This window comes from Panicum virgatum, chromosome 3K (genome assembly GCF_016808335.1).
Source record: "Panicum virgatum strain AP13 chromosome 3K, P.virgatum_v5, whole genome shotgun sequence".
NCBI lineage: Eukaryota > Viridiplantae > Streptophyta > Magnoliopsida > Poales > Poaceae > Panicum > Panicum virgatum.
The window spans coordinates 58,198,712-58,270,800 of NC_053138.1; the positions used below are offsets into that span (position 1 = coordinate 58,198,712).

Here is a 72,089-nt window from a genome sequence, read left to right on the forward strand (position 1 = left end):
GGAACCTCGATTTGGTTGTGAGGGGTCATTGTGCTCACCTCGTTGGAGCGGTGAAGAACAACTCTAGTGAAATCGAGGTTTGGAGAGGTTCATTGGTTCAAGCCGGCTCAAGATCAAGAAGTGTTATTGATAGAGGAGCGGTTGAAACTTTGAATCCACCTCAACGTGGATTAGGGGTGACCGGCAAGTCATCGACACCATGGGAAAAATTTTTGTCTCTTGTCTGGTGATCTCTTTGCTCTCTTACTTGTTGCAATTTACTTTGAGCAATTTACTTTACTAGAGCTTGAATTCTTACTTGTCATCCTAGGTTGCAAACCCTCACTAGACATAGTTTTGGTAGAAGTAGAAATCTTCTTGTGGTTCTAATTAAATTTGTCTAGTGTTTGTGATTGAAGTAAAAACTGCCTATTCACCCCCCTCTAGTCGGTATCCTAGATCCTACAATATGGAATTCAAACATTCAAAACGTAACACTAACTAAATAAATGGTGATACAATTGTCGTGCCAACTGGATTCCAAAGAATTCTATCGGCGAGAACACGTATCATTCCATGATGCTTGAATGCTGCTTCCCACGAATTGAGGATCCAATGGTAGTTGAAACCTTGGTACCGCCCTGCTCCGATGATAACTACAGCATGAGTCGCCTGGCACTTTCCAGGTTCACTCAAGCGGTGCAGCGGTGGTGGGTTGTAGAAATCCATTCCTAAAATGTTGCAGAACAGCTTGCCCGGTATCATAGAGGTCACCAATGGATATCCTGAAGCCAGAAGCCTCTAATGTATGTGTAATTAGCCTTGTCCGCCTCCCAAAAGTCATCAATTTTGAAAACCTAATAGCAAAGTAAGAGAGTGACTACTGTGAGGCTAACCACACCTTGTGAATTCGATTGGAAGTTTTGCACAAATGGAAGTAAAACCATGTGATATGTTACATCAAATCTATTCGAACGTCTGACATATTGTATCAGATTGTTTGTTGATCAAGATGAAAATAAACCAAATAAAAAAAAGATCCTCTTACCCGATGGTCTGGATTGACTACAGACTCAAAAATAGACTTTGGCTGGTAAGAGACCCCATTGGTCTTGAGAATAGAGTGTAGATGATATACTCTAGTCTTATCATGGAAGTCTTTATAAAGACTCCTACACTTTTTATATAGCTACCCTACCATGACACTACTACACTCTATGGCAACATTGTTATCTCCTATTTGAGACCTCTTATGCCATGGTATGAAAACAGAGGAGAGGAGCACCTCAATTTATAGGACTCTATGGCTCTTAAAGTTTTGTCATATGTCTATCTTCTACACACTTTTTTACAAAATATCTAACTTTAATATTGCTCATGCTTATCTAACTATATAAATATCTAATTTCTAGAGTATTCTATATTTCACAATGAAGCATGGTAATCATGGTTCATGCATACTTTATCTTCTAGAAGCTTCTCACAATTATTCATTTCTACTTCAACATCATATATAAATCTATGAGAAATTTTGCATACACACATGAAATCTAGAAAATTTCATGTACCGAAGTGCATCTTGGGCTTCATTGCCTCGTTATATCATTGACTAAATACTAACACTATTAAAAAAAACTTAACTGGGCATTTTTCATTTTTCAAGGCGGGCAAAGACAACCTCCTCCAAGTCAAGGTCACGGTTAATCAGTGAATAACGGAGGCGGTTGGATTGTCGGCCTCAATTAATCCATAAAAAAATAAAAAAATCTGAACCCACCGGCGATGCAGATCCGCCGCCCGTCGGCCTCCTTACCAGAACCACCGCCGCCGCCTCGCCAGATCCGCCTCCATAGCGGCCTCCTCGCCAGATCCGCCGCTGCTGCCGGCCTCTGCCGCGCCCGTCGCCTCGCCTACATCCGGGCCGCCGCCGCCAGCCTCCTTGCCAGATCCACCTCCACGCCAGCCTCCTAGCCAGACTGCCTTCATGCTAACCTTCTTGCTAGATCCGTCGCCGTCGCCGGGCCTCGGGTGTTGGTGTTTAACCGCCAAGCTCTCCGAGAAGATTGATTGTAGGCAGGGACTTGCTGAGACAGGGGTTCAAACCTGACTCAATTTGAACCATCCTAATTTTCCTCAAAAATAGGGAAAACTCGGGGTTTGAACCTGAATCAGTTTGAACCATCAGATTATCATGCTAATAATATGGGAGTCGGGGTTTGAATCTGATTTCGTTTGAACTATCCTAATTTTCCTCAAAAATAGAGAAAAATCGGGGTTTGAACCTGAATCGGTTTGAACCATCCGACTAATTTCTAGAGACTGTAGAATAGTGTTTACCACTGAAAAAAGTACTCGATCGAACTTAGGAAAAAGGTCCTTTATGCGATATGTAGTGACGCTTGACTCAATAAAGGTGTTTCATAACCCAACCAAATATTATGGGGGTAGCGAAAAACGGCCCTTGTAAACGGTACAAGATATTGAGTAATGTTGAACTACTAATGGTCAAAAAACTTATGGTAACTTTTAGTAGGATTTCCATCTTCATTGTGCGCTTGCGCCCTCGTCGACGGGAAGAAGAGGAGCTCCCAGGGCTTTGCGAAGAGTGATGCACTGGAAGGTCGAGTGATTTGACTTGGGGTGTAAAAGACACTGGACGTGTAACTTGCCGTAAAGGCGGTCTTGAGCTGACGGAGCATTACTCTTTGGTTGCTTTGACGGAGGTGGAGGCGTAGGACTGATGTGGCGACGCTTGCGCAAGTTCCACTCGCAGTCGTCGAGTAATCGATAGTTAGAGGTTGGGCTGTATGTTTCTGCTTCTTCATGTTCTTTCCTTTTGTTGATAATCATTGTGCAGGCATCACGCCCAATGTTGATGACGTTAAGGAGATCACTGTTGGAGTAGTCGAAGGAGTCACCAACTTGTTGGCGGCGTTTTGATGCGAGGCGGCGCCTCATGTTTCTTTTCTGATTGCGAATTTTCTTCATTTCACTCTGACCATCATCTAGATGCACGGTGACGGTGACGCTTGGAGGAGAAGGAGGTATTTTGTAGCTGACTTCTTCTGAATGATCTGCTTCTACGTCGGAGAGTAATTCATCGTAGTCGCTGGAATTGTAGTCGACGAGATCGACTCATCCCATGAGATCGTCGTCGTGTTCATCAATCTCTGAGATTATCGCCATGAAAATCTCATGATTGGTGCTGCAGATCTTCTGTTTATCTTCTTCTTGTAGTGGAACGCCTTCCTGAAAGGTGAGCCCAGCATCTTCCGGTTGCCGAAGGTTTCGTCGCTTGTTTTCTGTCTTGAATCTACCATGAGGTCCTTTATCTAAAGGACCATGGGTGATGGAGTCCAGATCGTACTTTGGTTTCTTCTCCTAGCCGGATGCTGCCTCCTCAGAGATTCGAACCCTTTTAAGAGCTCTTTCCCTCAAGGTTTGAACCGCCTGATTCCTTTCCGAATCGGTGTTTGAACCTTTAGGGTAGGGAGCCACATAGGGGGATAGTCCGAGGGTGTGGCGTAAAAGGTCTTCATCATACGGGAGAGTGTCTGGAGGGAGTCATCCTCCTTCCACTCGGATGGAAAAATCATTCATGAAGTTCTTGTATTTTTGTAGATTCTCGAATTCTTCTGCTGAGTGGCGGGAGTTGTAGCGCGACGGTGCCACAATGTCTTCTGATGCAGGGGTGGGCGAATGTGGAGGCTGAGTGTCAGAATAAGGTTGGTGAACGGCGTTGCACCACTGGCCCAGGTAATCCTCGATTGGGACAAATCACTTGATTGATGCGTGCTTGCAAGGCACCTGTCCAGTTGGCTAGGCATCCTCGATTGGGATTCGTCCCATAACTTTTTAGCTTTTGACTGCTCCCATAATTCTTCGAGTTTGTCGGGGTTGGATAATCCTTCCAGAAAGAGGTCGATGTCATCTGACCACTCGACTAGTTCATCATCGGGAATTGGTCTGTCGATCTCATTCAGGTACTCGATGAATGCTTGGTCACGATCGATTTCTGAGAATTCTTGGAAGATGTCTTCATGGGAGAGCTCTAATAAGTAGTCCGTATGGGGCCCAAGGGAAGTATGACCCGTACGATCAAATCGTCGGTTGTACTCCTTGTTTGCCTAGGGATTCTCGAATCCGAGTTCTTCCTGTCCAGTAGATCCTCCCAAATTGAGTCTATCCTTCGCTTGCTTGATCCAATAAGCAATTTTATCATCGATGCGATCAAGGCCTGAGAAGATGTCATCCTGAGGTTCTGATCGGGGACTGGTTTTCTCTGGTTTGGCGCATGATATTTTTCTTGCGGAGAGATAATTCTGCGAGATTGATGCAATCTGCGATGTTGAATGAGACATGGTCAATGCCTTCGAGTAGTTCAGAATTGTCTACCCGTGGGCGTGGGTTCGCCATCAGATCTTTTAAGTACTTTTTTATTGTGATGGGTGAGATCTCGTTGCCTGCTGGCACCGTGTTGTCTTGAAACGAGTCCTGATGGAATTCAGAAGTGGAAACTTCTCGGTCAACGATGGCTTCTTGTTTGGTGGTTTCCAAAAGGTTATCTCGGTCCTCTTCCAATTCGGAAAGAGATTTAGTTGTTGTTACATCGAAATCGGGTTGATCTCGGATTTCCTTGACGTGGACCGGGAGAGGGATCTTATTGAGTTGGTCGACGATCTCGTCGACCTCACGACGTTGCGCAACATCTGATGTTTTCGGTGCACTGGGGCTGATCAGGTGGTTGTGGAAACCACCTGAGCCATCAGCGACAAATACCCAGGAGCCGACGTAGAAAGTGGTGCCCTTGACAGGCATGGTGTTGTCGTTGAAAGATGCCATCGAGTTCTTTCGATGATCGTTGGTGAAGACCCCTACCTGGCGCGCCAGCTGTCGGTGTTTAACCTTCAAGCTCTCCAAGATATACCCCGAGGAGATTCATTGTAGGCAGGGACTCGCCGAGATCAGAACGCAATGGTGCAAGGAACACAAAGATTTGGATAGGTTTGGGCTGCCGGAGTGTAATACCCAACGTCCTAGGTGGTGGGTTTGTATTGCCTTAGCTGTCGGGATGTCTTTTGGAGTGGTCCCTGCCCGCTCTTATATAGTCTCGGGGGGCCAGGGTTACATGGAAAGTCTTAGCAGAGTACTACTAGAGTCATACTCCAACAAAGTCGGGTAGTTTCCCTTTACATCAACAAGTCCTACTGTTGTACGAGTAGTTACAATAGAGGTAAGATACATCCATGCGCTATCCCTTACTCTAGAATGTTCCATGCCTATAAGCAGTCCTGCTGCCCCGGGTCTGACACCGAGATCCAGGCCCCACAGTCCGCCGGGCCTCACCGTACCGGAGTTCTGTGCGTCGCCCCACCATGGCTGTCCGTCAGCCCTGGAGTTGCAGAAGGAGGTGGCCCGCGCTGCTACCCATCTAGCTCCTCGCGCTCGAGCCCGGTGGTGACGCGGAGGGGGGATCGAGCACCGGGACGGAGGAGGCGTCGGGCACCGGGACGGAGAGGGCCGTGCTGCCACCGCTGCTGCATGGATCTAGGCTCCCCACCACCGGATCCCGGCTCCCAACAGAATGGAGGGGAGGGAGGAGCCGTGCCGACGGGTGACCAAGCATGGTGATGAAGTTTAATTCGATCTTAACCAAAAATATGTCCATCTACCCATAATCTTTTTTTTAACATTGTGACCAAGCATGGTGATGAAGTTTAACTCGATTGCATCATCTTGCTGGTGCACTAAAATAATAAAAAAAGAAAGCACGTGGAGTACAAGCATCCACTGCATGGATCGAAGTTGCAAGGTGAAAGAAGAGTCAGACAAGAGAAAAAGCAGATGCATTTGATTGAATAAACAAACCGCGTCAAATAATTAAACTTAGATTTTTGCACAAAGAACCAAACATCTGAATTAAATTGCGACCGCAATGGCTCGGCCTCGAGCAATAGGTTACTACACTACAACCCCAAATTTGTACATTTTCACTAAGAGTCAGTAATTCGGCAAACCTGAATTACAACTGATTTGATGATTCGATGTTAATTTACTTGTGGTGCAGAGAGTGCTCCATGTTCGATTAGGCATAGTAGTAGCATGGTACTGGAAAGCAAATGCAGGATGTGAGTATCAATACTAACGTGCAGAACTGCCCTTGACCAGGGCCAACTAGCCGAGGGAAAAACAGACTCTTGCGCTGACGGATTGGATCGATAGCATGTCTCTGAGAGAAAATCATACTATTCTAGCAATTTTTGCTAGCCAACATGGATCACTAGCAGCGCTTATGGAAGGTAACACATGTTGTACTTACCGATGCACAACTTACAAAGTAGCTAATTATATGGATAGCTTGAGTGCAGATCACCATGATGCAATGATGGTTCACATGCTCGGATCGTGATCTTAACTGATGCTTATAGCACATATGCTTCCTATGACAAGGAAGACTTAATTACAGGTTTCATTATCCTAGAGGCACACCTCAAGGGCAGACGATTTCTTGAATTGGAGCTTAAACATGGCGAAAATTGTTGATTACCATAGCTTCGAATTAAAAAACTTTTAAATTTCTTTTTAACACTAGAGTCTATGTAGGTCGTCTGCCCCTTAATTATGGATGTGCAATGGAGGAAACATTTGCCAAATTGGACACTATATATTGTGAAATAATATTTTGGAGGCATGACTACATTAGTACAATGGTCATAGAGAAAAGCACAACTTAATAGCAGCAGCGTATTTGGAACTATGATAAAAAGAAAATGGTGAAAAAGATAGCATGAGTCAGATCCCAAGATGGCTGGGTAATGACTACCATGGAGAAAAGCAGTGTTTTGTGAGCCATAAAAAATGTGTAGCCGAATAGCAGCATATTATATAGAGGAGAATCGCATTGCTAAGAAGCGATTTCAATCTAGAAATCAATAAACTAATGAGAGTCTCTAGACTTTAAACTGCAGCAGTAACAAGGGTATGAAAATTAGGGACTTGTCAATGATAGCACAATGATGCAGCCATGTCATAGCCACGATATGATCTCAACCCATTCACATGGTTGAGTATTACCCTAGGCGGACTACATTGTTGCTATTGCAAAAGCATGATGATCACCACTAGCGACAATAGGAAGCATTGTGATTAGTTGTGATGGCTGAGAGCTGAAAAAATTAGGAGCAAAAGAAAGGTGATACAATCACGTACGCTAGAGTATTTATGAGATCTAAAACAAAACATCTAGAGAAATTGATGTTTGATATGTATGCAATCTGTAACAAGCCACAGGTAGTGCTCAACTAAAGGATACATGCACCGTCTAAGGTCCATCTTCGATGACCGTGGTATAGCTATACCTAAGATAATAGGGAACATATCAGGTGCAAACCAATCATTCGTGCAAACGGTGGCCACCGGATCAATATCCAAGGAGCATAGGGGGGATTGGGTAACTGTACACTTAACCTCTTGCCCTAATCACACTTTTACCAATCCCCCCACTCCCCCTGTGCACCCCCTTGGATGTGGATCCGATGGCCCAGATTGAAGTTTGCACGATTTGCACGAAGGGATTAGTTTGCATATGATATGTTCCCAAAATAATATGGGAGCATGCATATATGGGGTTATATCAATGAGTGATTAGAGGACAAGAAAATAAAGTATATTATTGTTACTTCTAGCAGTATGTATTGAATAACACACCTAATTTTTTTAAAAAATCTAGAAATAATTTATCATGCACCGTAACTAAAACACTCAAGAAAAAATCATATATCACCAGTAACAAATTAAAAAATAAATATTCATATCATAAATAAATATTTAAATATTTAGTGACACTCAGTAAATACTCAAAAGATATGTTTCTATATAAGATACTCATTTCTCTCCTAAGTCATGTTAAAAAATACACCATAAATATGGCAATGAAAAGAAATATAGATGTCACCCGTGGTTGTACTTTTAGGACAAAACAATTATAATATGTTTCTTTATAAGGTACTCATTCTCTCCTAAGTCGTCTTAAAAAATACACCATAAATATGACAATGAAAAGAAATATAGATGTCAGTATGTCACCGGTAGTTGTACTTTTAGGACAAAACAATTATAATAACATGTCTAAACAAAATTATTTGCATCTTCTAATTTGAAGTAAAAATTCTAATATTCGAAAAAGAACTAGGTACACGCGCTATTTGTGCAGGCCATCTTGCTAGTTAGTTTATTACTTGACTGATACAAACTCAAGAATTTGCATTGTGTAGGTTGTGCAGAATGTCATTTGGATAATCCATCTATATGGATCAGGAAAGCGTTTTTGGGACGCAAATGGCTGCTCTGACTAGGTTGTGATCTGCAGTGCAGATTAACCTGAAGTTCCTACTTCGATGGCAAAACTTTTCAACTGTAACTAACATGCTGCACTACTCGTGGCTCACTAGTTTCTGTTAAAGGCATGATGGATGCTGCAGACTAATTCAGATCTGCTGGGAAGGACATCAAATTCTTTTTTTGCCAAAAGTATTGGGTGAATACCTTTTGAATTCAAGTGAGCTCACCCCTGCAAATAAGATGAAGTTTGATGATTATCTTCCTGACACTCTAAAGCTATCTGTTATATTTCGGCTTCCTGCTGAATTGGGGAAGGGCCAAGCAGCAGCACTGCAATCACGCAAGAGCAAGAGCACCTCATCGGTCGTGCGCCGCAGCTGAACAAGCCAGGATGCCGAGGCCGGCCGGCGACGGGGAGGAAAGAGCCCGATCGAGCTGTCCGCCGGAGTTTCTCAAATCAGAGAGGAGAGGGGGAGCAACGCCGTCGAAGCAATCTCCGGTTGTTTCACTCGCCACGGGATCCGCGCCTGGCCCCGGTTGCGCCGCCGTGGCCGTCTTTGTCGCCGCCGACGACAGTGAGGGCCCGGGCGCCGGCGAGGCTACCACGCGGCCCTTCTCCTCCCTCCAGCAGTGACGCGTAGTCTCGATCTGGGCTGCTTAATGGGCCTTGAAGCCCATACGACGCGGCAGCTCGCCTTCCTCGGGTCCGATCGTGCCGTTCGTTTCCAATCCAATAGCTGGAACAACCCCAAGGGGCGGACGGTAAATGAAATACCGTCCACCCCTGGTCGAGGGACGAGCCACCGTCCACCCCCCGCGCCGCGGTCATCGCCGCTCCCGCCACCATTCGCCGCCGGTCGGAGCGCGGCGCGGGTCAGAGGACGCGGTTCCTCCGCCGCGCGGCCGGTTCCTGGGGGAGATGCGAGTGGAGCGGCTGCCTGCCGGGCGCCTGGGCGCTGCCCCGCGCGTCGGCTCTCGGCCCTCGCCACGGCGGCGACGCGCGACGGCCGCGCGCTCCGTGGACCCCGAAGCGGAAGCATCTGTTTCCTCCGGCGCAGGCGTCGTCTCCTTCTCTGGCGGCTCGAGGCAGGGCGAGTGGAGGACGTGCCAGTAGCGCGTTTGGGTGGGTGAGGCCGTTGTCCGGCGCCGCCGCGCCGCTCCAGCCGTCCTCCAGCCAAGCAGGCACATCGTCGGATTACAAGCGCGGTCGAGCATCGCATTCCTTCGGCCGTGCGGCTGCTAGCTGACCAGTATGTCAAGGGCTCGGGGCCAGCGGCCGGCGACGGGGAAGAAGAGTCCGGGCGAGCTGTTCGCCTCGGGATTTCACTTCCAGGAGGAGGGAGGCAAACAACCGGGCCCGTCGTCGACTCGTCGTCGTGTCTGGCACGCGGCGAGCGGCACGTGAGGTGGCGCCAGCCAGCAGTCGTCGTCGCGCCCCGCTTCAGCTCGGGAGCACATCACGAGCCACGGGCCCACGGTGATCGTGCTTCCGCTCGCCTTCGTCCGCTCAAATCCCGCCGCTCATGACCCATCCGACGGCTCCCGTAACCCCGGGTGGACGGTAAATGAAATACCGTCCACCCCTGTGGACGCCACGGCTCCCTCGCCACGGTCACCGCCGCTGGCCGATCCCGCCGCCAATCGCCGGCCACTGGATCACGCCGCGCCGCGGGTCAGAGGACGCGCGCGGGCGGTTCGTGCGGTCGGCTGTAACTCCATTCCTCGCCGCCCTCGCACACGGACGGTGGCCCGCAGAAATGCCCCCGGCCGGTATTGTCTGGGCTCCTCACGCTGTCGCCGTCCGCCGCCGCCGCTACCGTCGCCGAGGAGCCACTCCGAAACAGCGGCGGGAGAAGCAGGAAAGGAGCAGCCGCGACTCACTGCATCCGCCGCTTGTGGTGCTCACGAAAGCCGAGTCGCTTTCGCTTGATTCCACAGCGCCGCGCCGCCGGCGGCGACACTGCTCAGTCCTCTCTTCCACGGCTGCTCAGTCCGATGTCAGTTTCACGTAGTCCCTTGTTATCTTCTTCAGTGTCACGACAACGCCTCTCATTGGCATCCTCTTGTCAGCTGAAATGAATCACTTGAGCAGACCAAAGAGATCAACAGGGCCAAGCAGCACTGCTGTTACGTAAGAGCAAGCGCACCAGTACCTCATTGGTCGTGCGCCGCCCAGCTGAACAAACAAGGATAAGTTTCTAAATGCAGAGAGCAGAGGGAGGGGAACCCCGTTGAAGCAATCTCGGATTGTTTTGCTCGCTACGGGCTCCGACAGCGCCGCGCCTGGAACAGCGGATCGTGGACAGCGCGTGAGGATCCGGTTGCGCCAACAGTATGATCTCAGCAAATTCCCTCAGTGCCATATAGGCTGTATTTAGATCCGTAACGGTGGTAAAGAGAGTCACATCGGACACTGTAGCACACTGTATCACTTTTCGTTTGTTTGTTGTAATTATTATCCTACCATGACCTAACTAGGCTCAAAACATTCGTCTCGTTGTGTACATCAAAACTATACAAATATTTTTTTATTTACCTACATTTAATGCTCCATACATGAGGCAAAAAATTTAATGTGATAGGTGAATAGTGAAATTTGGAGAGAGAAATTTTAGAACTAATCACAGCAATAAATTTATTGCCGCCGCACCAGTCATGTGTTTAGCTTTGTAGGTCATCGTGCAGCCAGCCTCATCATCATGATAAGTTCACTGTTCACGTCCTTATTCTTTGAACAAAACGTCTGAACTAGCATACCGTATGAGATCCTGCGCTGTTCTGTTGTGCCGGTTGCCTTGCCGGCTGTGTAGTATTGCTCCAGCACACAGCAGAGAGCAGACTCAAGCTGTGTAGTACTGCTGGTTGGTTGGTGGCAGGTGCTGATTTAGTGTAAGAGAAAAATACTATTAGTTGGTTAGAGAAGCAGCTGGTAGAACAGAGTCAGCACAAAGCAGAGAGCAGACTCTGGGTGTTGTAGCTCGCTGCACAGCGAGCACAACCAGACACATCTAAGATCCTGTTTGGTTCCAAATAAGTCACCTACTTATAAGTTAAAAAATGAAAAAGTGACTTAATTTGCCAAACAATCCTAACTTATAAGTCACCTCAACTTATAAATTTTAAATAGCTGCACCCCAACTTAAAACTTATAAGTCCTTCTTTTTTGCGTGGAGTCCATATCTTTTAAGTCACTTAACAACCAAACACCCCTGACTTATAAGTCACTGGTTAAGTTATATGACTTATAAATAGGTGACTTACTTGTTTAGAACCGCGAGCTAAAAAATCGTGTGGCGTTTCTGCGTTTTTCCAGCGCCTAGTTCATTTTCGGCGTTTCGCTGCTGCGGCCGGCCGGCCGATGCGCGTCCAACGCGATTAGTTTGGCGGGATTAATTTGCTTTTTCTGCTTATAAGCTAAGCGTACTCGATTCTAAACAGGGCCTTATTTGGAAGGACCTAAGCTACTACGCATCAGCAGCACTCGAGAGCAGTGACTAGTACGTTGGACAGCAAGGGTATGGGCCGTATGGCGGCAACCCGGCCGTCTGAGGTACCACGCCACCACACCATTCTCAATCAAGTAGCTCAAGTTTCACGGCGCTCCTCTCGACAGCAACATCGAGCGAAATTAGGCACCACTTAATGTGGCCGAAGAAGAATGAGGCAGCCTTTTCCCTTTCACCACTTGAATGAATGGCCGGGGGGGCCCGAGACGACGACCCACCCGCAGCGCGTTGGAAATTTCCCCCAACCTGGCCTGGCCGGCACGGCAGGTTCAATCCGGCTGTTTCCTAGGCGGCGCCGGTCCGATGAGAAATACCAATGCGCCGATCGAATGGAGGCGCCGGCCTGGGCGACGATGCCCCGTGTTGATCGGGATCAGGAAGACGCGCGCGTGAAACAACGAATGGATCGAAATGATTGGGCACCGAGACGTGGAGGTTCCGGCTGGGAGTAGTAGTAGTTGGACGTCCAGCCAATCTTAATGGAGATAACAGTGTAATGAAACTGTGCACTCTGTGGCGTGGAACATGCTCGTGGACAAGTACGCCAAGTGCAACGACGTGGCGATGGCGGAGGGCCGCAAAATTGACCCAAGTTAATTCATATAAGTGCCTTTCCCATCAAGAAAACTAAGCGTATAGTCCGCGCATTTACACTGCTAGTATTGAAAATTCAAAAATTTGCATGTCGTTGTATCTTTACTTAAAGATTATACTACTTTTTTACCATACATCATCATGTTCATTATTATAAATTATATTTTATTATTGATTAAAACAATTCAACTATGATCTACCTATAATAACAATTTGATTTGTTGAGCATTAATAATATTATGCAGATAATTATTTTTATTTTCATTTCATTTTGATTGATTGTTGTTAGCTTTAGTTTTTATTAATAGTATATATTTGTAAATGATACATAGCTAAATGGTATTTTATATTTAATTTTTCATAATGGCATTGGTGGGTGATTTTTAATTAGGCATTAGGGTATTTTAGGTTATTTTTTTATCGTAATGGCAGTGGTAGGTAATTTTTATTTTTCTATTTTTCTCCGATTAATGTGGGAATTTTTAGGCCTTGAGAGCGAACGTGAAAGCTCCGTTTGTTGGTCAAATAATAAGATAATAGATGTAAAAAAATATAGAAGATGCTCTATCTAGAAAGAAAATTAAAGGAAGAAAGATCAGTAACGTGCATTGAATGCCAATAGTAGTCCTCCGTTTCTTGGACTCTTGACTTGAGCAAGTCGTCGAAAATAGCGACAGCACTAAGATTGGTCACTACCCCTATTTAGCCCCCACCACCGGGCACCGGACAGAGCACTGCCAAGCTAGCTAGCAGCTTCAATTCCTTCTCTCCCTTTTCCTCAAACAAAACTTGGTTATCTCCCGTTGGTCCATCCCCCCCAGCAGCTCGCCATTTATCTCTGTCATGCATCTTCTCCGTCCTTTTGTTCTCTCCGTGCTCCTTTTCGTCATCATCCTGCACGCACCCTCGCCCTCCGCCGCCGCAGACACGCTCCGACGCGGCCATGCACTTGCCGGCCACGACAAGCTTGTCTCGGGCAATGGCAAGTTCGCGCTCAGCTTCTTCCAACTCCAAACAGGGGCCTCCTATTACCTCGGCATATGTTTTGATAAAGTCCCCGTGCTGACCCCCGTGTGGACAGCCAACAGGGACAATCCCATCTCCAATTCCACTTCGCCGGAGCTCATCATTTCCGGCGACGGCAACATGGTTGTCTTAGCTCAGGGCACCACCATCTGGTCTACCCGGGCAAACACAACAACCAATGACACCGTCGCTGTGCTCTTGGGCAATGGCAACCTAGTTCTACGGAGCTCCTCCAACCCTTCACTCACATTCTGGGAAAGCTTCGACTACCCAACAGACACCATGCTACCTGGTGTAAAGATTGGATGGAACAAGGTCACCGGCTTGAACCGCCGACTTGTTTCGAGGAAGAATTCCATCGATCTGTCCTCAGGTCTATACTCCTCGAGGATGGACCACGATGGGGTTGGCAGGATGATGTGGAACTCATCTTCTATGTATTGGTCCAGCACTTGGAATGGTAGATTCTTCAGCGCCATACCGGAGATGTCTGCAGGTTCCTCTATAGCCAATCAAACGTTCGTCGACAACGACCAAGAGCTTTACTACACCTACAACATCTTTGATGAGCGCATAATCATAGCCTGTGTGCTGGATGTCTCTGGTCGAAACCAAGTGCGCGTTTGGACTGGGCAAGATTGGATGACAGTGAACAATCAACCAGCACAACAGTGTGATGTGTATGCTGTCTGTGGGCCTTTCACCATCTGCTCAGAAAGCACTTCTGATGCAGATCCTTTCTGTAACTGCATGAGGGGGTTCTCTTTGAAATCACCTGCGGATTGGGAGATTGAGGACAGAACAGGAGGGTGCATCAGAAACACTCCATTGAACTGCGGCGTAGACCATGGAAATGAAACCGTTGTGGCAGACAAATTCTACCCTATGCCAGGCATTAGGTTGCCCCAGGATGGCCGCCAAACCATGCCAAATGTGTCTAGCGCGAATGAGTGCGCACAAGTTTGTTTGAGTAATTGCTCTTGCACTGCATATTCTTACGGCAAAGATGGTTGCTCTATCTGGCATGGCGACTTACTTAATGTAGCTACTGACGGTAATCAAGAAATGATTTACCTTCGCCTTGCTGCAAAAGAGTTAGAGACTGGGAAAGGCAATAGGACTGCCATGATCATTGGTGTTGCCATTGGCACGAGCATTGTCGCTTTGGTTTTTATTCTCCTCATAGTGATTTGGAGGAGAAATGGGAAGTGGTCTAGACCCACAGTAGGCAATGATCAAGGTAGCGTTGGCATAATTGCGTTCAAAAATGCTGATTTGCAAGATGCAACCAAAAAGTTCTCGGAGAAGCTAGGCGCGGGTGGTTTTGGTTCTGTATTCAAGGGGTTCTTAAGTGACTCGATTGCCATAGCAGTGAAAAGGCTTGATGGTGATCGACAAGGAGAGAAACAATTCAGGGCAGAAGTAAATTCAATTGGAGTCATCCAGCATATAAACTTAGTGAAATTGATCGGGTTTTGCTGCGAAGGTGATAGGAGGTTACTCGTGTACGAGTACATGCCAAACGGCTCCCTAGATTCTCACCTGTTCCAAAGTTGTGGCACAGTTTTAGATTGGAACATGAGATACCAAATAGCTCTTGGAGTTGCTAGAGGTCTAGGATACTTGCACCATGGCTGCCGAGATTGCATCATACACTGTGACATCAAACCACAGAATATACTTCTAGATGCATCTTTTGTTCCAAAAATTGCAGATTTTGGGATGGCCAAGTTACTTGGGAGGGAGTTCAGCCGTGTTGTGACTACAATGCGAGGAACTGTCGGATATCTTGCTCCAGAATGGATCAGTGGAATGCCTATTACTCCCAAAATCGATGTTTACAGCTACGGGATGGTCTTGCTAGAAATCGTGTCGGGAAAGAGGAACTGTGTTGAACATTCGTCCAGTCATACTGAAGGCCAAGGAGACTATTTACCTGTGCAAGTTGCACACAAGCTTCTCCATGGAGATATTCTGAGCATTGTGGATGCAAACTTGCATGGTGAGGTGAACATAGAGGAAGCTGAAAGAGTTTGCAAAGTCGCATGTTGGTGCATCCAAGATCTTGAGTCTGATCGGCCCACGATGATTGAGGTGGTACAGTTTCTCGAGGGAATATGCGAACTAGAAATGCCTCCAATGCCTAGGCTACTCAGTGCTATTGCAGGAAGCAGCCTACATCACACGAGAGTGTGATCTATAGCTTTTCAGCAAATCCAATAATTCATGAGAAGTCTGTCAGTTGGGATGGCAAATTTTTTTTTTCTGTAGGGTACAAATAAATTTATTTTCTGTATCATGTAATATTTTGTCTTGTAGTGTAAAAATAAATCTGTTTTCTGTAACATACAATATTTCTATGTACCCTAATATTTGTAACATGTCTTCTATGTGACAATCACTATTCCAAAAATACTTTGTCCGGGGTTTGGGATTTTAGATCATAGGCGGGCGCAAACGGAGTCTACCTATGATCAAGCCAAGCGGGCCCCACACTAAAGGCCGGCCTGTCTCTAGAAATGTTTTATATGGGCGGGCCTATAAATATCCATTTACAGGGCCAGAGTAAAAGGCCTTTTACAGGGGCGGGTAGACAGTAAACCGCCCTGGTGCAATAAGAAGCAAAAATATTTTTGGTGGCCGGGGACTCAAACCCCCGACCTTAAGGTTTAGAAGGGGAAGCTTTAGCATTGTGCCAGTTTGAGAAGTTCGATGTAAGTGGAATGAGAATGTCTTTTATTGTTTTTACTCAACACTTTTTTTTAGGGATAAGTCTATTTTACAACCTCAAACTAGTCAATAAGTCTGTTTTTCAACCTCATACTACGAAACCGGGTAACATAGGCCCTCAAACTGGCAAAACCGTCCGAATCACCCCCTTGAGTACTGTAGCAAGCTGTTTTGAGGGCGGTTTTGCTACAGCAACATTTTCGAATTTCTGGAATTTCACACCTCTCAATTAAATAAGAAAGAAAGCATAGTTAATATTGTCTAAAAATCATGATATTTTTTTGGGAGGTAGATAAAAAGACAAGGAATTTATTTTGGCTAGATGTGATACATTAAACATAATGAAATTTGAATTATAAAATTTTAAATATGGGTAGAATTTAAAATTTCTTGAATTTTTGGGTTAGCTAAACCTTTGATAAAAAATGAAATAAAAATATGATAATTCATAATTTTTTATTTAGTTTAATAAGGTATTTTTTATTGGCCTAAGTTTTTATGAAAGTTTTTGAATTCCTTCGCAATGCTCAAATTTGAATCAAATTTGATTCCTCAAATTTTAATTTATGAATTTTCTATAGAACTTGGGCCAATAAAAAGTACCTAACTAAACTAAATAAAAAATTATGAATTATCATATTTTTAATGCATTTTTATCATAGGTTTAGCTGACCTAAAAATTCAAGGAATTTTGAATTCTACCTATTTTTAAAATTTTATAATTCAAATTCCTTTATGTCTATTGTAGCACATCTAGCCAAAATAGATTCCTTGTCTTTTGATATAACTCCCAAAAAAATATCATGATTTTTAGACAATATTAACTATGTTTTCTTTATTATTTAATTGAGAGAGGTGTGAAATTCCAGAAATTCGGAAATTTTACTGTAGCAAAACCGCCTTTGGCTGAGTCAGGGTTGCTTTTCAAACGGTTTCGTTAGTTGGAGGTGTAGTATGTCCGGTTTCGTAGTTCAAGGGCCAAAATCGGACTATCGTGATAGTTCAGGGTTGAAAAATAGACTTTTCCCTTTTTTTTAAAATGTTCAAACTTATTAGAAGAAGAATCAGCATGCTGTCCTCATGATATCATGAGAAGTTCACATCGCTGTACTTTGAACACAACATCTGAACTAACATTCTGTATGAGGCCGTGACAATTTCACATCCCTTGTGCTTTGGTCAGAATGTCTGAACTAGTCTGATAAACTCAAATAGTTGTACTTCGACCAGAGTGTCTGAAAATGGCGGTTTACAATCTTCGCTGGAATGAGCGGGCCGGGGATGGGAAACTAACATCAACAGGCACTATGATTAACGGATAATGAGCTGCATCTCTATTCCTCCACAATCTCTAGGTCTGCTGGATCGACGGACGTGAACTCACCCTCTTGCACGAACAAGCCACTATGATTGACGATCTTCCTTTGTGGGATCTGGCTGATCTTGAGGCGGCCCTCGTCGGTGAGCTCCCAGTCGAAGATCTCGAGGTTTTGCTTGAGCCTCTCCTTGTTGTAGCTCTTGACGATGGATGTCACTCCCTGCTCGTATATCCACTGCAGTGACACCTGAAGCCAAAGAAGGAAAAATGCTTCTACTTTAGATAGTAGCGCTAGTAACTTTCCTGGACCGCACCTAGGAGTATCGAGTCATCTGATGTCTGATGTTCCCCCAATAACACCACGAAATTGAACCTAGGCAGCAGGCTACTGAGCTTCTCTCTCTCTCTCTCTCTCTCTCTCTCTCTCTCTCTCTCTCTCTCTCTCTCTCTCTCTCTCTCTCTCTCTCTCTCTCTCGCAAAGAAAAGGAAGTAGTCTACTAACACAGGACCAGTAGGTGAGAGCAGTGACTAGTCGGACAAGCAGCGGTGGAATTGGGGTTGGCCGGCAGGAGCCAAGGCCCCTAACAACATAATTTTCCTTTAGATAGCCATTAACCTTAGCTTAATCTTAGCCCACTTGAGCCACAACAAAAGCCTATCGTATCATTTAGTTGTTTGGAAATCCACAATGTAGATATCTAGTCTCGGAAGTTTGCTCCATGACAGCTCGCTAGTGACTACATACTCACAACTCCATCAGCATCTCGGCGGAGGGCGCTAGATGGACTCACGTCTCACAATCGGCATCACGCGAATGTATGACAAACCGTCGTCGGCAAGCAGGCAGGCGACCATAGCCGAGATGGACGGCAACAGCAAACTCACCTGTTCCACTAATGCGATCGCATTAGCCATCACAACCATGGCTTCTGTCTATATATATACTTCTCCAGTTTAAACCTATATAAATATATGGTTCTTGATTCGCTATGCCCTGTAAACTATTGTTGATTTCGTGTCGCATGATAGAAGAGCAATAGATATTGTTTTTTTAATTAAGCCTAATATTTATAGTTGTAATTTCATAATTAAATAACCATTAAATAATATAGATTGTAACTAGCTAGTGTATATTAGCGCGGTCAATACAAGATTAATGCAAATTGTTAAATTCTCAAACTTAGAAATAAATATCACCAGTGTTTTATTGGTCCCTTTTAAATTTCTTTCCAGTTCTGCCATTGCGTACAAGCATGAGTATAGTGGCAACCGGTCCGAGGTACCGGTACGCGCCAGCACATCATCCTCTCGAAAGCAACATCGAGCGAAATTTTATAAGCACGCCAACGACGGAAGAGGCAGTCTTTTCTTTTTCACCACTCGAGGGGATCATGAATGACTGAATGGACCACGGACCCAATCATCACTGACCACCGCAGTGCGCTGGGAACTTTCCCCACCTTGCTGGCCGGCCACCGCGCACGCACGGCACGACTAGCTACGTGTGTGGGTGGGGCGTACCTGCGCGACGGTTTTGCCTCTGGCCTCGGCGATCTCGGCGAGCACCGGGGGCTCGAGCACGGCGTTGCCTTTCCCGTCCCAGGTCTGGCCTCCCAGCGGCGGGCGAGTACGCCGCGACGTGGATGCCCTTGTCGGCGCAGTACGACCTCAGCGTCCGCTGCTTCCACACCGGGTTCAGCTCCACCTGCAGATCAAACAGGAGAGGACGCAGCGAGAATGCGGATGGAGGGTCGCAGTGCTTGTTGTGTACTATTTATCTTGGATCATGGAAGGACGATGGTGTCCATCGAATTCCGAGTCCGTTTCCAATCCTCTGCAGTTTGGATTGGATCTCGTGACGTGCTTGTTCGCTCTGGTCACAATCATCATCCCCGACCCGGATTCGGCCGGCGTGCCTCCATGATATACACCTCTACCAGCAGAGGAGCATGCAGCAGGCAGACGATCGATGGAGAAGCGCCGCCGCCGGATCACGGTCACGGCTGCGGCCAGCATCATCCCGGACGACCTGCTGGTCTCCGAGGTCCTCGTCCGCCTCCCGGCCAGGTCCCTCGCGCGCTGCAGGTGCGTGTGCCGCTCCTGGCGCGCCGGGATCGCCGCCGCCGCCTTCGTCCGCCGCCACCTCGAGCTGTCCCGCGCGGCGCAGTACCACCACCCCTCCGTGCTCGCCATCCCTCGCCGGATCGACTCTCTCGACAACCGCGCCACGTGCGAGGACATCAGCTTCCACCGCCTCCTCCTGCCGCCGCCAGGACCACGACGCCGGGCACGGGCTCCGCCGGAGATCGTCCACGCCGAGCTCGTCTTGGAGAAGGCCTGGCCCGATGAGGGCATCACGCGCCTCATCGACCCCGCGCACTGCGACGGCCTGGTCGCCGTCGCCACCGTCACCGACAGGGTGTTCGTCTGCAACCCGGCCACCGGAGAGTTCGTCGCGCTGCCGCTTGGCAGCCACAACGCCGAGCTGGATCACTACGACTACGATAATTTCGTCCCGCAGGTGGCCCTCGGCTTCGACCGGTGGCGCAAACACTACGTCGTCGCCAGGTACTTCTACCGGACGTACGCCGGCGGCGGCCAGGACGATGACGTCGGCCACGAGGTGTTCGCTCTCGGAGCCGGCGGCGGCGGCTCATGGGAGCCGACGCAGGACCCGCCGCACGCCGTGGGAGTGCAGAGGCCGATGTGCACGCGGCGGGCCTTCTACTGGCACGCCGACGAGCCGGAGCCGCGGCTGATGCGGTTCGGCCTGCGGGACCGGGCGTTCGCTGTGGTGCGGCGCCCTCCCACCGGCTGGAACCCCGTCGACGACATGCTGGACCTGGAGGACGGGAGCAAGCTCTGCTACGTGCACGCCGCCGCGGACGCGTCGTTCCAGGTCTGGCTGGCCGACGACGACGACGAGGAGCTGCGGTGGTCGCTGCGCTGCCGCATCGACCTCCTCGACCCGGACCCCGGCGTCCAGTACAACTTGATGCCGGTGGCCGCCGCCGACGACGGGGACACCCTGGTGGCCCACGCCATCGGCACGCTGTGGAAGTACGACATGGGGAACCAAGGTGCGGAGGAAGCGGTGGTGGAGATGCACAACGTGATGTACGGCCGTCGGGACGGATCCAAGTTTTTTCTGGCCCAGTCATTCCATTCCGAACACCACATCCTGCCTTACATTGAGAGTTTGGTCGCGATCGCTTAGAGCACGTAACTGCTAAGCTGATAACAGCACCAAGTTGATCAAACACAATGATGGCCTGGAACTCGATCTGACTCCATCTTTACCTATTGTAGCTTGCTGCAGGTATAGTTTGACGATAGACATACAGCCATACTATGTATCTTTTGTTTGTGTCATTAATTTGGTTTAGTGGCGAGCAGTTCCAATATGTTCATAACTTCGTACTCATGAAGTTAATGGCATCTTAATACGTCATTTGAACTCGATCACCGTCATTTGGTTCCATATGTTCTTTGGCATTATATACAAAACTAGTTAGATTCCTCTGATAATTAATATGGCTATATTGGAAGGAAGCATCAATGGGTGAAGTGAGCAAATCCTTCATTGTGTGTATTATTGATATTTCGGATGAGAAATTTGAGCTATTGACCAGTACTATAAATCTCGCCAACACTCTCACGGTGCAACTGATCAGCCGAACACACCAGAGAAGCGGTTTACTGAGCCAGCCCAGGTTTGAGTCACGACACAAGTTTCTTATGATGAAAATGGGGACGTCTCTCCCTCTGGTCGAGTTTTTTTAGTACTATAAATTTTCAGAAACTCAGTTTTCCTTTCACTTACTAGCAGAGGCTCATATGCGGCACACACATATTTTAAAAAATCCAAAAAAAATTTATATCATAGTAAGGGTTGACATGTGGCAATGATATTGTTGACACCAAATTTTGGTAAATTCGATGTGCTCTGAATTATGAAGCAATCGGCTTTTTGTGTCAATAGGAAAGCCAATAATCAGCAGCAGTTGCCAATAAAGCTGGAAGCCTAGGGGCTAAGGATTCACATGAAAGCAATTAAAGCAAAAGGGTAATGGGAACTTGCATGTGAGTATATGAAGTCACGTGGGGAAGAGAAGAAAGCAAGCCTTATTAGTACTTTGGCCGGTTTATTTTATTTGATAATGAAGACAAGTCAAATGAGGATGGACAAAATAAAGGTGGCTTCACGTACGAGATCAGAGGCAGCCTGTATATGGCAAGTTTTGATTAAAATAAAGAAAGAAAAGGAGTCGCATGGGAAGGAGTCCAGGATAATTGGTGCATGGTGAGCAATCGTGCATGCGGCCGGATCGGTCATTCCGTGGAACCTTAATTAGCAAGGACTCTACGTAAGGAGATTTAGTCCATTTATCTTAGTATTTCCTTTTAATTTAGATTTTGCTTGTCAGACAAGTTAGTTCATGTTATAAATATATACCTCCGTCCATTGCAAAAGGTTTATCACACGATCAACAAACAAACTCTACTTTTTACTTGCAATTTACTATTCGGCGACTTTGCCACTTTTCTTTTCTTTTCGGTGAGTTCTTTCGAGTTGATCAAGGATGCCTCATATTCGAGCGACTTGATCTACTGGTAAGTTTTCGTTTACCGAGTAAATCTGAGCTTTAACTTCCGGGTGCATCGCAGTCACTTCGTTCAGATCTATTCAAAAGTTATCGAATTATATTTAGGCTTTGACTTCCGGGCGTATCGCTGTCGTATGGTCTAAATTAATTCACAATTTATCGATACCTGCTAGTTCTATAGGTTTTACCTGTTGTTTTAGTTTTTATCGATATCTATCCATCTTGGTGTTGTCGGTCAAAATCCACCGGCGAGTAGCGACAGGCAACATGAAGAGCCGGGAGGTCACCGGGGCGCTGGCAGGCACTGCTTCCTCGTCAACAGCCCGCAATCCGGCACACGCCGAGGATTCCGGAGAATGCAAGGCGTGCCACCTGACCTATACCCGATCAGGAAAGTGCGAACGTGCTTGCAACGATTTGCCTGCATACACAAACACGTGGAAACGTAAGTCCGAGCCGTGGTCGGCTCCCCGGGACGACTCTTGCATCGGCTTTAAAGAGCTGATCGAGTCCCGGTGTCAGATCGGATCTGCATCTATCCGGATAACGATGAATAAAACAAATAAATATGAAAAGCTTGCTTCAATTAAATCTAGCTGATTGGATCCACGACGGTAAAGCCTCATTGCTAAATCGGAACATCCTACACGTAACTAGGCCTAGCTAACATAACAAATAACTAAACCATAACAAAAAACAGATGCCTAAGAACTAGCAAGAGCCGATTCCCGGAACAATCCCTATCAAGGCTAAGATAAAGCATCTATTATATCACCGGAACATCCAATCCGTTTGCAGGGCCTAACCTAACAGATATTGAACTAATCCTTATAGAATAAGAACAAATCGTAACAGATTGGATCTACTAGACAGAAAAGAAGCAAGGTGTTGCCTCCGTGCAACTAATTCTATGCAACAAGAATTAGTATAAGATTAAAACATGACTGCACAGAGACAACATGATATTCGTAGATGATAAATGATCAAAGCATAATGAATCTACTAAAAGCCATGCTACGAACATTAGGATAACTAGCATTACTCGCCATAAAAAACGCTTCAGTACGAGTAATACCAAGGTAAAAGCAAGAACAATACTGCCCTGATCGCAATAAGCGATCAGGGCAGCATGACACTTACTTTTATGAAACCCTAGAATTAGGGGTGGCGGTGCGTCGAGAGTTGTTGTTTGCGAGACGTGATGACGTTCTTTCTTAGGAATATCATAGGGTACATATTTATAGTCCGGAGACTTGGGAAACAATCTAAACTAATGTGTCCATATCAGACTCTATCTCTAACTCAATCTAAACTGAATCTAAAGATACATGGCCCACAAGGCCCAAATGCTCACACAGGAGCCGATTCGTAAGTCTTCTTCAATCTTTTCATTAAGCCCAACTCACCCGCGGCCCATAAATTAACCCTGTTAATTTATGGCGATAACACATGCCCCTCTGGTTTTGGCAATGATAATTCCAAAACCACTCCGTCGCTTCATCTTCCCGTTAATGCTCATTAAAACACACGGCAACCACTAAAGAAGACGCAACGTTTCTGCAACTGGCTCCTCGTAGAACGTGAAAACTGCCGATCCATCTTCCATCTTTCATTATTTAATCTCACCCTGAATCGGCTCTTCTTCACGGCAAACTCATCTTCCTCCAAAGACAAGTAGCACAGAAAACCCCACTTCCAGTAACCATGGCGATTTCTTCCTCCTCTGGCTCCAACTCCTTCGGAGATTCTTCCTCCTCCTCTTCTCCTTCTTCTTCTTCCCTCTCCGCTTCTTCCATCGACTCCATCCCGGAGAGCCGAGAGCCGACTCCTGAGTGAAACCCGACAGCAGCGTACGAGGCGCTGGCTCCTCTGCATTGGGATGCAGAGGAGTTCGACTTCGGGGTCGTCTCCGAGGAGGACGAGTCCGAGACCGAGGGGGAAGACCTCCAGTTCCTGTTCCAGGAGGAATTGGAGAGCATCAGCGATGACGCTTTCTCTTGGGACGGAGTCGACTCCTCCTCCGGCGACGACCCGATGGGAGGGAAACCCTTCCGATTCCTCGGGTCCTCCGAGGAGAACAGCGAAGAAGAGAGCGGCGGCGGCGGCGGTCGGAGCAGCGACTTCGGGACAGACGGCGGCAGCAGCACCTTCGACGGCGCCAGCGACGATGACGACAGCGACGGCGGGAATGCGCCGGCCCGAAGCCCCAAGCGCCGTAGGTACTAGGTACCTACGAGCAGTAGACGTAGTACTGTAGGAGTAGGATTGTAAAGCCGAAGGATTAATTCCTTTGTAAAAATCAATTTTTTCCTTGTAAAAACCTTTCCTTTTAATGAAGTTAATTTCCTTCAATTGCTGTGTGTTTGATTTATTTTCCAAAAAGCCGATGGCAACGCATCAGGTTTCTATAAATATCTACGAACCGACGAAATTCAAACTAGAAGCAACCTGCACAAGAGTAGAGTATCACTTCCGCCTTGAACCGAACTCGAAACAAACTCTCAAATCCGAGCGTAATTCGAAAACCCAGCTCTACAAATTCGAGCAAGAACTTCTCCAAGCATCCAGAATTGGATTCAGAGCCCATAGCAATCAAACTCTAAACCAACAGATCTGAACCATGGAGGACTCTGTAGCTCAAACAACAAATTCTGCAATCGATGATGCGGCAATCTGCGGCCTGAAGGTAACATCCAGCCCAATCCTTTTAACTTTCTTCAGCTTATTAAGCCTCTGAACAAATTAAATCCTGAAACATGACACCAACTGTAAATTTATGAATCTCTGAACTTCAGGTGTCAGACATCCTTCTGCCGCATCCTTCCAATCCAAAATCTTTCTGTCTTGTCCCACGAGCTTACAAAAATCCCATAGATTTGATATCTTGTGAAGCAAATAGGATCCCTTTCGTAAGTCAAAACATTGATTTGAACCTCTGGGCCGACTGCTTAAGAGCCTGGCCTAACCCCCCCGAGAGCTGGACTACATGGTTCAGCAGAGTAGCAAAAGCTTATATGCCCTTGTGGCAGGAATTGAACATAGCCGATGCACTTAGCTTATCATTATCACACCTCGACAAAGATGAGAACCTTCTGAAAACCATCGGCTATTTTTGGTCTGACGCCCTGAACTACTTCCTCTTTGGCCACAGTCCCATGACCCCTACTCTACTAGATGTCACCATGATCACTGGCCTAGACATTGGATCCCCTAATCCAGCTGCCCACAAAATGACAGAAGTCCCCTTTAAACTTTCATCCAAGGCAAATTGCACAAACTGGGGCACTTACATGAACCAGCACAAGAAAACAAAAGGTCCAGTGACTGAAAAGGAACACACAACCTTCTTAAATATTTGGTTAGAACATTTCATCTTCTGTGGTCCTTCTTTAGCTCCAACTAAGAATTACCTCCCTTTGGCCTATCACCTGGCCCATGACAACCACACCGGCCTAGGTAAACTTTTCCTTGGAGAACATACAGATATCTCCATTTGATGACATCTAACTTGCTTAACCAAAAGAAACTGAGAACTGGAGGCCCTTGGTGGTTTATTCAGTTGTGGGCACAACTGTACTTTCAGCACCAGATCCCAAACTTCCAAGGCCTGACCAAGAATTCCTTTCTTGATGAGAGTGGCAAACCAATTAGATGTACTAGTTATGGCCAAGCTTTATTTAGTCTTCCTGGCAGTAAACTGAACCCGACAGATGCAGCAAAATGGTTCAGAGTCTTCTATAAAGGTCTAGACAACCCTCTCTTTTTCCCATTCATTGAATCTAAAGCCTTTGAGAACCCAATTGCCTTCAGATTAGATAGCTTTGCCGATGACAACAGCACTCGGCATCTATACTCCCTGATGATTCGACCTGGCTTCCTTCCTGTTGGCATGAGTACTTCCAATAGAATTATCAAACTAGGCTATGAAACCTATCAACCAGTCATAGTAGCTCGGCAATTCGGCTTAGGACAAGTCCCTCCCCACTTCCATATTCACCACTTGGTGGAGAGTAGAGCCGATCTGCCTGATGGTCTCACCAGTTCAAGATGCTACAGCATGTTTGATGATCTCCACATTCTAATACCAGCCGATCTGTCCTTCACCTCCTCATCAATCGATTTTAGCACATGGTGGGAAATGTGGAAAACACATGTATTCAGGAAAGCTCTAGGTCCTCAACTACAACAAATTGATCCTGAATATGTAATCCCCGAGGAAGAGGTACTGAATCTGTGCACTTTATTCTTTCTGAGTCCTCTATCCTTTTACTTGTCTAATCCTTGCTCACCTCTCTTACAGCAACAAGATGGTCCAGCACCTGTGACCAGTAACGGGGAACCATTCCACTTTCTTCCAACTGCTCCTGATGTCCTCTTTTGCAAGGGATCACCATCAATGAAGAAAGTAATAATGGCTGTTCAGCCAGACTTACTTCAGTCGTTTTCCAAACGAAGACAAACCTCTGCAAGTGTTGCCCCCCGAGTCTTAACTAAGAAAAGGAAGATGATCACGAGGCGAGTCATCAAGAAATCAGCACAAGCTTCCCCGAGTCCATAAGAGTCCAACACCAACCAGGTAATTCATTTTTTCTGAAACTTCTTCCTTATGCACATATATTCTGGTTGATCGTAATTTTATTTTCAGGACATGGCTGAAGACATCCCCAATGCAGAAAGCCCAGTACAATATGATATGTCTGCAAATCCTAATGTACTGATAGAGGCAAGCGAGGGGCAAGCTAACACAATCAATGTTCTTGATGCCAACACAAGCTCTATTAGGACGATCGCTCTTGAACCGCCCAACGCTTCTTCTTCTTCAGAATAGGTAACATTACAAGAACCAATTCTGAACCAGCCGATAGCTTCATAAATGTACCTTGCTCTAACTTCAGATATGTCCATAGGGCTTTGACATTTCAGGTTTGCTTTCCTTTGACCCGGCATCAATGAGTCTGACTGCCCCCGGAGCAAAAGCACCATCTTTGCAGCAATCGGCTAACTTGGCAAATCAGCTTCAACTCATCAAGGATCTACTATCTGCTCCGATCATTACTCTGGTTGATGATTCCAGCAAGATAAAAGAAATTCTTGAGCAGATAGAATCCCAGCTTCCAGAATCACTTCGAGTCAAACTTTGGCCAGCCGGCCATCTTCCTTTCTTTCGGGCAGAGGTGAAGGCAGCACAACAGAGAATAGAATTGCGTCATTCTCAAATCCCTCTGAATGCCGACATCGCTCAGAAGTGCAAACTACTCAACCAAAAGAAGGCAACTCTGGATGCTAAAGCTGATATCTCCGAGAGCACAAGACGACTCAACCTCTTGGAAAAGGAACTGATGGAACTTGAAGAAAAGGTCTGCAATACCCAAAGACTAATCCAAGAGGAGAAAGCTTCGAACACAAACTCCAAGCAGGAAGCCCAAGAAATGACTAAACAAATACAGGCAGAGTTTACAGAGATAAGCACCTTGAGTCGACAGATAATATCAGGCGATGACAAGGACGATGAAGAAATCATTGCAAGAGCTGACGCTGTACATGCAGAAGCCATCCATGTCATAGAAGGATTCCTGGTCTCGGCGTCTAACATGCGCCTGCTGAGGTAGAAAACCATCCTCTCCTGGCCGTCGTACTTCTGGATTAACACCGAAGCAATGGAAGTGTCACCCACGGATAGGTACACATAGAACGGCCTATATGTTATCGCCATAAATTAACAAGAGTGAGTTGGGCATAATGAAGAGATTGAAGTAGGCTTACGAATCGGCTCCTGCGTGAGCATTTGGGCCACATGGGCCATGTATCTTTAGATTTAGTTCAAGATTAGAGATAGAGTCCGATCATGACAAGATAGGATTAGATTGTTTCCCAAGTCTCCGGACTATAAATATGTACCCTATGTTATTCATGAAGGAAGAACGTCATCACGTCTCGCAAACAACAACTCTCGGCGCATCGCCACCCCTAATCTTAGGGTTTCATCCAAGTAAGCACCATGCTGCCCTGATCGCTTCTCGCGATCAGGGCAGTGTTGTTCTTGCTTTTACCTTGGTATTACTCGTACTGAAGCATTTTTGATGGCGAGTAGTACTAGTTATCTTGATGTTCGTAGCATGGCTTCTAGTAGATTCATTGTGCTTTGATCGTTTATCATCTACGAATATCATGTTGTCTCTGTGCAGTCACGTTTCAATCTTATGCTAATTCTTGTTGCATAGAATTAGTTGCACGGAGGCAACACCTTGCTTCTCTTCTATCTAGTAGATCCAATCTATTACGGTTTGTTCTTATTTCATAAGGATTAGCTCATATCTGCTAGGTTAGGCCCTGCAAACGGATTGGATGTTCTGGTGATGTAATAGATGCTTTATCTTAGCCTTGATAGGGATTGTTCCGGGAATCGGCTCTTGCTAGTTCTTAGGCCTCTGTTTTCGGTTATGGTTTAGTTATCTGTTATGTTCGCTAGGCCTAGTTACATGTAGGATGTTCCGATCTAGCAGTGAGGCTTTTACCGTCGTGGATCGAATCAGCTAGATTTAATTGAAGCAAGCTTTTCATAATTACTTGTGTTATTCATCAATATCCAGATAGATGCAGATCCAATCTGACACCGGGACTCGATCGGCTCTTTAAAGCCGATGCAAGAGTCGTCCCGGGGAGCCGACCACGGCTCGGACTTACGTTTCCACGTTTTTGTGTATGCAGGTAAATCGTTGCAAGCACGTTCGCACCTTCCTGATCAGGTATAGGTCAGGTGGCACGCCTTGCATTCTCCGGAATCCTCGGCGTGTGCCGGATTGCGAGCCGTTGACGAGGAAGCAGTCCTGCCAGCGCCCCGGCGACCTCCCGGCTCTTCATGTTGCATGTCGCTACTCGCCGGTGGGTTTTGACCGACAACACTATCTTGCTGAGGAGGAACCAACACTGGAGGCTTTGATAAATATTCTTTGATTTCATCGAAAGATTGCTGCTGTTCTGCCCCCCAGTGAAACTCATCATCGGATTTGATCTTCACTAAACCTATGAACGGTTCGATGCGCCTAGACAGATTAGAAATAAATCGTCTGACAAAGTTGATTTTGCCGATGAGCTTTTGTAACTCCTTCGTAGTAGGTGGCTTCATCGTCTTCACAGCTTCTTGATTTTTCAGGCCGATCTCAATTCCCCATTCATGCACCAGGAATCCCAAAAATTGACCGGCCGATACGCCAAAGGCACATTTCTTTGGGTTCATTTTGAGCCCAAATTTCCGAGTTCGCTACAGGACCTGACGCAAATCTTCCAGGTGTCCCCCAGCCGATGTGGACTTGACCACGCATCATCAATGTAGATCTCTACCAACTTGCCGATGAGATCATGAAAAATGTAATTCATGGCACGTTGATACGTTGCACCGGCATTTTTCAATCCAAAGGTCATGACCAAGTATTCGAACAACCCGACTGCACCTGGTACTAAGAACGCGGTCTTGTGTACATCCTCTGGGGCCATAAAAATCTGGATGTAGCTGGCATTACCATCCATAAAACTCATCATCTTATGTCCAGTTGCTGCGTTGATCAATGTTTCTGCAACAGGCATCGGATAATCATCTTTTGGTGTTGCTCTGTTGAGGTCTCTGAAATCCACGCAGACTCGCCATTGGCCATCTTTCTTTTGTACAGGGACCACACTGGAGATCCACTCTGCATACCGACATGGCCTGATGAATCCTGCATCGAGCATCTTTTGCACCTCTTTCTTAACCTCTTCTAGGACTTCGGCCTTCATCTGCCGTGCTGGTTGCTGAAACGGCCGAAATCCTTTCTTAAGCGGGAGCCGATGCTCAACGATGTTTCTATCCAGCCCGGGCATCTCAGTATAATCCCATGCTGTTGTCGGTCGAAGCCAACCGGCGAGCAGCGACAGGCAACACGAAGAGCCGGGAGGTCACCGGGGCGCTGGCAGGCACTGCTCCCTCGTCAACGGCCCGCAATTCCGTCACGCGCCCGGAGATTCCGGAGAATGTCGGGCGTGCCACCTGACCTATACCCGATCAGGAAGGTGCGAACGTGCTTGCAACGATTTGCCTGCATACACAAACACGTGGAAACGTAAGTCCGAGCTGTGGTCCGCTCCCCGGGACAACTCTTGCATCGGCTTTAAAGAGCCGATCATGTCCCGGTGTTAGATTGGATCTGCATCTATCCGAATATTGATAAATAAAGCAAATAATTATGGAAAACTTGCTTCAATTAAATCTAGCTGATCTGATTCACGACGGTAAAAGCCTCACTGCTAGATCGAAACATCCTACATTTAACTAGGCCTAGCGAACATAACAGATAACCAAACCATAACCCAAAATAGAGGCATAAGAACTAGCAAGAGCCGATTCCCGGAACAATCCCTATCAAGGCTAAGATAAAGCATCTATTACATCACCGGAACATCCAATCCGTTTGCAGGGCCTAACCTAGCAGATATTGAACTAATCCTTATAGAATAATAACAAACTGTAACAGATTGGATCTACTAGATAAAAGAGAAGCAAGGTGTTGCCTCCGTGCAACTAATTCTATGCAACAAGAATTAGCATAAGATTGAAACGTGACTGCACAGAGGCAACATGATATTCGTAGATGATAAACAATCAAAGCATGATGAATCTACTAAAAGCCATGATACGAACATCAGGATAACTAGCATTACTCGCCATAAAAAAACGCTTCAGTACGAGTAATACCAAGGTAAAAGTAAGAACAACGCTGCCCTGATCGCAAGAAGCGATCAGGGCAGCATGGCGCTTACTTGAATGAAACCCTAAGATTAGGGGCGGCGATGCGCCGAGAGTTCTTGTTTGCGAGACGTCATGACGTTCCTTTCTCATGAATAACATAGGGTCCATATTTATAGTCCGGAGACTTGGGAAACAATCTAAACTAATGTGTCCATATCGGACTCTATCTCTAACTGAATCTAAACTGAACCTAAAGATACATGGCCCATAGGGCCCAAATGCTCATGCAAGAGCCGATTTACAAGCCTTCTTAATCTTCTGCTTTAAGCCCAACTTGCTTTCGGCCCCTATTAATTTATGGCGATGACACATGCCCCCCTGGTTTTGGCAATGATAATTCCAAAACCACTTCGTCGCTTCATCTTCCCGTTAATGATCATTAAAACTACTGCAACCACCAAGGAAGACGCAATGTCTCTGCAACTGGCTCCTCGTAGAATGTGAAACTGCCGATCCGTCTTCCATCCTTTCACTATTTAACCTCACCCCGAATTGGCTCTTCTTCACGGCAAACTCTTCTTCCTCCAAAGCCAAGTAGCACAGAAAAAACCCCAATCTTCCAGCAACCAGTAGCCATGGCAATCTCTTCCTCCTCCGGCTCCAACTCCTACAGAGATTCTTCTTCCTCCTCTTCTCCTTCTTCTTCTTCCCTCTCCGCCTCTTCCATCGACTCTATCCCGGAGAGTCGAGAGCCGACTCCCGAATGGGACCCGACAGCAGCGTACGAGGCGCTGGCTCCTCTGCATTGGGATGCATAGCAGTTCGATTTCGGGGTCGTTTCCGAGGAGGACGAGCCCGAGACCGAAGGAGAAGACCTCCGGCTCTTGTTCCAGGAGGAGTCGGAGAGTACCAGCGACGACAAGTTCTCCTGGAATGGAGTCGACTCCTCCTCGGAAGAGGAGATCGGCTCCCCCTCCAGCGACGACGAGCCGATGGGCGGAAAGCCCTTCCGGTTCCTCGGGTCCTCCGAGGAGGACAGCGAGGAAGAGAGCGGCGGCGGCGACGGCTGGAGTGACTTCAGGTCCGAGGGCGGCAGCAGCGCCTTCGACGACGACGACAGCGGCGACGACGACGACAGCGACGGCGGGGATGCACCGACCCGAAGCCCCAAGCGCCGTAGGTACCTACGAGTAGTAGACGTAGTACTGTAGGAGTAGGATTGTAAAGCCGAAGGATTAATTCCTTTGTAAAAGTCGGCTTTTCCTCGTAAAAACCCTACCTTTTAATGAAGTCAATTTCCTTCAACTACTGTATGTTTGATTTATTTTCCAAAAAGCCGATGGCAATGCATCAGGCTTCTATAAATATCCAAGAGCCGACGAAATTCAAACTAGAAGCAACCCGCACAAGAGTATAGTATCACTTCCACCTTGACCCGAACTCGAAACAAACTCTCAAATCCGAGCATAATTCGAAAACCCAGCTCTATAAATAAGAGCAAGAACTTCTCCAAGCATTCAGAATTCGAATCAGAGCCCACAGCAACCAAACCCTAAGTCAACAGATCTGAACCATGGCAGACTCTGCAGCTCAGACAACAAATTCTGCAATTGATGATGCGGCAATCTGCGGCCTGAAGGTAACATCCAGCCCAATTCTTCTAGTTTTCCTTAGCTTACTAAGCCTCTGAAACATTAAACTCTGAAACTTGACACCATATGTATACTTCTGAACTTCTGAACTTCAGTTGTCAGACATTCTTCTGCCGCACCCTTCCAATCCAAAATCTTTCTGCCTTGGCCCACGAACCTATGAAAACCCCATAGATTTGATCTCTTGTGAAGCAAATAGGATTCCTTTCGTGAATCAAAACATTGATTTGAACCTCTGGGCCGACTGCTTAAGAGCCTGGCCTAACCCCCCTGAGAGCTGGACTACATGGTACAGCAGAGTAGCAAAAGCTTATATGCCCTTGTGGCAAGAATTGAACATAGCTGATTCACTTAGCTTATCACTGTCCCCACTTGACAAAGATGAAAACCTTCTGAAAACCATCAGCTATTTCTGGTCTGATGCTCTGAACTGTTTCCTCTTCGGTTATGGACCCATGACCCTTACTCTGCTGGATGTCACTATGATCACTGGCCTAGACATTGGATCTCCTAATCCTGCTGCCCACAAAATTGCAGAAGTTCCCTTTAAACTTTCTTCCAAGGCAAACTGCACAAACTGGGGCACTTACATGAACCAGCACATGAAAACAAAAGGCCCAGTGACTGAAAAGGAACACACAACCTTCTTAAATCTTTGGCTAGAGCACTTCATCTTCTGTGGCCCTTCTTTAGCTCCAACTAAGAACTATATTCCCTTGGCCTATCATTTGGCCCATGGCAACTGCACTGGCCTAGACAAACTTTTCCTTGGAGAAACCTACAGATATCTCCATTTGATGACATCTAACTTTCTTAACCAAAAGAAACTGAGAACTGGAGGCCCTTGGTGGTTTATTCAGTTATGGGCACAACTATACTTTCAGCACCAGATCCCAAACTTCCAAGGCCTGACCAAGAATTCCTTCCCTGACGAGAGTGGCAAACCAATTAGATGTACTAGTTATGGCCAAGCTTTATTTAGTCTTCCTGGCAGTAAACTGAATCCGACAGATGCAGCGAACTAGTTCAGAGTCTTCTACAAATACTAGACGATCCACTATATTTTTCATTCACTGAATCTGAATCCTTCGAGAACCCAACTGCTTTTAGACTGGATAGTTTTGCCGATGACAACAGCACTCGGCATCTGTATTCTTTAATGATCCGACCTGGCTTCCTTCCTGTTGGCATCAGCACCTCTAACAGAATTATCAAGCCAGGTTACGAAACTTACCAACCGGACATAGCAGCTCGGCAATTTGGCTTAGGACAAGTCTCTCCCCACTTCCATATTCATCACTTGGTGGAGAGTAGAGCCGATCTGCCTGACGGTCTCACCAGTTCAAGATGCTACAGCATGTTCGATGATCACCACATTCCAATACCAGCTGATCTGTCCTTTGATCCTTCATCAATCGATTTTAGCACATGGTGGGGAATGTGGAAAACACATGTATTTAGGAAGGCTCTAGGTCCTCGACTGCAGCAAATTGATCCCGAATATGTAATCCCTGAGGAAGAGGTACTGAACTTATGCATTCATTCTTTCCAAGTCCTCTCCCAATTTCTCTTGGCTAACCCTTGCTCACTTTGCCTACAACAACAAGATGGTCCAGAACCTGTAGCCAATAACAAGGAACCATTCCACTTCCTTCCAGCTGCTCCTGATGTCCTTTTTTGTAAGGGATCACCATCAATGAAGAAAATGATAATGACTATTCAGCCAGACTTACTTCAGTCGGCCTCCAAACGAAGACAAGCTTCTGCAATTGTTGCCCCCCCGAGTTCTAACTAAGAAAAGGAAGATGATCACGAGGTGAGTCATCAAGAAATCAGCACAAGCTTCCCCTAGTCCATCAGAGTCTAACACCAACCAGGTGATTTATTTTCCAAAACCTTTTCTTTATTGCATATATACTCTGGTTGACCGTAATTTTATTTTCAGGACGCAGCTGAAGACATCCCCAATGCAGAAAGTCCAGTACAACATGAGATGACTGCAACTCCGAATGTACTGATAGAGGCAAGCGAAGGGCAAGCTGACACAGTCGATGTTCTTGATGTCGACACAAACTCTACTAGGACGATCGCTCTTGAACCGCCCAACGCTTCTTCTTCAGAACAGGTAATATTACAAGAACCAATTATGAACCAGCCGATAGCTTCATAAATGCACCTTGCTCTAACTTCAGATATGTCCATAGGGCTTTGACATTTCTGTTTTGCTTTTCTTCGACCTGGCATCAATGGGTCTGACTGTCCCTGGAGCAAAAGCACCATCTTTGCAGCAATCGGCTAACTTGGCAAATCAGCTTCATCTCATCAAGGATCTACTATCTGCTCCGATCATTACTCTGGTTGATGATTCCAGCAAGATAAAAGAAAGTCTTGAGCAGATATAATCCCAGCTTCCAGAATCACTTCGAGTCAAACTTTGGCCAGCCGGCCATCTCCCTTTCTTTCGGGTAGAGGTGAAGGCAGCACAACAGAGGATAGAACAGCGTCATTCTCAAATCCCTCTGAAAGCCGACATCACTCAGAAGTGCAAACTACTCAACCAAAAGAAAGCAACTCTGGATGCTAAAGCTGATATCTCTGAGAGCACAAGACGACTCAACCTCTTGGAAAAGGAACTGAAGGAACTTGAAGAAAAGGTCCGCAATACCCAAAGACTAATCCAAGAGGAGAAAGCTTCGATCGCAAACTCCAAGCAGGAAGCCCAAGAGATGACTGAACAAATACAGGCAGAGTTTGCAGAGATAAGCACCTTGAGTCGACAGATAATATCAGGCGATGACAAGGACGACGAAGAAATCATTGCAAGAGCTGACGCTGTACATGCAGAAGCCATCCATGCCATAGAAGGATTCCTGAACTAGTAGAACTATTCAGAAAATATTTGATGTTGCCTGTAAAACCTGACACTTGTACTCATTTAAAACACCTTAAGTCGATGGTTGTACATCGGCTATCTTGCTTCTCATATGTATTTTTACTAGCCAACTCAACGTGTTGGCCTCTCATTTTTTTTACCGGCCAACTCAACGTGTTGGCCTATCTCGTTTTTTTTTACCGGCCAACTCAACGTGTTGGCCTATCTCTTTTTTTTACCGGCCAACTCAACGTGTTGGCCTATCTCTTTCTCCTTTTTTTTTACTGGCCAACTCAATGTGTTGGCCTTTCTCGATACAGTCAGATGGATCTGATCGGCTCTTGTTACTCGCTTTCCCACATGCTCGGGAAATACTTCTTGAGGTGTTGGCCATTGACAGCAATAGGAAACTTGACGCCGTCCAATTCCTCGAGCATGTATGCATTCCCAGGCAAAACCTGATCAATCTTGTACGGCCCATGCCAAGTTGGAGACCACTTGCCATACTTTTTATTTTTAGTTCCCAATGGCAATACTGCCTCCTAAACCAAGTCTCCAACCTGGAAATTCTTTGGCTTGACCTTCTTGTTGTACGCACGAGCAACTTTAGCCTTGTTTTCCTTAATCTTCTCCAATGACCAAAGTCTTAGCTCTATCAAGTCCTCCACATTGTCATTCATCAAGGCTGCATATTGTTCAGTTGTCAGATCGTTCTGGAACTCGACACGCCTTGATCCGACCGTGATTTCCCATGGCAATATAGCGTCTTGGCCGTAGACTAAATGGTACGGCGATGTCTTGGTGGACCCGTGACATGAAATACGATACGCCCACAAAGCTTCTGACAACACCTCATGCCAGCGCCTACGATATTCATCGATCTTTCTCTTTATGAGCTTGATGAGGCTCTGGTTGGACGCTTCAGCCTATCCATTTGCTTGGGCATAGTATGAAGATCATCTGATCAGCTTAATCCCCATGTCATCGGTGAACTTCCTGAATTCCTCTGATACGAAGACCGATCCTCCATCGGTTGTAATGGTTTGAGGAATCCCAAATCTGTGAATGATATACTCTTTGACAAAGCCGATCACATCTCTTGATGCTACTGACCTCATGGGCACTGCCTCTACCCACTTTGTTAAATAATCTGTAGCAGCTAAGACCCACTGGTGACCCTTGCTAGATGACGGGTTGATCTGACCAATCATGTCCATGGCCCAACCTCTGAATGGCCACGGTTTGATGATAGGATTCATTTCTGATGCTGGCACTATCTTAATTTTGCCAAACCTCTGACATGCCTGACACCCCTTGTAATATTTGAAGCAATCTTCAAGCATAGTGGGCCAGTAATAACCCGATCGCCTAATCAGCCACTTCATCTTATGAGCCGATTGATGAGTACCGCAGGTTCCCTCGTGAACCTCATGCAAGAGCCGATTTGACTCTGAAGGTCCCAGACATTTAAGCAGTAGTCCTTCCAAGGTTCTGTAAAACATATCATCCCCTATCAGAACATACTCATAGCCTTGAGTCTTATCCTCCTGGGTGCTGTCCGAGCCGAATCCTTCAAGTAATTGTAGATATCGGCTCTCCAGTCTCCAGGCTCTAGAAACTGAACCTCTACGTCAACCCCATCGGCTGTTTCCTTGTAACCGGAAGCCATCTGTGCCAAATCATTGGCTTCATTGTTCAGAGTCCTGCGTATCCAGTGGAAATTGATGTACCTGAATTATGACATCAACTCACGGCACTGCATCCATATCGGAAAAAGAGCCTCTCTCTCACATCTATATTCTTCCGTGAGCTGAGAAATCACCAGCTTTGAATCTCCAAAAATTTCCACCGCTTCTGCACCAGCTTCGAGGAGCAGTTCCATCCCTTTGCGAACGGCTTCATATTCCACCAAATTATTGGTGCCAGGGGCAGTCATCCTGATGGAGAAGGAGTAAGTCGCCCCTCGAGGCGATACCAACAGAATTCCCACACCGCATCCATCATCACAAGCCGATCCGTCAAAAAATATAGCCCAAGCACGAATAAATAGTGCAGCTATATCAGTGCTGATCCTGTCTGCAACAAGATCCGCCAATGCATGTCCTTTGACTGCTTTTGCAGGCTGATATCGAACAAGCCGACTGCACCTGGTACTCTGAACGCGGTCTTGTGTACATCTTCTGGGGCCATAAAAATCTGGTTGTAGCCGGCATTACTGTCCATAAAGCTCATCATCTTATGGCCAACTGCTGCGTTGATCAATGTTTCTGCAACAGGCATCGGATACTCATCTTTTGGCATTGCTCTGTTGAGGTCTCTGAAATCCACGCAGACCCGCCATCGGCCATCTTTCTTTTGTACAGGGACCACACTAGAGATTCATTCTGCATACCGGCACGGCCTGATGAACCTAGCATCCAACATCTTCTCTACCTCTTTCTTGACTTCTTCCAGGACTTCGGCCTTCATTTGCCGTGCTGGTTGCTGAAACGGCCGAAATCCTTTCTTAAGCGGGAGACGATGCACGACGATGTTTCTATCCAGACCGGGCATCTCAGTATAATCCCATGCAAAACAGTCCCGGTACTCCTTCAACAGTGCTATCATTTGCTCACGCAAGATCGGGTCTAACTTTTTACTGATAAATGTCGGTCGCGGCTTATCCTCGGGACCGGTATCGACTTCCTCCAAATCGTCAGCAGACGTAAACCCGTAACCTAACCTGCCACCATCTGAAAGATCGACGTCGACAGCAAATATAGGGAGATGACAAGAAAAATTTTCCGGCCAACCGCACGGGCTGGCCGTTCCCACATTTCTGTTATTATTTAGAACTGAATGCTCAGCAAAGGCCATCGTTTGTACATAATGTAACAATTGTAACCCCAAGTACATTTTACTCATTTTTTGGGGCCGGTTTGCTGGGACTGGCCTCTCTAACCTTGCTGGATTTTGTAGCTTGCCAGGATGTGTCTACTCTGTGAGGCTAGTGGATAAGACCAGCCTCAGTCCATTTTTTGTCGCTTCAATCCGATCACAATCTTCCAGTGCGATTCCTGAGATCGGCTCTTGCCCTTCCGCATCCCAGGCGTTCATGTCTGCAAGCGAAACCTCGCTGGAATCATCTGCACAGACCACCTCCACTTCATTGCCGTCCCACTAGACCAGACACTGGTGCATCGTGGAAGGAACACAACAATTTGTGTGAATCCAATCCCTCCCAAGCAGCACTGTGTATGTACTCTTACTGTTGACGATGAAGAACGATGTTGGAACGGTCTTGCGGCCAACTGTCAACTCCACATTTAGGACACCCTGTGCCTCCGACGGCTGACCGTTGAAGTCATTGAGCATAACGTTGGACTTAATGAGATCAGCAGTGGAACGACCCAACCGGCACAACACTGAGTACGGCATCTGGTTGACTGCGGCGCTAGTGTCGACCAACATTCTGTTCACAGGTTTGCCATCGATGAAGCCCTTGAGATACAATCCCTTCAGGTGCGTGTAGCTTTTCTCCTTGGGCTTTTCGAAGATGATTGGCTGTGGGCCGAGATCCAGCTGTGCGATGGCCAATTCTTCCGGTAGGGGTGCCCGAAACTCCGACGGGAGCACGAACACCATGTTCACATCAGCCGATGGCTTCTCATCGGCTCTTGACTGCTTGGGGCGCCACTCCCTCCTCGGAGGACGCCTCTCCTCCCTTCGCAGTCGCTTGACTTGCTCCGCGAGGTCCGGACGTGCTTTCCTCAGCACATCGAGGTACTTTGCTTCCGCTTCTTCGAGATTGCGCAGGCGCTGCACTCTGCGCTTCTGTGATCGGCTGAGCCCGTCAAGACACCATTGTGAATGATGATACTTGTCTTCTTCTTCTGGCTCGAGATCATCCCTGGACGGCCACCTCATACGGTCATCGTGACGTGTTCTGGGCCCTAAGCACTGGAATACTGATGTCTCGCCTTGCTGGCATCCCTGAGGCCTGCACTCCAAGCAATCATCTATTGTAGGTAATCGGTTCATGCCGGAATTCCAACAGTACCTGAAGAATGGGCAATGCCAGTGATCGTGTATAGCCTGGCGCCTCCCCAGCGTCCTCCCTGTGCGGTGCTCGTACTCATCTTCTTCTTATTCGTATCGGCGGCGCAACTTGTACTGGTACTGGTATTTCTCCAGAAGCCGATTGGAAGCTGGGAGCTAATTACGGATGTGACGCACCTGCTCTTCAGTCACATGTTGTTGCTCCAGCTCGTGTTCATACTGGGACCGTTTGCCAGAAACGGCCTCTCTCCTCTGCTCGTCACGGCGGCGCATGGATCCCGCCATGTTGATCTGGAATGCCAAATTCTGGCCCTCGGATCCGAAATCTGACAGCTCCACCACGTTAGCTTGTGGGAACGGTTGACTGTCCACTTTCATCGTGTCTTGGGCCAGAATTAATCGGCCCTGCTTGATAGCCGATTGGATTTGCCGATGCAGCTCCTTGCAGTTGTTTGTGGCATGGGTGAACGAGTGGTGCCACTTGCAGTACAGCCTTCCCTGCAGTTCTTGTGCCGTTGGTAGCTTGTGACTCTCTGGGAGCTTCAACTGCTTTTCCTTGAGCAGTAGATCGAATATCTGCTCTGCCTTGGCCACATCAAAGTCAAAGCCCTTCACAAGCCCCTTCTGTTTGACCCACTTGCATGGGACGGGGTTTGCCCCTGGGTCCACTCTGCTATGGCTACTTCTCGTTCCTCGCCAGAATCATCGGAATCCTCTGCTTGGGCCATATTTACATGGCGCTTGAATTTTTCCTGGTACAGGTCCGGATGATAATGCTCATACGCCGTAAGCTTCTGCACCATGTGTGCCAGAGAGGTGAATTCCAACTAAAAAGCCAAATCCTTGATCGGCTTAGCGAGTCCCAGAACAGCCAAATCAACTGCCTCCTTCTCTGTGATGCGCGATAGGTAGCATCGGTTCTTGACTTCTCTGAAGCATTGTACGTACTCTGAGACAGTTTCCCCTCGCTTCTGCCTGACTTGAGCGAGGTCGGCAATTCCAGCTTCAGCAGCCTCTGAATGATACTGGGTGTGAAATTGATCTTCCAGCTGCCTCCAAGTCCGAATCGAATCTGGAGGCAGTGATGTATTCCATCCAAAAGCCGAACCCGTGAGAGACTGGGAGAAGAAACGGACCCTCAGAGGATCCGATACCGAGATCATCCCAAGCTGAGTTAGGTATCGGCTCACGTGCTCAATGGAGCTGGCCCCCTCTGATCCGCCGAACTTGGTGAACTCTGGGAGCTGATACTTGAGTGGCAACGGGATCAAGTCGTAGTCACTTAGATATGGCTTGGAGTAGCCGATCGCTTTTCTCTTGGGCAGGATGCCAAACTGATCCCTTAGTATTGCACTGACCTGCTCCACACTAAGAACTCCTGGGGCCGAGGGCTCAGCACTCGGCCCGGTAGCATACTTTGCCAACCATGCCTGTTTCTCTGCGTCTGCTCCTGAGGCTCCTGTACCCACCAGCTGCCCCGTGCGTGTTGCGCTGATGTTGTCAAGTATGTACACGCACGTGTAGCCGTGTGGGATCTCCTTGGGCGGTTCGCTCAGGAACTGTCCTTCTCCAGGGTCACCGCCGATCTTGTACACGACGTAGATCGGCGAGCTTTGCTGTCCTGCTGCCGCGAGCGAGTAGGACACTGGCGGCCTAGATTGCAATGCAGCTTCCCCTCTGTGGCTCCCCAGAATTGGTCCTGACGGGGAGTACTGGTTCTTGATCACCTCCTGGACGACGCGATGTGCCATGCGCTCGAGCTTGTTCACCAGGCTTTCTGAGTGCCGATGGAGCGCGTGACCCACCATATAGTTCATCTCCTGGCGTAGGGCTCTGGTTTGCTCCTCTAACGGCACAGACAAATCAACGTTGTCGAGGGCGGCCTCTGGTGAGAACCCCTTCCACCTGATGCCATGGTTGCAGGTCCTCTCAAAAGAGCCGATGAGATCGGCTTCGAACTGAGCTTTGACCTCATCGTATTTTTGCTTATGTTCCAGAATTAGCTCTTCATACATGACAGGTTTGGTGACCGGCGGAACCGGTGCTTGGTCCTGAGCTCCTGTCATCTCTGCAGCGGGCATTATTGTTGATGAATGTCCCACTGGGCGTGCCAGAATGTGTTGTCGGTCAAAACCCACCAACGAGTAGCGACAGGCAACACGAAGAGCCGGGAGGTCACCGGGCGCTGGCAGGCACTGCTTCCTCGTCAACGGCCCGCAATCCGGCACACGCCGAGGATTCTGAAGAATGCAAGGCGTGCCACCTGACCTAAACCCGATCAGGAAGGTGCGAACGTGCTTGCAACGATTTGCCTGCATACACAAACATGTGGAAACATAAGTCCGAGCCGTGGTCGGCTCCCCGGGACGACTCTTGCATCGGCTTTAAAGAGCCGATTGAGTCCCGGTGTCATATCGTATCTTCATCTATCCGGATAACGATGAATAAAACAAATAAATATGAAAATCTTGCTTCAATTAAATCTAGCTGATTCGATCCACGACGGTAAAGCCTCACTGCTAAATCAGAACATCCTATACGTAACTAGGCCTAGCGAACATAACAGATAACTAAACCATAACCAAAAAAAGAGGCCTAAGAACTAGCAAGAGCCGATTCCCGGAACAATCCCTATCAAGGCTAAGATAAAACATCTATTACATCACCGGAACATCCAATCCGTTTGCAGGGCCCAACCTAGCAGATATTGAACTAATCCTTATAGAATAAGAACAAATCGTAACAAATTAGATCTACTAGACAGAAAAGAAGTAAGGTGTTGCCTCCGTGCAACTAATTCTATGCAACAAGAATTAGCATAAGATTGAAACGTGACTGCACAGAGACAACATGATATTCGTAGATGATAAACGATCAAAGCATAATGAATCTACTAAAAGCCATGCTACGAACATCAGGATAACTAGCATTACTCGCCATAAAAAATGCTTCAGTATGAGTAATACCAAGGTAAAAGCAAGAACAATACTGCCCTGATCGCAAGAAGCGATCAGGGCAGCATGGCGCTTACTTGGATGAAACCCTAGAATTAGGGGTGGCGGTGCGCCGAGAGTTGTTGTTTGCGAGACGTGATGACGTTCTTTCTTACGAATATCATAGGGTACATATTTATAGTCCGGAGACTTGGGAAACAATCTAAACTAATGTGTCCATATCGGACTCTATCTCTAACTCAATCTAAACTGAATCTAAAGATACATGGCCCACAAGGCCCAAATGCTCACGCAGGAGCCGATTCGTAAGCCTTCTTCAATCTCTTCATTAAGCCCAACTCACTCGCGGCCCATAAATTATGGCGATAACTCTTGGAATACGTTTGATTGGCTGCTTATCGTACTATTTTATTCAAAAACATCATATAGCCGATTAGATCTATTTCAGGTGATTGTCTGATAGCATTGTTTAGGTTACACATTCGTAGCCTTTACACTACTCCCCGCGTGCATCGGCTGACCTAGCCGATCGTCAATTTCAAATCGGCTGACTGAGCCGATTTTGTCGCTTTCTGTATCGGCAATCTACTACCGATACGACCTGTGAGGGATATTTGGAACTCCAGCCGATATTCCCTCGAATTTAACATTTACCCTGTCTCCTTGTCAATTAACAGGTCAGATTGACTGGCACACTTGGTCTACTTTTCGAAGCTTGGCGAACACTTGCCCTCGGATTCCAGTGTGTTGATTTTTGCGTCAACACATCTTTTGGCACGCCCAGTCGGACCCGACGATATCATCATGAATTTTCCAACGGGGATGTTCGAGTAAGCTATGAAACAAGCAATGAGCAACTGGACTAACAGCCTAGCGAACACGGCGATTAATACAGTACACAGTATGGTTTTTGGCGGTTATCAATATGATGCATCGGCTCCGCAGCCGATGGCTTGTCAGCAAGTCTACATGGGATCTTGCTATCAACAGCCGGAATACTCGGCTAATGCAGTAGCTTGGACCGAATCACAGGCGAGGGTCCAGTATTATGAACAAACATCGGTTCCTCAACCGATGATTTTTCAATCATAGTATTCGTCTAATTACTATTCACATCAATTGGATAGCCATCGGCTACAAGTATCAGCCTTACAGCCGATGGCATATCAGCCACAAACATTGGTTCATGAGTCAGTGGCATATCAATTGCGTCAGCTTGAAATTTGTCAGCCACGAGCTATGGATCAAAAGTGGGTGGCTCAACAATCTCGACCGATAGCTCAGCAGTCTTAGCCCAGGGGGGCAGCAGTTTTCTTAGTTATCGGCTCAGCTGCAGCAACCAAGGAATTGGGAGTCTGTTGTCGGTCGAAACCCACCGGCGAGCAGCGACAGACAACACGAAGAGCCGGGAGGTCACCGGAGCGCTGGCAGGCACTGCTCCCTCGTCGACGGCCCGCAATTCCGTCACGCGCCCGGAGATTCCGGAGAATGTCGGGCGTGCCACCTGACCTATACCCGATCAGGAGGGTGCGAACGTCCTCCAAACAGTTTGCCTGCATACAAAGACACGTGTAAACATAAGTCCGAGCCGTGGGGTCGGCTCCCCGGGACGACTCTTGCATCGGCTTTAAAGAGCCGATCGAGTCCCGGTGTCAAATCAGATCTATGTATCTAATATCAGTGGATGAAGCATGTAATTATGGAAACTGCTTCAATTAAATCTAACTAATCTAATCCACAATGGTAAAAGCTTCACTGCTAGATCGGAACATCCTACACGTGATTGGGCCTAGTGAACATAATAAATAACTAAACTATAACAAAAAACAGAGGCCTAAGAACTAGCAAGAGCCGATTCCCGGATCAATTCCCTGTTAAGACTAAAGCAAAGCATCTAACACATCACCGGATCTTCCAATCCGTTTGCAAGGCCTAATCTAGCAGATATTACGCCAACTCTTAAGAATAAGAGCAAACCATAACAGAATAGATCTCTTAGACGGAAAAGAAGCAGGGTGTTGCCTTTACGCAGCTAACTCTATGCAACAAGAGCTAGTATAAGATGATGACATGATCGCGTAAAGACAACATGATATTCGTAGAGAATATGCAATGAAAGCATGATAGATCTACTAAAGCTGTGCTACGAACATCAAGATAACTAGTGTTACTCGCCATAAAAAACGCTTCAGTACGAGTAACACCAAGGTAAAAGCAAGAACAACGCTGCCCTGATCACGAGAAGCGGTCAGGGCAGCATGGCGCTTACTTGGATGAAACCCTAGGATTAGGGGTGGCGATGCGCCGAGATTGTTGTTTGCGAGACGTGATGACGTTCTTCTTTATGAATAACATAGGGTACATATTTATAGTCCGGAGACTTGGGAAACAATCTAAAATAATCTTGTCCCGATCGGACTCTATCTCTAATCTTGAACTAAATCTAAAGATACATGGCCCATGTGGCCCAAATGCTCACACAAGAGCCGATTTACAAGCCTTCTTAATCTTTTGCTTTAAGCCCAACTTGCTTTCGGCCCCTGCTAATTTATGGCGATAACACATGCCCCCCTGGTTTTGGCAATTATAATTCCAAAACCACTCTGTCGCTTCATCTTCCCGTTAATGCTCATTAAAACACACTGCAACCACCAAGGAAGACGCAACGTCTCTGCAACTGGCTCCTCGTAGAACGTGAAACTGCCGATCCATCTTCCATCTTTTCACTTTTTAATCTCACCTCGAATCGGCTCTTCTTCACGGCAAACTCCTTCTTCCTCCCAAAGCCAAATAGCGCAGAAAAAACCTCACCTTCAGTAACCAGTAGCCATGGCAATCTCTTCCTCCTCCGACTCCAACTCCTTCGGAGATTCTTCCTCTTCCTCTTCTCCTTCTTCTTCCCCCTCCCTGTTTCTTCCGTTGACTCCATCCCGGAGAGTCGGGAGCCAATGCCGGAGTGGGACTCGACAGCAGCATATGAAGCGTTGGCTCCTCTACACTGGGATGCAGAGGAGTTCGACTTCGGGACCGTCTCCGAGGAGGACGAGCCCGAAACCGAGGGAGAAGACCTCCGGCTCCTGTTCCAGGAGGAGTCGGAGAGCAGCGGCGAGGAAGACCCCTCTTCGGACGGAGTCGACTCCTCCTCGGAAGAGGAGATCGACTCTTCCTCTGGCGACGATGAGCCGATGGGCGGAAAGCCCTTCCGGTTCCTCGGTCCTCCGAGGAGGACAGCGAGGAAGAGAGCGGCGGCGGCGACGGCTGGAGCGACTACGGGTCTGAGGGCGGCAGCAGCGCCTTCGGCAGCGACGACGACGACGACAGAGATGCGCCGGCCCGGAGCCCCAAACGCCGTAGGTACTAGGTACCTACGAGCAGTAGAAGTAGTACTGTAGGAGTAGGATTGTAAAGGTGAAGGATTAATTCCTTTGTAACAATCGGCTTTTCCTTGTAAGAAACCTTTCCCTTTAATGAAATCGATTTCCTTCAATTACTGTGTCTTTTGATTTGTTTTCCCAAAAGCCGATGGCAACTCATCAGGCTTCTATAAATATCCAAGAGCCGACGAAATTCAAACTAGAAGCAACCCGCATAAGAGTAGAGTATCACGTCCACCTTGAACCGAACTCAAAACAAACTCTCAAATCTGATCGTAATTCGAAAACCCAGCTCTACAAATTCGAGCAAGAACTCTCCAAGCATCCGGAATTCGAATTAGAGCCCACAGCAACCAAACCCCAAGTCAACGGATCTGAACCATGGCAGACTCTGCAGCTCAGACAACAAATCCTACTGCTGATGATGCGGCAATCTGCGGCCTGAAGGTAATATTCAGCCTAATTCTTTAACTTTCTTCCACTTAGCAAGCTTCTGAAACTTGAAACTCTGAAACCTGACACCATATGCATACTTCTAAATTTCTGAACTTCAGGTGTCAGACATCCTTTTACCGCATCCCTCTGAACCAAAATCTTTCTGTCTTGCCCATGAACTTATGAAAATCCCATAGATTTGATATCTTGTGAAACAAATAGGATCCCTTTTGTGAGTCAAAACATTGATTTGAACCTCTGGGCCGACTGCTTAAGAGCCTGGCCTAACCCTCCTGAGAGCTGGATTACATGGTACAGCAGAGTAGCAAAAGCTTATATGCCCTTGTGGCAGGATTTGAACATAGCCGATGCACTTAGCTTATCACTGTCTCCTCTCGACAAAGATGAAAATCTTTTGAAAACCATCGGCTATTTTTGGTCTGATGCCCTGAACTGTTTCTTCTTCGATCATGGACCCATGACCATTACTCTGCTAGATGTCACCATGATAACTGGCCTAGACATTGGATCTCCTAATCCTGCTGCCCACAAAATGGCAGAAGTCCCCTTTAAACTTTCTTCCAAAGCAAACTGCACAAACTGGGGCACTTACATGAGTCAATACATGAAAACAAAAGGCCCAGTGACTGTAAAGGAACACACAGCCTTCTTAAATCTTTGGCTAGAGCACTTTATCTTCTGTGGTCCTTCTTTAGCTCCAACTAAGAATTATCTTCCCTTGGCCTATCATCTGGCCCATGGCAACCACACTGGCCTAGGTAAACTTTTCCTTGGAGAAACCTACAGATATCTCCATTTGATGACATCTAACTTGCTTAACCAAAAGAAACCGAGAACTGGAGGCCCTTGGTGGTTTATTCAGCTGTGGGCACAACTGTACTTTCAGCACCATATCCCCAACTTCCAAGGCCTGACCAAGAATTCCTTTCCTGATGAAAGTGGCAAGCCAATTAGATGTACTAGTTATGGCCAAGCTTTATTCAGTCTTCCTGGCAGTAAACTAAATTCAACAGATGCAGCAAACTGGTTCAGAGTTTTCAATAAAGGCTTAGAGAATCCCCTTTATTTCCCATTCACTGAATCTGAATCCTTTGAGAACCCAACTGCCTTTAGACTGGATAGTTTTGCCGATGACGACAGCACTCAGCATCTATACTCTTTAATGGTCTGACCTGGCTTCTTTCCTGTTGGCATCAGCACCTCCAATAGAATTATCAAGCCAGGTTACGAAACTTACCAACCAGTCATAGCAGCTCGGCAATTTGGCCTAGGACAGGTCCCTCCCCACTTCCATATTCACCACTTGGTGGAGAGTAGAGCCGATCTGCCTGATGGCCTCACCAGTTCAAGATGCTACAGCATGTTTGATGATCTCCACATTCCAATACCAGCCGATCTGTCCTTTGATCCTTCATCAATCGATTTTAGCACATGGTGGGGAATGTGGAAAACATATGTATTCAGGAAAGCTCTAGGTCCTCGACTGCAGCAAATTGACCCTGAATATGTAATCCCCGAGGAAGAGGTACTAAATTTGTGCACTTTATCCCTTCTGAATCCTCTATCCTTTTACTTGCCTAATCCTGTTCACCCTGTCAGCAGCAACAGGATGGTCCAGAACCTATGACCAGCAACGGGAAGTCATTCCACTTGCTTCCAACTGCCCCTGATGTACTCTTCTGCAAAGGATCACCATCAATGAAGAAAGTGATAATGACTATTCAGCCAGACTTACTTCAGTCGGCTTCCAAACGAAGACAAACTTCTGCAAGTGTTGCCCCCCGAGTCTTGACCAAGAAAAGGAAGATGATCACGAGGCGAGTCATCAAGAAATCAGCACCAGCTTCCCCGAGTACATCAGAGTCCAACACCAACCAGGTAACTCATCTTTTTTAAAACTTCTTTTTTTATTGTGCACATATGTACTCTGGTTGACTGTAATTTTATTTTCAGGATGCAGCTGAAGAAATCCCCAATACAGAAAGTCCAGTACAACATGAGATGACTGCAACTCCTAATGTACTGATGGAGGCAAACGAGGAGCAAGCCGATACAGTCGATGTTCTTGATGTCGACACGAGCTCTAACAGGACGATCGCTCTTGAACAGCCCAACGCTTCTTCTTTAGAACTGGTAATATTACAAAAACCAATTCTGAATCAGCCGATAGCTTCATAAACGCACCTTGCTCTAACTTCAGATATGTCCATAGAGCTTTGACATTTCAGGTTTGCTTTCCTTTGACCCGGCATCAATGGGTCTGACTGCCACTGGAACAAAAGCACCATCTTTGCAGCAATCGGCTAACTTAGCAAATCAGCTTCAACTCATCAAGGATCTACTATCTGCTCCAATCACTGCTCTGGTTGATGATTCCAGCAAGATAAAAGAAATTCTTGAGCAGATAGAATCCCAGCTTCCAGAATTACTTCGAGTCAAACTTTGGCCAGCCGGCCATCTTCCTTTCTTTTTGGCAGAGGTGAAGGCAGCTCAACAAAGAATAGAAGCACGTCGTTCTCAAGTCTATCTGAAAACTGACATAGCTCAAAAGTGCAAAGCCCTCAACCAAAAGAAAGCAACTCTGGATGCTAAAGCTGATATCTCCGAGAACACAAGACGACTCAACCTCTTGGAAAAGGAACTGATGGAACTTGAAGAAAAGGTCCGCAATACCCAAAGACTAATCCAAGAGGAGAAAGCTTCAATCGCAAACTCCAAGCAGGAAGCCCAAGAAATGACTGAACAAATACAGGCAGAGTTTGCAGAGATAAGCACCTTGAGTCGGCAGATAATATCAGGCGATGACAAGGATGACGAAGCAATCATAGCACGAGCAGATGCTGTACGTGCAAAAGCCATCCATGCCATAGAAGGATTTCTGAACTAGTAGAACTATTTAGAAAACATTTGATGTTGCCTGTAAAACCTGAAACTTGTACTCATTTAAAACACATTAAGTCGATGGTTAAACATCGGCTATCTTGCATCTCATATGTATTTTTACTAGCCAACTCGAAGTGTTGGCCTCTCATTCATTTTTTTTACCGGCCAACTCAACGTGTTGGCCTATCTCTTTCTTTCTTTTTTTTTACCGGCCAACTCAACGTGTTGGCCTATCTCAGTACAGCTGGATGGATGTAATCGGCTCTTGTTACTCGCTTTCCCACATGCTCGGGAAATACTTCTTGAGGTGTTGGCCATTGACAGCAACAGGAAACTTGACGTAGTCCAATTCCTCGAGCATGTATGCATTCCCAGGCAAAACCTGATCGACCTTGTACGGCCCGTGCCAAGTTGGAGACCACTTGCCATACTTTTTATCTTTAGTTCCCAATGGCAATACTGCCTCCCAAACCAAGTCTCCAACCTGAAAATTCTTTGGCTTGACCTTCTTGTTGTACGCACGAGCAACTTTAGCCTTGTTTTCCTTAATCTTCTCTAATGACCAAAGTCTTAGCTCTATCAGGTCCTCCACGTTGTCATTCATCAAGGCTGCATATTGTTCAGTTGTCAGATCGTTCTGGAACTCGACACGCCTTGATCCAGCCGTGATTTCCCATGGCAACACAGCGTCTTGGCCATAGACCAAATGGTACGGCGATGTCTTGGTGGACCCATGACATGAAATACGATACGCCCACAAAGCTTCTGACAACACCTCATGCTAGCGCCTAGGATATTCATCGATTTTTCTCTTTATGAGCTTGATGAGGCTCTGGTTGGATGCTTCAGTCTGTCCATTAGCTTGGGCATAGTATGGAGATCATCTGATCAGCTTAATCCCCATGTTATCAGCGAACTTCCAGAATTCCTCTGATATAAAGACCGATCCTCCATCGGTTGTAATGGTTTGAGGAATCCCAAATCTGTGAATGATGTGTTCTTTGACAAAGATGATCACATCTCTTGACGCTACTGACCTCATGGGCACTGCCTCTACCCACTTTGTGAAATAATCTGTAGCACCTAAGACCCACTGGTGACCCTTGCTAGATGACGGGTTGATCTGACCAATCATGTCCATGGCCCAACCTCTGAATGGCCTCGGTTTGATGATAGGATTCATTACTGATGCTGGCACTATCTGAATTTTGCCAAACCTCTGACATGCCTGACATCCCTTGTAATATCTGAAGCAATCTTCAAGCATAGTGGGCCAGTAATAACCCGATCGCCTAATCAGCCACTTCATCTTATGAGCCGATTGATGAGTACCACAGGTTCCCTCGTGAACCTCATGCAAGAGCCAATTTGACTCTGAAGGTCCCAAGCATTTAAGCAGTAGTCCTTCCAAGGTCCTGTAAAACATATCGTCCCCTATCAGAACATACTTCATAGCCTTGAGTCTTATCCTCCTGGGTGCCCCCCGAGCCGAATCCTTCAAGTAATTGAAGATATTGGCTCTCCAGTCTCCAGGTTCTAGAAACTGAACTTCTACGTCGACCTCATCGGCCGTTTCCTTGTACCCGGAAGTCATCTGTGCCAAATCATTGGCTTCATTGTTCAGAGTCCTGCGTATCTAGTGGAAATTGATGCACCTGAATTGTGACATCAACTCACGGCACTGCATCCATATCGGAAAAAGAGCCTCGCTCTCACATCTATATTCTTCCGTGAGCTGAGAAATCACCAACTTTGAATCTCCAAAAACTTCCACCGCTTCTGCACCAACTTCGAGGAGCAGTTCCATCCCTTTGCGAACGGCTTCATATTCCACCAAATTATTGGTGCATGGGGTAGTCATCCTGATGGAGAAGGAGTAAGTCGCCCCTCGAGACGAGACCAACAGAATTCCCACACCGCATCCATCATCACAAGCCGATCCGTCAAAAAAATATAGCCCAAGCACGAATAAATAGTACAGCTATATCAGTGTTGATCCTGTCTGCAACAAGATCCGCCAATGCCTGTCCTTTGACTGCTTTTGCAGGCTGATATCGAATATCGAACTCTGACAATGCAAACATCCATTTTCCAAGCCGGCCCTTCAGAACAGGAGCCGACAGCATGTGCTTTATGACATCCGATTTGCATATGACAATTGTTTCCACCGAGAGCAAAATATGACGAACCTTTGTACATGTAAAGAATAAGCAAAGGCAAAGCTTCTCGATTTCAGGATACCTGGTCTCGGCGTCTAACATGCGCCTGCTGAAGTAGAAAACCACCCTCTCCTGGCCATCGTGTTTCTAGATTAACACCGAAGCAATGGAAGTGTCACCCACGGATAGGTAGACATAGAACGGCCTATCTTGCTGAGGAGGAACAAACACTGGAGGCTTTGACAAATATTCTTTGATTTCATCGAAAGCTTGCTGCTGTTCTGCCCCCCAGCGAAACTCATCATCGGATTTGATCTTCACTAAACCCATGAACGGTTCGATCCGCCCAGACAGATTAGAAATAAATCGTCTGACAAAGTTAATTTTACCGATGAGCTTCTGCAACTCTTTCTTCGTAGTAGGTGGCTTCATCGTCTTCACAGCTTCTTGACTCTTCAAGCTGATCTTGATTCCCCGTTCATGCACCAGGAATCCCAAAAATTGACCGGCCGATACTCCAAAAGCACATTTCTTTGGGTTCATTTTGAGCCCAAACTTCCGGGTCCACTCCAAGACTTGACGCAGATCTTCTAGATGCTCCCCAGCTGATTTGGACTTGACCACGACATCATCAATATAAATTTCTACTAGTTTGCCGATGAGATCATAAAAAATGTAATTCATGGCACGTTGGTACGTTGCACCGGCATTTTTCAATCCAAAGGTCATAACCAAGTACTTGAACAAGCCGACCGCGCCTGGTACTCTGAACGCGGTCTTGTTCACGTCTTCTGGGGCCATGAAGATCTGGTTGTAGCCAGCATTACCGTCCATAAAACTCATCATTTTGTGGCCGGCAGCTGCGTTGATCAATGTCTCTGCAACAGGCATCGGGTATTCATCCTTTGGCGTCGCTCTGTTGAGATCTCTAAAATTGACGCAAACACGCCATCGGCCATCCTTCTTTTGTACCGGTACCACGCTAGAGATCCATTCTGCATACCGGCACGGCCTGATGAACTCAGCATCCAACATCTTCTCCACTTCTTTCTTGACTTCTTCTAGGACTTCGGCCTTCATCTGACGTGCTCGTTGCTGAAACGGCCGAAAACCTTTCTTGAGCGGGAGCCGATGCTCAACGATGCTTCTGTCCAGACCAGGCATCTCAATGTAGTCCCATGCGAAACAATCCCGGTACTCTTTAAGCAGTGCAATCATCTCCTCACGCAAGACCGGATCCAACTTTTTGCTGATAAATGTCGGCCGTGGCTTATCCCCAGGACCGATGTCAACCTCTTCCAAATCATTAGCTGACGTGAATCCGTATCCCAGTTTGCCGTCGTCTGAAAAACCAGCTGCGAACGCAGGCGAGTCTTCGTTATCCACAAGATCAGCGGCAAACACAGGAAGATGACAAGAAAAATTATTTGGCCAACCGCACGGGCTGGCCGTTTCTATACTTCCATTACCATTCGAAACCAAATAGTCGATGAGTGGACAACTGCCAGAGTAGGCCATTGTATGTACATGATGTAACAATTCCGACCCCAAATAGGATTTTTCTATTTTTTGGGGCCGGTCGCTGGGACCGGCCTCTCTAACTTTATTACACCTCGTAGCATGCCAGGACGTGTTTACTCTGTGAGGCCGGTGGATAAGACCAGCCTCAGTCTGTTTTTTGTCGCCTCGATCTGATCACAGTCTTCCAGTGAAATGCCTGAGATTGGCTCTTGTCCTTCTGCGTCCCAGGCGTTCATATCTGCAAGCGAGACCTCGCTGGAATCGTCTGCATGGACCACTTCTACTTCATCACCATCCCATTGGACCAGATACTGATGCATTGTGGAAGGGATACAACAGTTGGTGTGAATCCAATCTCTCCCAAGCAGCACTGTGTATGTACTCTTGCTGTTGATGATGAAGAACGAAGTCAGGATCGTCTTGCGGCCCACTGTCAACTCCACATTAAGAACCCCCATTGCCTCTGATGGTTGCCCGTTGAAGTCATTGAGCGTCACGTTGGTCTTGATGAGGTCGGCAGAAGAACGTCCCAACCGGCGCAGCACTGAATATGGCATCAGGTTGACTGCAGCACCGGTGTCAACCAACATCCTGTTAACGGGTTTACCGTTGATGAAGCCCTTGAGATACAGCCCCTTCAAATGTTTGTAGCTTTTTTTCCTTTGGCTTCTCGAAGATGATCGGCTGGGGGCCAAGATCCAACTGCGCAATAGGCAAATCCTCCGGTTGGGGTGCCCGGAACTCTGATGGAGCACGAACACCATGTTCACATCAGCCGATGGCTTCTCATCGGCTTTTGTCTGCTTAGGGCGCCACTCTTTTCTTGGAGGGCGCCTTTCCACTCTTCGCGGGTGCCTGACCTGGTCTGCGAGATCTGGACGCGCCTTCCTCAGCACGTCAAGGTATTTTGCTTCTGCTTCTTCTAGATTGCGCAAGCGCTGCACTCTGCGCTTCTGCGAGCGATTAAGCCCGTCAGGACACCACCGTGGGCGATGGTACCTGTCTTCTTCTTCTGGCTCGAGATCACCCCTGGTCGGTCGCTCAACGTGATTGTCGTGACGCACTTTGGGCCCCAAGCGCCGGAACACCGATGTCTCGCCTGACTGGCGTGTCCGAGGCCTGCACTCCAGACAATCATCTATAGTGGGCAGTCGGCTCATGTCGGAATTCCAACAGTACCTGAAGAACGGGCAATGCCAGTGGTCGCGTATAGCTTGGCGCCTTCCCAGCGTCCTCCCCGTGCGGTATTCATACTCCTCTTCTTCTGATTGATATCGGCAACGCAACTTGTACTGATATTCATATTTTTCCAGAAGCCAATCCAAAGCTAGGAGCTGATTATGGATATGACGCACTTGCTCCTCAGTAATATGCTATCACCCTGGCTCATTTTGATCTTGGGGCCGTTTGCCAGAAACGGCCTCTCTCTTTTGCTCGTCACGACGGCGTCAGGCCCCGCCATGTTGATCTGGAATGAAAAATTCTGGCCAGTAGGAGTGAAGTCTGACAACTCTACCACGTTGGCTTGTGGGAAGGGCTTTGTGTCAACCTTCATCGTGTGTTGGGCCAGGATTAATCGGCCTTGCTCGATAGCTGATTGAATCTGACAGCGCAGCTCCTTGCATTCACCCGTGGCATGAGTGAACGAGTGATGCCATTTACAGTATAACCTCCCCTGCAACTCTTGTACGGTTGGCAGCTTGTGATTCTCTGGGAGCTTTAGCTATTTTTCTTTGAGGAGCAGATCAAATATCTGCTCTGCTTTGGCCACGTCAAAGTCGAAGCCCTTCACAAGCCCCTGCTGTTTAATCCATTTGCACGGAACGGGGTTTGCCCCCCAAGTCCATTCTGCCATGGCCACTTCTTGTTCCTCACTAGAGTCATCAGATTCATCCGCTTGGGCCATGTTCACATGGCGCTTAAACTTATCCTGGTACAGCTCAGGATGGTAGTGTTCATATACCGTCAGCTTCTGCACCAGGTGCGCCAAAGATGCGAACTCCAACTGGAAAGCCATATCCTTGATTGGCTTAGCGAGTCCCAGAACTGCCAAATCAACCGCTTCCTTTTCTGTAATGCGTGACGAGTAGCATCGGTTCTTGACCTCTCGGAAGCGCTGTATGTATTCCGACACAGTCTCTCCTCGCTTCTGTCTGACTTGGGCGAGGTCGGCAATCCCAGCTTCAGCAGCCTCTGAGTGATACTGAGTATGGAACTGATCTTCCAGCTGCCTCCAAGTTCGAATTGAATCTGGAGCCAATGACGCGTACCATCCAAAAGCTGGGCCTGCGAGAGATTGGCCGAAGAACCGGACCCTCAGAGGATCCGATACTGAGATCATCCCAAACTGCGTTAAGTATCGGCTCACATGCTCAATGGAGCTGGCTCCTTCTGACCCATTGAACTTGGTGAACTCAGGGAGCCGATACTTGGGTGGCAACGGGATCAAGTCATAGTCACTTGGATACGGCTTGGAATAGCCGATCGCTTTTCTCTTGGGCAGGATGCCAAACTGGTCTCTCAGTATTGCACTGACCTGCTCCACACTAAGAACTCCTGGGGCCGATGGCACAGCACTCGGCCCGGTAGCGTACTTTGCCAGCCACGCTTGTTTCTCCGCGTCTGCTCCAGAAGCTTCTGGGTTTACCAACTGTACCGAGTGTGTTGGATTAACGCTGTCAGGGATGTATGTGCACGTATAGCCATGCGGGGTCTCCTTGGGTGGCTCGGTGAGGAATTGGCCTTCTCCAGGATCACCACCAATCTTCTGGACGGCATAGATCGGCGAACTGTGCTGTCCTGCTGCCGCGAGCGAGTAGGACACTGGTGGCCTATATTGCAGTGCAGCTTCCCCCCTGTGACTCCCTAGGATTGGTCCCGATGGGGAGTACTGGTTCTTGATCACCTCCTGGACAACGCGATGTGCCACACGCTCAAGTTCGTTCACCAGGCTTTCTGAGTGCCGATGGAGCGTGTGAGCCACCATGTAGTTCATCTCCTGGCGTAGGGCCCTGGTGCACTCCTCTGACGGCACAGACAGATCGACGCTGTCGAGAGTGCCCTCTAGTGAGAACCCCTTCCACCTGATGTCATGGTTGCGGGTCCTCTCAAAAGAGCCGATGAGATCGGCCTCGAATTGAGCCTTGACTTCATCGTATTTTTGCTTATGTTCCAGAGTCAGCTCTTCATACATGACAGGTTTGGTGACCGGCGGAACCGGTGCTTCGTCATGAGCTCCTGTCATCTCTGCGGCGGGCGTTATTGTTGATGAAGGTCCCACCGGGCGTGCCAGAATGTGTTGTCGGTCGAAACCCACCGGCGAGTTGCGACAGGCAACACGAAGAGCTGGGAGGTCACCAGAGCGCTGGCAGGCACTGCTCCCTCGTTGACGGCCCGCAATTCCGTCACGCGCCCGGAGATTCCGGAGAATGTCGGGCGTGCCACCTGACCTATACCCGATCAGGAGGGTGCGAACGTCCTCCAAACAGTTTGCCTGCATACAAAGACACGTGTAAACATAAGTTCGAGCCGTGGGGTCGGCTCCCCAGGACGACTCTTGCATCGGCTTTAAAGAGCCGATCGAGTCCCGGTGTCAAATCAGATCTATGTATCTGATATCAGTGGATGAAGCATGTAATTATGGAAACTGCTTCAATTAAATCTAACTAATCTAATCCACAATGGTAAAAGCTTCACTGCTAGATCGGAACATCCTACACGTGATTGGGCCTAGTGAACATAATAAATAACTAAACTATAACAAAAAACAGAGGCCTAAGAACTAGCAAGAGCCGATTCCCGGATCAATTCCCTGTTAAGACTAAAGCAAAGCATCTAACACATCACCGGATCTTCCAATCCGTTTGCAAGGCCTAATCTAGCAGATATTACGCCAACTCTTAAGAATAAGAGCAAACCATAACAGAATAGATCTCTTAGACGGAAAAGAAGCAGGGTGTTGCCTTTACGCAGCTAACTCTATGCAACAAGAGCTAGTATAAGATGATGACATGATCGCGTAAAGACAACATGATATTCGTAGAGAATAAGCAATGAAAGCACGATAGATCTACTAAAGCTGTGCTACGAACATCAAGATAACTAGTGTTACTCGCCATAAAAAACGCTTCAGTACGAGTAACACCAAGGTAAAAGCAAGAACAACGCTGCCCTGATCGCGAGAAGCGGTCAGGGCAGCATGGCGCTTACTTGGATGAAACCCTAGGATTAGGGGTGGCGATGCGCCGAGATTGTTGTTTGCGAGACGTGATGACGTTCTTCTTTATGAATAACATAGGGTACATATTTATAGTCCGGAGACTTGGGAAACAATCTAAACTAATCTTATCCCGATCGGACTCTATCTCTAATCTTGAACTAAATCTAAAGATACATGGCCCATGTGGCCCAAATGCTCACGCAAGAGCCGATTTACAAGCCTTCTTAATCTTCTGCTTTAAGCCCAACTTGCTTTCAGCCTGGCGATAACAGATTCGCAAGGATTGGTTCAACAAGCAGCTTATCAACCACTAACCAATTAGTCCATTGTATTAGAGCCGCAAGGATTTGCACAGCTGGTCATGTCGGCTCAAGTTGAAGATGTTCAGCCACGTTTACACCTCAAGAATCGCAGCTGGCGGTCCCTCCTCAACAGTCAATCGCTCAACTTCAGCAGCCAATGAATATACCGCAGCCAATTGATCATCAGTGTGTTGTAGCACAGCCACAATTGGCAACGGATCAACAGGTCCAATTGGCTATTGAGCGAGAAGACGTTGAATTGGAAGAAATTACAGCAGATGATAATGACAAGGTTAAGATCAACTCGATCTTATGCCCATGCACCGGAAAAGAATATGAGAAGTACGGATTCGAGATCAGTAGAGCCGGCAAGACACAATCGGCTATCAAGATGAAGATTAGCGTGCAACATGTTCCAGGAAACGTAATTGAAGTCAACGGCCAGAAAGAGACACCTCTAGCGTTGACATATGAAGAGGCTAAGGAATCAGTGGCCGTTGATCGGAAGATTGTAGAAGTGGGGCACAAGGTGGTTTCTTGGATTATTTATTGCTCGCTGCCCAAACATATTGCCCAGGAGTATCAGCTGCTTGGATCTTATTTTCCATGGGATCGAGGCGGACAAGAGCTACATGCATGATGCTAAAGGAAACCATCTGACCTAAATTAGTTGTTCTTATACACATCAACGGCCGATGGAGTTGTCCAGGTTTGGACACAAAGTGGTATCTATTTAAAGAATTATTCGTGATGGAGCGGCTAAAAGATTTGCTACATCCTGGATATTAAAGCTGATACGCTATTTTATTGCTGAGAGAAGCCGGTTTCATTAGGAACAAAAAAGGGATTTATCCGGCCAGCGGCCATACGGAGTGCATCCTATATCGTATCAGCTGATTATCTGCTAAGCCGATATAGAAAGACATCGGCTGATGACCACGTCCTGATCGGCTGAATGCTTGGAGCCGATATAGATATTTTTAAAGTGGCATCGATGGCTATTTCTCTAAAGCCAGTGGATGGTTGGCCTAATTAGCTGTGTTTGTCATGCACCTCTGAATCAAGAAGGCTGCTGTGTTCTCATCTTGGCTTCACAGCGGTTGGCGCATCAAGCTCAGCATCGGCGCTGCACCGTCCATTCTGTTTACGCTCATGATTATCGAAGTGCCGGGAGGTCAGGATATCAAGCTATAATCAACATCCCCGAAGGCACCGGCAGTTAAGGCTGATGAGGTATGTCTATCGGTTACATGTTATTCAAGGGAAGACCATAATTAAAGGGTGGACTGGAAAGTAGCAGTCCTATCAAAGATTAGTGGCTGATGAAATATTCGAGAAATTTGTATGTGAAGACAACCACAGAAATAATTCATCGGTCATCCTGTTTGACCATCGGCTGCTAAGCAAACATGTGCATTCATCACGAGCCGACGACCTTGCTTGTGACTATACAGCCGATGCGCAAAAATAAAGATAACTGTCAGCTGCAGAAGAATTTTATTAGTCTATCGGCTTGGGAAATTTCCACCATCGACCTCCTTGATCAGGATTTCATTATGTTAGATTTTAATATGGTCATCAATCAGTGGCTATCCTGTTCCAGTTTTCTTACCTGCGATTTGCGGCTAATGACAGACCAGCCATTTGAGTTTCTGCTGCCGATAACAGAAATAGCCGATGGAGTTGTTGTACTAGTTCATCGGCTGCTCTGTTTTTGAAGGATGGATAGGCAACAAGAGGCATATAATATTATTCCCTGGCCGATGATACGCAGCCGATGGTCCAGTTTGGGCATTAGCCAATCTGCACTTCCATTAGATACGTGAAGATGCTTACCTTTTGGCTTGGCTAGCTGTTTCGGAATCCAATGGCTATGGAGCTGGATCATTAAAGTTAACTTCCTCAATATATTGCGGGGCTGCATCGGCGATCAATTTAGAAGTGATTGTAAGACCAATTGGATCGACTAGGGTGTAAATCAAATGGGAGAACTCACTTTCTGTTGGGGAAAAACATTGGTCGTAGCCTGTACCGCATCCTTGTCGCCGTACAGCAGCGTCGCGGGCATGGAGGGGTGGTGGCGGCGTGGTGCAGTGGCCGTTGCAGGGTCGCCGGCGCTCCGGCAATGGCGTGGTGGCGCTTCCCGCCGCTGCAGCCCCCCTCTCTGATCGGGTTAGGGTTTTGAGGTGGGGAATAGTGGCGGCAGACGAACCTCGTATCTTGAGCAGTCAGTCCCCACCTCCTCTTTATAGGCTACGCGACGGGGGCCCACCAGCCTCGTCTTGGGCTGGGCCCCCGATCAGGGCACGAGGTCAAGGGACCAGTTGTCCGTTGGGGCAACTGGTGGAGATCAATTCCAACATTCTCCCCCTTGATCTCCTCTTATACTTTCATCTTCATATCTTTTACTTCTTTTCATATTTCATCACAAAATAATGTATAGAGCAGTTTTATCGTCACGGTCGGTTGCCGATAGATTCAACAGCTACAATACATGTCTCTATTCTGAAATAGATACTTTAACTTTGGGGCCCTTTATTGTCCGAAAAATATAGGCTATACCATAAACCCATGTCGACTGTGTGTTCTCTGTACACACTGGGCGGCAAGCCTTTAATAAGTGGATCCACAAACACATGTCTGTCATTCTTTTACTCAATGCATTTCAAACATAATTCCGGACTTTCTCCTTTACAACGTATAACTTTGTGTCAATGTGTTTGGCACCACACTTGACTCGTTGTCATAGGAGCAAACTACTTAAATGGTTATCGCTGTTGTCAACCATTATCAAACTCCGGGTTCAGGTTCACTTAACCATTTTGCCTGTCCCTCGGCCTCGTATCATGCTATACCATGTCTTTGCATCACATTGATGATAATTGTTTTATTTTGGAGCTTTTCCACACAAAACCTCCAAGTGTGAAAGTAAGCGACAATTGTGGATTTCGCTACACATTTCACATGTTCTACTTTTGTACTCACAACATTTTGAGAGTACTTGATCTTTCCAACTTAGCATGAGGCCGACATTCTTAATTTTATTCCAGTGATCTATATCTGGATTGAACTTTTGCCAAAATAACCCGGATAAACAAAATATGTCAGGGTAAGTTCTTTACTTGCGCGCCTATAAAGCTTCCAACAGCTGAAGCATTTGGAACTAGTTCCATTTCACATTGGTTCCTGGAACACTAAGGTTCCCAAAACTATTACCCTTGACGATAGGAACAGGCATGAGTTTATTCATATGCATACTTCATTTCTTTAGAATCTTTTCCAAGTATGCCTTTGTTGTAACCATAATACCCCTTCCTTTTATCTCGATGAGTTTCAATTCGTAGAATGAAAACCCATCACCGAGATCAAAATTTGAGGACAAGAATTCTTTATCCATAATAATATTTTAACACCACCACTAGAAAGTAGGATGTTATCTTCATTTAAGATGAGGAAATCAGATTTCCCATTCTTTTACTTTGCTTAAAACTATTGTCCTCCTCAATCTCTATAAACCCAAAATTTCATATTGTTTTATTTAAACTTTAGATACCACCGTCTCGTGGCTTTCTTCAATCCATAAATGAATTAACTATTGTGGTATCCCATATGTTCTTTCTTCTCTTTAACTAAAACTTTTGTCACAAATTTTGCTTTATATCTTTCAACATTCCCTCTGGAGTCACATTGACATTTTGTAGGTCTATTATAACCTACTGTGATGATTCTTTCAGGAATCACATCTTTTTACATGGACTTAACCCACGGAATTGTTATGACTTCTTCAAATGAGGTGGAATTTTCTTTACTTTGTATAGGAATGTTGTTGCTCCTTTTGCCAAATGGCTATGGACTAATGAGATCCTGCATAACAAGATTCTTCTTTACTTTATTCATTTTCTTTGAGAGCTAACAACATGTGTTGTATACAATATCAGCACGTATGAGAAACTTGTTGTTCTTGAATCATCGAAGTGGACACGCATTCCCACTTCTCATCAAGTCTAAGGTATCTACATACCATGCTCCCCCAGATTTTGCCATCTTTTGTAAAGATGACATATCAATAAATCTTTTGGTTTGGATTCTATCTATGCTCCGTAAACTTTATATGTGCTCGTAAGCATCATCTTACTATCTTTGAGGGTAGTCCAGCAAGAATGCTGGAATTTAGCTATTTCTTTACATAGGGGTATCAGCATAGTGACCGTTGTACCCCCTTGACGGTCACATTCATTCTTTAATAGATCATATCTTGCTTTCAATGCATATTATATGGGAGTATCTTTCTAAACTGTCTCATATTTCTCCCCCTCGAAATGTGGCTTGAACTTTTCTGCCACAATTTCGAAAACTATTCACTACTTTCGTGAATGAGGAAACTTTTATTACTTACTTCATCCACATGATCACGACATGCAGAATCAAGTAATTTCTTAATTCGTATGGGAGTACCTTTTATTCACTTTATTTTGATAACTCAATAGAGTCCTTTATTCGATATGACAATATTTTTTCCTCATTTCACTTCACGAACTCAACAGAGTCTATTACCAGTACTTTAGCAAGTCACGCTCGCAAAACTTTCTTATCTTGAGGTTCATATGTAACTTTCCATTCTTCATTAAACTCAATGAGTGCTTAATCTCTATGACACAGTAGAAGTGCCCGATCAATTCTAGAATAGCAAAGCTACTCCAAACTTTTTCTCCCAGTGTGAGATAAACCAGTACATAAGTCATCACAACTTTCTCCCGCCATGCAGGATTAGCACTATGCCAACTTTATCCCGTCATGCGGGTTATTTCATACTTTTCCAAACAAAAATGTCAGGATCGGTTCATATCAAATTCAGAAATAAATCTGAATATTCCATGACACACATGCTTAATCCGACGTTGGTCAAATTAAACATGTATTGACTTATCACAACTTTGACTGAACTCAAAATAAGAGATATTTCTCAAAACAATCTCTTATTGCTCATTCTTCTTTTCCTTGGATCAATATTCATAAGTACTTTTCTCATGTGATGACCTTCTTTCTTTATGAGTCGCAAGTACTCAGTTCATTTTCTTTCGTCCTTCAAGGACAACATAGAACTCTTTGTCTCAAAAGTCAATAATCAATACTTTTAAGTTCTATTCTATATCACCGTTGGGCAGAAATAGAATAATCTTTTACATTAATTCTGTATCACCGTTGGGCAGAAAAGAATTAATGTATGGAAAACTCAATAAACTTTAAAAACCATATATCTGCTCCTCAAAATTAAATTCTCCCGTTGGTTCGAATTTAATTAGAGGATAATCAACTTTATTGCAGCGCAAACTAGAAAATACATTTCTCTAGTTTGAGAGCAGTTCTTTAGCTATTCTCTGAAATGGTTACTTTGATGCAACATTTACCAGAGACCTTAAACTTCAAGGTATGATTCATGAAAAAATTATAATAATGTTATTATCAACGTTGGTCAGAAAATAACAATACCATAATTAACTTTAAATTTCTCTTCCATGAGAAATATCAAATATCTTTGTGATTCCAGTAATGCTCAACTTTGAAACTTCAAATGGCAGAATAATGCCAAAACTCAACTTTTAATTTAAACAGCGGAAGCTTTTCTATCTTTTACCCACAGACAAATCATTTAAGATTTTTCGACTATTCTTTCAATTAAATCTTCTCGTTGGTTCCAACTTAATTGAAAGATAGCATCATTGTAGCAGCGGAAAATCTTTTCTTTATAGTCACAATACTTTGTACTCTTTAATTGTACTTTGTACTCATTTTCTCTCTAAACAATTTATCTCGTTGGTTCAAAATTGAATAGAGATAAAACTGTACAAAACTTACTCAAATTAAACTCTTTAACCATGCTCTTTAAAATTTAATTGTCACGTTGGTTCGAATTAAAGTAAAGAGCAACTATTTAAACTTTGCAGCGGAAACATGTAGAAATTTCTATTTTAAGAATCAATACTGTGAACTTTTATCTCTAAACAATATACAGTTGGTGCAAAATTGAATAGAGATCAAATTATAAAGTAATTCATTCAAAATACTATGAAAATGCTTCTGAAAAAAAACATTGAAAATCACCACTGTGGAGGCGGCCCAAAAGCGAAAACTGGCCCGCGGCTCGCTCGGCGCGCGCCTCCCCCGCGCCCAGGCCACAGCGTGGGCCTGGGCCGGAAAATCGGCCCGCGCTCGGCTTACTCTTGGGCCGAATGTGGCCCGACCGGCGGCGACCGCTCCTGGCCGTCAGATCTGATCCGACGGCCGGCCGCGTCCCTCGCGGGATCAAAACCCGGCCGGCGCCCGCCCCCCCCAAAAACCCTAGAACATTTTCACTCTCCTCTTTCTCTCTCCACGCAAAACAGCGGCGGCCACGGAGACGACGGCCATGGCGACCGCGGAGGAGGCGTGGCTGGCGCCGCCATCGACCCCCTCGCCAGCGCGCGAACTCCGCCCATGCGGGAGCGCGCCGCCGTCGAGTGGCTTGGCGGCGGTGCCCCGAGCCCGCGCGCGCTCGTACCTCCGGCGTCCCGGACGGCGAGCGGCGGAGCCCCTCTGGGGCGCACCCCGGTGAGCGGCGGCGCAAGACTTTTCCGCACGGCTGTGGCCGGCGGTGTTGGCGGCGGACGCTGAGTACCCGCCGCCCTTTGCTCTAGGGTTAGGGTTTGACATCGTTTTCGATCCAAGATCGATGTATTCATTCTTTCTCTTAGATTCTTTCCCCAAATCCGAATCAATTAGGGTCCGGGTCTTTCTTTGTTCGACTTGCATCGAATTTCTTTGTCCAATCTCGATCACTCTCTACTGTTAGGCTCTGGAGCCCGTGGCGGTGCTCTCCGGCACGAGCTCACGGCTCGGCCGGGGTTTTCTACGGCGGCGGAGCGGAGCTCCAGCACTCGCCGAGATGGTGGATGGCCATGGGTAGAAGAAACCATGTAGGCCCCTTCCCTGATCCGCCCGTTCTTTTCTGTTCTAGGGTTAGGTTTTCCTTTCGATCCTTAACTTTGTCGATTCAAGATCGATTTCTTTCTCTGGTTTTTTCGATTCGTGAAACGAATCAATCCCAAACTCAATCTACACTCTAGATTGGCTCTTGATGCCATTGTAAGACCAATTGGATCGACTAGGGTGTAAATCAAATGGGAGAACTCACTTTCTGTTGGGGAAAAACATTGGTCGTAGCCTGTACCGCATCCTTGTCGCCGTACAGCAGCGTCGCGGGCATGGAGGGGTGGTGGCGGCGTGGTGCAGTGGCCGTTGCAGGGTCGCCGGCGCTCCGGCAATGGCGTGGTGGCGCTTCCCGCCGCTGCAGCCCCCCTCTCTGATCGGGTTAGGGTTTTGAGGTGGGGAATAGTGGCGGCAGACGAACCTCGTATCTTGAGCAGTCAGTCCCCACCTCCTCTTTATAGGCTGCGCGACGGGGGCCCACCAGCCTCGTCTTGGGCTGGGCCCCCGATCAGGGCGCGAGGTCAAGGGACCAGTTGTCCGTTGGGGCAACTGGTGGAGATCAATTCCAACAGTGATGAACTGATCAGAGGATTGCAAGGCCGATAGAGAATTCGGCTATCTGCAGATTAATTATCAAGCAACTCAGCATGTGCTCGAGGGATCTCATCTCGATATGCATAATCTGGATATGACGCGAGGTCGATGAATATAACACTGGTCAGCGCAAGTTCTATGAAGAAGTATACATCGGCTAGATAAAGGCCAGGAAGATTTCTGCAGCTATTGGTCTTTTGGGGACGTGGTTTCCATTATGTGCTAACCGACGGGTGTCTCTCCGCATATTAATATCTTTATTGAATCACCTATTGGCTATTCTTTTCTAGGGGTCAGGGGCTTCGTTTGCAAAGATGCTGCAGTCATGAAATCCAAAGGAGTCTTATGATCCTTGGTTTGCAGAAACATAGTTATGATCGGCAGAAAGTCGACGATAGAGGCTGTCTTGTTTGGAGGAGCCGATCGTGCAGAATTCGGCTGGCAGGCAACTGCTCCTTTGAACCTGCGTGTTGGCTGTGACCGATGACCAATAGCAAGAACGGGCCAATGTCCATGCTCATTGTCTTCGGATAGCCAATTCTGAACATGTATCTTGAAGGTTATCAGAAGTCAATTCAGAAGTAATTGATTGATGGGAATTTGGCTGCCGGACCAAAACACCGTGCATCAGCTTGACAGCACCATCGTGCCGGAATCAGCAATGTGCATAAGTGCATGATGCAGGTTGGCATCGGCGAGGCCGCGCATCGGCGAAACCACACACCAGCGCGCTGTTCGTGTTGGAGGCCAGTGTGCATGCGCCTCTAATCACTTGTTGGCCGATGCGTTCGGGGCCCAATCGACCGATGGAAGATTATGCCACATACTTCCGAATTTTAAACATTCAGGAACAGTGCACTAATGATTATTATGAGATACTCCCTCCTTCCCCATTTATAAGGCATGGTGGAACATGACACGGTCTTCTAAACAATACTTTGACCATTTATTTATCATATATTATATCACTTTTGATTATAAACTTATAATCATTGTAAACTATATTTGATTATGAATCCAATCATATGAAATTTGCATTATAAAAACAAAAATTTAATAGTCAAATTATTGGTCAAAGATGAGAATGTTTGAATCTTGATATACGTGTATGCCTTATAAACGGGGAAGGAGGGAGTAGCTGATATATCTATCGGCTCTATAAATGCTACCTATCAACATGACCAAAAGCCGACACAGGCAATCAGCTTATTAGAGGATGCATTCATGACTGCCTCAGTTTTATCCGATGACTGATAAAGATGAAATTGATGACCACTTCAAGGCGTATGACTCGGCAGAGGTAGTTCGAATCTTAGTTGCCAATTGCCGAGCAAATACATTGGTTCTTCAACAAGAAAAGAGGATTCAGTTCTAAGATGCTATGGATGTTATCAGTCAGTCCATGTCGTACTGGTCGCAATCAAGGGGACGATGGATGGGCCTGTTATATTGAGCTGAACGACCGTCCTCCATGGCCAGCTGAAATCTACTGCTATCGGTTCTTAGTTCGTGGATTATTGATGAAGATTCTGCGGGCCATCGATCAACCAACGAAGTTCATTGGTTGCTTGCTTCTCCCATCGTTTCACTACACGGATCAGAGGAACTAATAGGGATTAATGGTAGTAGCTCGTGGACTGCGCCAGAAGGTATAAGGATCATGATGATGTGCCGTGCACCTCTGTTGTTGGTCGCCTCTCCGGTGCCTCGAGTGATGAAGCATTCCACTAAGTCGCCGACCACTTTCTCACCGGCGTCGGCACCAAGGTCCACCGTCATGACAGCGCCCTGTTGTTAAGGTTCATGCAAGTACAGGCCGATCATGGCTCACCGTTTGTTGCAAGCCGCAGGGAATTCTATGCACGCAAGAAGGCCTAATCGGCTATAATTGATAGGTCGCCTGGCCCTAGATTTGTATGCCGATATCGTTCATTCAGAGTCTTCCATCGGTTATGCAGTCCTGTTACAAGTACATGAACAGCCGATGGAGGAATAGAGGATAGCCGATGGTCATTTCCTTGATGGAGCCGATGGATAAATAGCAAAAGGGAAATATATGACTTGGGTGTAACGCATGTCGAAAAAGACGAAAGAAAACAGAAGCAGGAAATGTTAATCGGCTCTTGGAAAGTCAATTGCTCTCATTGGCTCATCTCATACAATTGGCAAGCAGTGCCGGGTCTGTCTCATCTTTGAATTGGCTGCTTGTTCTACCATTGCACGTTGGACAGCTGATGGAGGAGAAACGATAAATAGCCGATAAAGAATCTGGCCTACAATCAAATCGGCTACTGAAGGAGCATGAAGTCTTGCACCTGAGATGCATGTTGAGGTAGCACCATGAGTCCATGACGACAACAACGATGACAAGGTTCCAAACATTAGCAAAGTCACCCGATGGGATTATCTGCTGGATCGACATCTGCTACTCGGCCAAGCGATTATCATGTTGCTCGTGATACAGATCGACTGGGACTACATACTCGGGAAGATATGCACGCATGGTGAATACAGATATACAGCCGATGATTACTGGCAGCAAGGGCTGATAATCACAAGATTATGATGAAAGAGTAGATGTATTTGGTTGTAAGCGTTGCACCTTTTCCGTGCACGCCTGCGTGTTAATATATAATGCTAGGAAGCACCCCTAGCGTGGTTTACACAAGGAAAGTGTGTAACAGATTTGGCTAGCTCTCCTAATTACATGGGATTCTATTCTATCCAGCACAATTCGTGTTACACACGTACATATACAAACTTGATACTCAAGCAATATCTCTAACACTCCCCCTCAATCAGACCTTTCCTAGGTTGAGATTGTTCTTGAACCAATCAAGTTGTTTTACTGGTAATGCCTTGGTGAAACCATCCGCCACTTGATCTCCAGTAGATACAAACCGAACTTGTAACAATCCTTGAGCAACCCTTTCTCTGACAAAGTGAAAATCTATTTCAATATGCTTAGTTCTGGCGTGAAACACAGGATTTGCAGACAAGTATGTTGCACCAAGATTGTCACACCATAACCGTGCTGCTTTAGGAGCCTTGACCCCTAATTCTTCTAGCAAGGTCTGTACCCACATAACCTCAGCTGTTGCATTCGCCATAGCCTTGTATTCTGCCTCTGTACTTGATCTAGACACAGTTGCTTGCTTTTTAGCACTCCATGAAATCAGATTTGAGCCTAAGAACACTGCAAAGCCTCCAGTGGATCTCCTGTCATCTGAGCACCCAGCCCAATCTGCATCAGAGAATGCACTCACAAGCATAGATAATGACCTCTGTATTTTCAGCCCAATGCCTACTGTATTCCTCAAATACCTTAATATACGCTTGACCACCGTCCAATGAAGTGTAGTGGGCTTGTGTAAATATTGACATACCTTGTTCACGGCAAAAGAAATGTCCGGCCGTGTCAAGGTTAAATATTGTAGGGCTCCTACTATACTCCTGTACCGCGTAGAATCAGAGGCACCCAACAGCTCTCCATCATATGCTGAAAGCTTCTCAGATGGTGATAGCGGCGTGTTAACTGGCTTGCAATTCTCCATGCCTACACGCTTCAACAGATCTGATGCATACTTCTCTTGTGTTAAGAGTATTCCATCTTGTACCTTGCTCACCTCAATACCCAAGAAATAATGTAAGTCGCCAAGATCCTTGAGAGCGAACTCATCATTCAGATTCTTCAGAAGTGCCGCTGTGGCCTTCGGAGATGAGCTTGCAACAATAATGTCGTCAACATATACAAGAAGGAAAATTGTAACACCACTCTTGTTGAAGTAAAATAAAGACGTATCTGCCTTGGACGGTTTGAATCCGAGATCTTGTAACTTCGTGCTTAGACGAGAGAACCAGGCTCTAGGGGCCTGTTTCAAACCATATAAAGCTTTATCCAGCTTACATATGTAGTGTGGCCGACTTGTGTCTTCATACCCAGGAGGTTGCCTCATGAACACTTCTTCTTCAAGGTAGCCATGAAGAAACGCGTTCTGTACATCTAGTTGGCGAAGGGTCCATCTATAAGAAACTGCAATAGACAACACAAGTCGAATTGTGGCAGCCTTGACTACAGGACTAAACGTGTCCTCATAGTCAATTCCATATCGCTGTTTAAATCCTTTGGCAACAAGACGGGCCTTGTATCTATCAATTGAACCATCTGGCTTCCTTTTAATTTTGAAAACCCATTTGCAATCAATGATGTTTTTACCTTTTTGAGGAGGGACAAGATGCCACGTTTGATTCTTGATCAACGCTGTGTGTTCAGTATCCATAGCTTGTTTCCAATCTTTATTTCCTAGGGCTTCCTCCAAGTCCCTCGGTTCTTCTGCGCTAGCTGACAGGCCGTATCGCACAGTGCCATCGGTGTAGATTTTTGGGCACCGAATTCCACTTTGTGATCGGGTCCTTGGTCGTGAGGGCGCTGGCGCTTCTGGTACATCAGGAGCAGCAGTAGATGCATCCTCTGCTCCCCCTAGCGCAGGCGAAGTGGAGTTCGGCGTTGGCATGCCATCAGCTTCATGCGCAGAGGTAGTCGGGAGCTGGTGTTGTCCCCCTTGCGCGATGGTGCCGAACTCGTTGGGGGCAGTCGGATCCACCTCTAAGCCTGTGCCGCTGCTTCCCTGCAAAAAATCATCTTCCAAGGCAGCATTTTGTCCTGAGTTTTGATCAGGTAGATTAGAGCAATTAACAGTATTCGGATCATGTGTTATTGTGCTCAATGGTATCTCAGGCATATTAAGAAGATGACCGGGAAGAAGATTAATTTCAGCTCTAAGCCGTGCACCAGCATTAGCATGCAGTTCCGAGAAGGGAAAAATATTTTCATCAAACACAACATCACGAGATATATATACTCGGCCGGTGGATATGTCAAGGCACTTGTATCCTTTGTGTAGATTGCTGTAGCCAAGGAACGCACAACGTTTTGAGCGAAATTCAAGTTTTCTAGAGTTGTATGGGCGTAAATTGGGCCAGCATGCACACCCAAAGGTGCGAAGAAAAGAATAATCTGGTGTCTCATGAAACAACTTTCCTAAGGGAGTAGTGAAGTCAATGACTTTACTGGGTGTGCGATTGATCAGATAGGTAGCTGCAAGGAACGCCTCATCCCAAAACTTCAACGGCATAGATGCTGCGGCTAGAAGCGAGAGACCAACCTCAACAATATGTCTGTGCTTGCGTTCTGCAGCCCCATTCTGTTGATGTGCATGTGGACATGAAACAAGGTGAGTGATGCCAATTTTCCGAAAGAAAGGATTGAGTTTTTCATATTCGCCTCCCCAATCTGTTTGAACTGCAAGAATTTTCCTATCAAATTGTCGCTCAACAAGTTTTTGGAAATCTTGAAAAACAGAGAAGACATCAGATTTGAGCTTGAGGAGATAAATCCAGGTAAACTTGCTATAGTCATCAATAAAACTAACATAATATTTCTTTCGCCCAACAGAGTCTGGAGCAGGTCCCCATACATCGGAGAAAATTAACTCTAAGGGAAACGTAGACACACTGTTGGACTTAGGATACGGAAGCTGATGACTTTTTGCTTGTTGGCAGGCATCACAAACGGACTCAAGACTCACTTCTCCGGAACATGGGAGTTTATTTTGGCTAATAACTTTATTAACTATAGGAAGAGCTGGATGGCCCAATCTATTGTGCCATCGGGTACTGGAAGGCTTGACTGCGCTCAACAATTGCCCTTCTGGCGCTGGAATAGGGTAGAGTCCTCGTTTACACTTGCCTTCCAAAAGAACTTTCTTCGTGTCCTTGTCCTTTATCAAGAAAAAAATTAGGATGAAACTCAAGGAAGGCTCGGTTATCAGATGCAAGACGATGAACTGATACTAGATTCTTTGTTGCATGAGGAACATGAAGAACATTTTTAAGATGCAAGTTACGACCAGGAGCACGAACAACAGCATGACCGATACGGTTAATACTCATACCTGCCCCGTTTGCAGTGCGAATCTGATCGTTGCCGGTGTACTTGTCGTGGACGCTGAGCTTCTCAAGGTCGCTGGTAACGTGATCAGTGGCGCCTGTATCCGTGTACCAGTTAGTGTCGATGCCGTAGGAGTTCATGGCGGCGTTGACGTGACGCTCGTCAGGGACATAGTCGGCGTCGAAGCGATGCCAGCATTGCTGTGCAGAGTGACCTTCTTTGTAGCAGACCTGGCATCTGCCAGGGAATCGGCGCTGCCCATCTCTGTTGTTGGCGCCGTTGCCACGACCGCGGCCACCATTGCCACGGCCGCCACTGCCGTTGCCGTTGCCACGGGATTGAGCCCCGCGACCACGGCTGTTGCCACGGCTAGAGTTGCGACCCCGTGTCGCAACATTGACCGAGGACTGATAGCCCTCATGGAGAAGCTCCAGACGTTGCTCAAAGCTCAGGATTTGAGCTTGAAGTTCAGTGAAGGAGATCGGCTCGACGCGCGTCACGATGGACGTCACGAGGGGGTTGTAGTCAGGACCAAGACCGGTGAGGATATAAGAGTTAAACTCTTCATCTCCTAATGGTTTGCCGGCGATGATCATCTCATCTGCAAGACTTTTCATCTTAGCGATAAACTCGGCTGCAGTGAGATTACCTTTCTTAGTTGTTGCAAGCGCAATGCGCGTGTTCACAGACCGAGCTCGAGTCTGTGATGAGAAAACTTCATCAACCGCCCGCCAGAGCTGAGCGGATGTTTTTGCTGTCGCGACTTGGGCCATGACCTCGCGCGACATGTTGGTGAGCAAGTAGCTCAGCACCGATTGATCTTGGGCGACCCACTTGGCGTAGTCTGGGTTGGCACCCTTGACAGTCTTGTCTCCTTGCTTGACGTCAATCTCCTTAGGAGGAGGTGCGACCGTACCATCGAGGAGGCCCTCCAGTTGTGCTCCTCGGATGGCCGGCAGGACTTGAGCCTTCCAGAGGACCAAGTTGGTCTTGTTCAGCTTCTCGGAGACGGGAAGGCCGATCGGCGACGCCATGGCGATCTGGCCGACGGCAGAGGAGGAAGCACCGCTCGCCATACTAGATGCAATCTAGAGTTTGGCTCTTGGTACCATGAAAGAGTAGATGTATTTGGTTGTAAGCGTTGCACCTTTTCCGTGCACGCCTGCGTGTTAATATATAATGCTAGGAAGCACCCCTAGCGTGGTTTACACAAGGAAAGTGTGTAACAGATTTGGCTAGCTCTCCTAATTACATGGGATTCTATTCTATCCAGCACAATTCGTGTTACACACGTACATATACAAACTTGATACTCAAGCAATATCTC

General features: G+C 46.7%; 2 protein-coding genes and 1 non-coding gene across 3 annotated transcripts; 2 read left to right on the forward strand and 1 right to left on the reverse strand.

Moving 5' to 3' along the window:
- Window positions 1-13,164: 13,164 nt before the first annotated feature.
- Window positions 13,165-15,843, forward strand: LOC120699899 (G-type lectin S-receptor-like serine/threonine-protein kinase At2g19130). The gene has a single exon (XM_039984013.1). It carries the CDS (start codon window positions 13,263-13,265, stop codon window positions 15,639-15,641), a length of 2,379 nt encoding a protein of 792 aa, XP_039839947.1. The 5' UTR covers window positions 13,165-13,262; the 3' UTR covers window positions 15,642-15,843.
- Window positions 15,844-18,923: 3,080 nt separating this feature from the next.
- Window positions 18,924-20,972, forward strand: LOC120699900 (F-box/LRR-repeat protein At2g43260-like). Its single transcript, XM_039984014.1, has one exon. It carries the CDS (start codon window positions 19,463-19,465, stop codon window positions 20,708-20,710), a length of 1,248 nt encoding a protein of 415 aa, XP_039839948.1. The 5' UTR covers window positions 18,924-19,462; the 3' UTR covers window positions 20,711-20,972.
- Window positions 20,973-71,201: 50,229 nt separating this feature from the next.
- Window positions 71,202-71,340, reverse strand: LOC120701657. Its single transcript, XR_005686220.1, has one exon. It is a non-coding gene; the product is annotated as a small nucleolar RNA Z247 (small nucleolar RNA).
- Between the last annotated feature and the right edge of the window lie 749 nt (window positions 71,341-72,089).

What these genes read in the sequence shown, in the direction of transcription:
- LOC120699899 (XM_039984013.1), top strand. Translation starts at nt 13,263, where the DNA reads ATGCATCTTCTCCGTCCTTTTGTTCTCTCCGTGCTCCTTTTCGTCATC.
- LOC120699900 (XM_039984014.1), top strand. Translation starts at nt 19,463, where the DNA reads ATGGAGAAGCGCCGCCGCCGGATCACGGTCACGGCTGCGGCCAGCATC.